Consider the following 72,089-nt stretch of genomic DNA (forward strand, 5'->3'; position numbering starts at 1 on the left):
TCAAGGAAGCAGAGGGTTTCGCACCCCGAGGTGGAATCGACTATTTGGTCTATTCGTGGCAAAGGAAACGGATCCTTTGGACATGCTTTGTTGAGGCCGGTATAATCGACACACATTCTCCATTTCCCGCTCTTTTTTCAGACAAGAACATGATTTGCTAACCACTCTAGGTGGTATACTTCCTTAATGAATCCTGCGGCCAGTAGTTTGGCTATCTCCTCGCCAATGGCCCTACGTTTCTCTTCATCGAAGCGGCGTAGGTGTTGTTTCACTGGCTTGGAGCCCAGGAGGATTTGGAGAGTATGCTCGGTGACCTCCCTCGGGATGCTCGGCATATCCGAGGGTTTCCACGCAAAGATGTCCTTGTTGGCGCGGAGGAAGTCAACGAGCGCGCTTTCCTATTCGGAGGAGAGCACGATCCCGATACAGACTTTTTTGCCCTCGGAGCTACTAGGATCCAAGAGGACGTCCCTAGAGCCTTCTACCGATTCGAACAATCCGGACGACTTCTTTGCGTCGGGTGTCCCTTCAGTGACCTCCTCCCTGAGGGTGGCGAGCTCTTCGGATGCGATGACTGCGGATGTGTGTCCGCAGCATTCGACCTCGCACTCGTAAGCACGCTGGAAGGAGGTGCCGATGGTGATGACCCCACGGGGGCTCGGCATCTTCAGCTTCAGGTACGTGTAATTGGGTACGGCCATGAACTTCGCGTAGCATGGTCGCCCCAGGATGGCATGGAAAGTCCCCGGGAACCCCACTACATCAAAGGTGAGGGTCTCAGTCCGGTAATTGGACCGATCCCCAAAAGTGATGGGCAGGTCGATCTGCCCTAGTGGTACGGTTTGCCTTCTAGGCACGACACCATGGAAAGGTGCTCGGATGGGACAGAGGTGCGTTCGGTCGACGCCCATCTCGTCAAGCGTCTTGGCGTACATGATGTTGAGGCCGCTGCCCCCATCCATCAGTACCTTGGTGAGCCGCTTTGGACCGACGATCGGATCGACGACAAGCGGATACCTTCCCGGGTGTGGGATGGCATCCGGATGGTCGGTCCGGTCGAAGGTTATGGCGGATTCTGACCACCGGAGAAAGGCTGGCGTGGCCAGTCCGGCGGTATAGACCTCACGACGTGCGACCTTCTGGCGGCACCTGGAGTCGTAGGCCGTTGATCCTCTGAAGATCATGAGGGCACCGGTCGGCGTTGGGAAGGTGTCGTCCTTCTCCTCCATGTCGTTAGTGGTGGGAACAGGCTCCTTCCCCTGCTCCCCCTTGTTAAGGCCCCCAGCCAAGTATTTGCGCATAAGGCCACATTCCTTGTATAGATGCTTGGCCGGGAAGGCGTGGTTCGGGCATGGCCCCTCGAGCATTTTCTCGAAGTGGTTCGGAGTGCCCTCCATGGGCTTCCGGCCACCTTTGCGGATGGCAGCGGCTGCGAGCGAGTTGTCGCGCCGTTGCTTCTTATTTTTCCCTTTGGCGGGACGGTTGGAGGCGCCTTCGCCGGCGTCCTCGTTCCGCCTTGTCTTTCCGTCGGAGCGATCAAAGATGGCTCCGACCGCCTCCTCTCCAGAGGCGTGACTGGTGGCGATGTCCAGGAGTTCCTTGGTAGTCCGCGGGCCCCTGCGTCCTAGCTTGTGGACCAGGGATTCGCAGGTCGTCCCGGACAGAAAGGCTCCTATCACGTCAGCGTTGGCGACGTTCGGGAGCTCATTGCACTGTCGAGAGAAGCACCGGATGTACCCGCGGAGGGTTTCATCAGCCTTTTGGCGGCAGTTCTTGAGGTCCCATGGGTTTCTAGGGTGTTTGTACGTGCCCTGGAAGTTGCCCACGAAGATCTCCATCAAATCCGCCCAACTCTGAATAGCATTGGACGGTAGGTGCTCCAGCCATGCTCGTGCCGAATCGGCCAAGAACAGCGGGAGATTGCGAATAATGAAGTTGTCATCACTTGGACCACCGGCCTGACATGCAAGCCGATAGTCTTTGAGCCAAAGCCCGGGATTTGTTTCGCCAGAATATTTAGGAATGTTGGTAGGCAGTCGATACCTTAGGGGGAACGCAGCATTGAGGATGTGTCGACCGAAGGCCTAAGGCCCTGGTAGGCCGGGGCTTGGGCTCTGGTCCTCGTTGCTGTCGTAGCATCCGCCATGTCGGGGATGGTAGCTGCGGCGTGTTGCTTCTTCATCGTCGCCGTGGGTGCGTCTCCGGGCGTCGATGATGCTGCGTACGTCGCGGTCATGGCCAAGGCGTTGATGCATCAGGACGGCGGAGGGCTGCCTGCCGCCTGATGGTGTTTGGTGGACGGATGCGTCCTTGGTGGGGTGCACTAAGGGCGCGCGCTGGCTGGTGTTGGGTTCACGTCGTCGGGACAATGAACTTTCCGCCTGCTGCGCCGCCGCCTGTTCGAGCAACGTGCAAATTTCTCGGCGGGCACGACGATCCTCGGACGTCGCGGCCTCTAGAAGGCCATGCAGCAAGGCGGTTGCTGCGGCGATGTTCTGACTAGCTCGGGCAAAGTGAGGAAGGGCCCCATCGTTGGTGAGGATCCTTTGGTGTATGGTGCGGGCCGTGGCGCGCGTGCGCCCCCCGTCTTTGCGGCGTTCAATCTCGCGATTGATGTCCACGTACTCCCGGATGAGCCCTTGCCCGGCCTCATCGATCTCTTGCTGACGGGCCCTTAGCTGCTCCATCCTTAGGCGAGATGGGGCTGTCATCTCTTCCCCGGATCTGCTGTCAGGGTTGTTTGTAGGGGTGACCTCTTCCCTGGAGGCGCTTTTGACGTGACCTTCGGGGGTCTGTGTCATGAAGCAGTCCCGAGAAGGGTGGTGGCTCCCCCTACTGGAATCCGAGCTAGAGAACGATCTCGGCTCCTCATTGAGGAGCCCATAGAGGGTCTCTGTATCCTGCTCAATCGCCCCCACGAACTCGATGTCCGTGGGTGATTGAACCATACGTAGCGCCAGAAGGCGGCCAGCGGTTGCCGCAGCGTTGCAGAGACCGAACGGAAACGCTGTCGGGGCACTCCGTATGGACCCTTCCGAACACAGGGTGGCGTTGTGAGAGGCCTCCCTTGATGACGGGACTCCCAGCGAGTTGCCCGGTGGGCCCTCAAGCCTAAGACGGCTGAGGTTGATGGAAGGGGGAGATGGGGCGGCTGAGTGAGTCAGCGCCAGCTCTCCTTCTAGTGTGACGATGAAATCTAGGTCGCCGAAATGCACGTGTGCGCCCGAGGCCCAGGTGATTGCATGGGTGGCCATCCGAGGCCTGATTTGGAATGCGCAAGCCCCCTACCTGGCGCGCCAACTGTCTGTGTTTCGTACAAGCACCGGCAAGTAAATTTATAGTAATGCGCGTTAGGCTCGGATGGTGCGCTAAAGGGCACAAGATTTATACTGGTTTGGGCCGAATGTCCCTATGTCCAGTTTGCTGCTGCTCGTGTTATTAGCACCGTGAACGGTCTGTAGTAAGGGGTACAAATGATCGAGAGAGGGACTGGTCCCAAGTCTCTAATGGAAGGGTTGAAAGGAGGTCAAGAGCTTCGTAGCCGCTTGACTGTGTGTATGAGTGCATCGTATTGTTTGGTCTTAAGAGTCCGTCCCTCTGATGGAGGAAGCGCATCCCCTTTTATAGAGGAAGGGGGTGGCTTTTACAAGGGCGAGGGTTTAGGATGTATATTCTACTTAGTCTTGTGGCTCACGTCTACCCAATCCTCCTCCTTCATTCTGGTGAGTGCGAAGGAAGATAGGCGCCTACAATACTGTTGATGTCTCTGTAGAATGTCAGGTTGATTACAGAATGCTGCCCTGCGCAGGGTGTGGGCTGTAGTACTATGGTTTTGACTTATTGGCCTCTCCCAGCCTTGCTCCGCACGCCTTCTGGTTCCTGTGAGTCTTCGTCGGAGGGACGAGGGGTCGGGGTCCGGAGCGACGACGTGGTCAAGGCCTTCTGACTTGGCGGACCTGAGGGGTCAGGAAGTGGGTGCCGCTCCCTTGGGTCCATAGTATGATGATGGAATGTCCGTCGTGCGTGGAGATATTAAGTCCTTTTCTAGAGCATAGCGGTTGTCGTATATCTTCATTGGGTTGTGTGTCCCAGGGCTGAAGGCGGCGCCTACAACTCTATAGGGCGAGGAGCATGCACCTGTACAACCTTTCAAGCTCTACGGTGCCCGGAAGGGTCTAAAGCACCTGTCCTGTCATCCCCTGGCAGTACTTTTCCTGCTAGGGCACAGGGTATGGTCCTTGGAGCCACGGTTGACCCGAATGTCTTGTCTTGCCCTGTACTTATCATCTTAAGGGAATGGGGAGAAGTTGTCAGGGAGGATGAATCCAATCTTTAGATATGGAGCAGGGTGAGACTCGTTCCTTGCCGTCGGGCGAAACGGAGACCAATTCCTATCTCTCGAGTGAGACCAACCTCGTCCCTCCAGGGTCGGGCGAGGCGGAACCTATCCCTCAGCCCTCGGGTGAGACCGAGCCCGCCTTCAAGGCGTCGGGCGAGATGGAGTTTATCCCTTGGCCCTCGGGCGAGACCGAGCCTGTCTTCAAGGCGTCGGGCGAGACGGAGTTTATCCCTTGGCCCTTGGGCGAGACCGAGCCTGTCCCAATGGCATCGGGCGAGACGGAGATTAACCTTGAGCCCTCGGGCGAGGCAGAGTTATCTCCCAAAGGCGTCGGGCGAGGCAGAACCAAACTCCTATTTACCCGAACAAGGGCTGAAACGGTGCCCTTATGCATCCAGAAGTTTTTCATGTTCGGTGGTTATTGGTTCCACCTTCTGGGGTACCCCGGTATTAGGTCCCCGACACCGGAGCCATCAGTTGCTGACCTTGTTGACACCCGGCCTGCCCAAGGCAAGCCCCGGTGCATAACCCTTATTTTGAATGATCACTGAATATATATGATGTGCATTTATGTTACAGGCATTTTATAGAAACTACATGCATAGATATACTTACCTATGAGTCCTACTAGTATAGGCTGAGTAGCTGCTGTGCTCAGGATTGCGGTAGCATGAGTAACCTGTCGTTACTCACAATAGGTGATAATTATGATCACTCATGATAAAATGGTGGAAAGGAAACTTGAGACCATGTAGGGATATGGTTTGGGTATTGGTGGGTGTAAGAGGTTAAGTCTTATGGCCAATAGGGCATAGCTTGGCACACTTTTTCCCTATCTCTGTCAGTTAAGGACCGGCCATTGCATTGGGTTCTAGGCAAGTCATAGACTTATTATCCTGAGCACATACCTATGTATGGGCGCAGAAAAGGCTTGTTGCTCTCTTATCGTGGGTTCAGGCTCTTTCCGGACCAACTGATTGGAGGCGGGGATGGTGGAGGTCTAAGTACCGCACTAAGTCCGGGACTTAGGAGCAGGGGCTTGGAGTCCAAGTTTGGACGGGGACCTAGACCCTGTGACAGGAGAGTGGTGGGTTGGTCTGACTTGTGCCTGGGGTACAAGTGGGGCATGTGTTTCAAGGTACCTAGCAGGGCACATTGATTCACGAATCGCCGACATTCTGGTACGGCTTGTCTACAGTCTAGCACCGTAGTAAGAACTAAAAGATGAAAGGTGATGAAATGGAACTATTTTTCAACTCTTGCTTGAAAGTAGAACATGTGCTTACATAGAATGGCTAGATAATGAAATAATTATGACTGCTAATAATAACATAAATAAGGATTCACTATTAGTATTGTTTTCTACAAAAAAGGAAACCAGCAAACCATAAAGCTTATCATATCCCTTGGAGTCGGGAAATTATTCCCACTAGTCGGATAAGTCTTGCGAGTACATTGTGTGCTTAGGGTTTATTTACCCCTGTTGTAGGTGCAGCTTGAGGAGTAGACGTTGTGTGAAGGATTCTTCTGGTGGGCACAGATAGATCCTTGTTTATTATCGATAGATGTTTATTTTCATTCCACTATTTAGTATTCTGCACTCTGAATTTGGTAATGTAATAATACATTTCTAAGAACTCTAGATGTATGAAATGGAGTAAGTATTGTAACTCATTCTCATTATTGGATCCTTGGAGAAAAATGTGGATTAATCGAGCTCTCCCTTGGGGTGTGCTCGACAGAACCCGCCCGATGTAGCTCTCTCTTGGGGTGCTTAGTGTTAGTTGAAGAGAAGCACCTTCATAAGTACGTTATTTTGGGTGGTTCTACCACAGTTGGTACTAGAGCCAATAATGAATCTACGAGTTTATCACTCTTTTCCAAAACCTAAAATTTGACCAACAAAAGTTTTGCGAAAAGTAGGATGCGATAAAATTATCTAAATAAGTATAAGCCCTAGCAATATGGTCTATCTAGGATAGCGGCACAGGTTTTATCTAATCAGTTTTGTATAGGTACATTGACTTACGTTGCGTAAGAATCATTAGCAAAGCAGAAAGTGAGTGTGCGATGTGTCGAAAAGTTTGCGAATGCCGCTATATTCTAGCTTGAGTGAACGTACAGGCCAATGCATGCATCATGATAAGGGAATCTTACTTAAAACTAAATCCCCATACACATATAATTTGGATTAGTAAGTTGATAGGATAACTAAAAGAATGCTATAATAAATGTATTATCATTTCTCTAAATATCTTATTCCTGATCTGGAGGGTTGTCCTAAATGGTTGGTTCCTATCTGTTTTTAGATGAACTTGAGGTCCGATCGTGGGAGCACCAGTGTCAAAGCGGGCCTCGGTCTTGGCGAAGGCCAGGGTGAAAGTGTCCGGGGCAATGGGAACAGAAATGGGGAGAGCCATGAGGCTCCACTTCTAGCTCCTCCTCTGCCACCGCCACCTCCGATGACTCATGCAGAGATGTTGGCTACTCGTCATGAGTTAGCTCGTGCCATGGAGCTGTTGGCATAGGCTATCGGTGGTTTTGCCTATGGAGGCCACAGAGGAAATGGTGGAAATAGGGGTGGTGCCCACGGTCCTGAGGGACCCTGCTCTTATCAGGATTTCTTAAAGACGCACCCACCTATGTTCACGCCGATGGTTGAGCCTCTAGATGCGGAGCATTGGCTTCGCATTCTGGAGCAAAAGTTTTTGCTGCTCACAGTAACTGAGGAGCAGAAGGTGTGCTTTGCAGCACAACAGATGTTAGGATCTACTAGTGCATGGTGGGACACATTCAATGCCATGCAGCTGATAGATCACCAGGTGACCTGGCAGGACTTCACTGCGGCCTTCAAAGAGTATTATATTCTTGCTGGTGTTCTAAACAGAAAGTTGATAGAATTTTTGGACTTGAGGCAAGGAAGCATGTCTGTGATGGACTATGTCAACAAGTTCAACCACTTGTCGCAGTATGCTGGGACTCATATTGATACAGATGAGAAGAAGAGTAACCGTTTCTATCGTGGCCTCTCTTGTATCTTGTAGAAGGAGTTATATATAGGAAATTACCAGACCTTTGGGGCGATGATGAATGCTGTGATTGCCATGGAGGAATTGCAGTGTGACTCGTAGGCAGAATGGAAGCACCAGTGGGTGGCTACTGGGTCTTCTAGTCATCCCCAGGCGTAGAAGGTACATGTTGTTAGGCAGGTGCCCTATCAGTCTTCGGGTGGAGATTCGTTTCGATAGCCTTAGTAGACCTTTCAGGCACCTTCCACTCAGTATCGTGCACCTACTCAGTAGGTGCAACATCAGCAGCCCTAGGGATAGTAGGTCCCACCTCGTCAAGGATAGGGGAACAAGTCTGGTGTTTGTTTCAAGAGTGGCAAGGAAGGCCACTATGCCCGAGAGTGTCCGCAAAACCAACCCACCTAGTCTGCTCAGCCCTCAGCTAACTCCCGGTTGATCAAGCAGACAATTATAAAGAAGAAAGTGCCAGTGAGCTGATCTAGATAGGTTAATTTCATGAAGGCTGAGGAAATATTACAAAATAAACTAGTAATGGCTGGTATGTTCACCATTGATTCCCATCCAGCTTATGTGTTGTTTGATTCTGGTGCATCACATTCATTCATGAGCATGGGATTTGCTCACCGGCACAATATACCTCTTATGGCTATACCTTTTGCCTATAGAATCAATACTCCGGGTGTGTAGTTGTGCATTAATACTTGGATGGACATAGTGGGCTTAGTGTTAGCCACTCACACTTATGGTCTCCAGTTCATGGTGCTACCTAGGCAAAGCATTGATGCAATTCTAGGAATGAACTTGTTGCGTGTGTATGGGGTAGTCTTGGATCTGAAGCAGAGAGTTGTTGAGTTATGTCTTTCTTCTTCTGAGGATATGATGTCTCTTCTTATGCCCTCAGATCCAGCCTTACCTATTGTTGCTCATGCTAAAGCCTCTCCTGATCTTACCTCTATTCCTGTGGTCTGTGAATTTCTAGATGTCTTTCCTAAAGATCTACCTGGGTTGCCACTAGATAGAGATGTAGAGTTCTCCATTGAGTTAGAGCCTGGCACTGCTCCTATCTCCCGACGCCCATACCATATGGCCCTAAAGGAATTGGCTAAAATGAAGAAATAGTTAGAAGAGTTGTTGGAAAAAGGATTCCTCCATCCTAGCTCATCACTATGGGGTTATCCAGCCATTTTTGTGAAGAAGAAGGATGACACTCTTCGGATGTGTGTGGATTACCGCCCTCTTAATGTGGAAACCATTACGAACAAGTATCCTTTACCTCGTATTGATACTTTGTCCGATCAACTAGCTGGTGCTAAGGTGTTCTCCAAGATTGATCTCCATTCAGGCTATCATCGAATCAAGATTAGACCACAAGATATACCAAAGACAACTTTTTCTACTAGGTATGGGCTGTATGAATACCAAGTCATGTCTTTTGGTCTCACCAACGCTCCTGCATTCTTCATGTACCTGATGAATTCAGTCTTTATGCCGAAGTTGGACAAGTTTGTTGTGGTATTCATTGATGATATCTTGATATATTCCAGGAACAATGAAGAGCATGCCCAACACCTTCAGATAGTACTGACTCGATTGAGGGAACACAAGCTGTATGCCAAACTCAGCAAGTGTGAGTTTTGGTTAGATCGAGTATAGTTTTTGGGACATGTTCTGACCCCTGATGGCATCTCTATAGATCCAAGCAAAGTGCAAGATGGGCTAAATTGGAAGTCTCCTAAGTTAGTGCACCAGATTCGTTAGTTCCTTGGTCTAGCTGGATATTTTCGGTATTTCATTCCAGACTTCTCCAAGATAGCTCAGTCGATGACCAAGCTGCTCTAGAAAGATGCCAAGTTTGTTTGGAGTTCAGCCTGTGAAGAAGCCTTCCAAGCTTTGAAGAACTTTCTTACCACTGCTCCTGTCTTGGCCCAACCAGATATTGGTAGAAATTTTGATGTATATTGTGATGCCTCAAAGATGGGGTTGGGATGTGTGCTTATGTAGGATGGGCGTGTGATAGCTTATGCTTCACGCCAGCTGAAAAAGCATGAAGTGAATTACCCCATCCATGATTTAGAGATGGCTGCTGTGGTCCATGCTCTAAAAATTTGGAGGCATTATTTGTTGGGCAACAAAGTGCACATTTTCACATATCACAAGAGCCTCAAATATATCTTCACTTAGTCTGAGTTAAATATGAGGTAGAGGAGGTGGTTGGAATTAATCAAGGATTATAACTTGGAGGTACATTACCACCCTAGAAAAGCCAATGTGGTAGCTGATGCTCTGAGTCGGAAGTCATATCAGGTTGAAGAGACACCTCTGTCTCTCAACCATGCTGAGGTGCTAGCTCACATTGCCTTAGTCTTAGATTTGCTTGAGCAAATTATTGTGGAGCAAAGACAAGATACTTCCAAAATTCCTCACATCAAGAAACTAATTGCCAAAGGGCATGGTCCTCAATTTAGTACTAATGAGCAAGGGGTAGTGAGGTACAAGAATAGATTGGTGGTTCCATCAAATGAGGAGGTTAGAAGGAAGATTTTGAATGAAGCCCATCATTCCAAGTTGTCTATTCATCCTAGTAGTAATAAGATGTACCATGATTTGCGCCACTTGTATTGGTGGTCCAAGATGAAGCAGGGCATCACCAAGTACATCGCGAGGTGCGACACTTGTGGGAGGGTTAAGGCAGATCACATGCATACCCTATGATATTTGTAGCCCTTGCCCATTCCTGTTTGGAAATGGGAAGATATTTCTATGGATTTTATTATGGGTTTGCCCCGCACATCCAAGGGCTATGACTCTATTTGGGTCATTGTGGACCATCTCACTAATTCTGCTCATTTTCTTCCAGTGGACACCAGATATTTAGCCATGAAGTATGCCCAGATATATTTGGACCAGTTTGTGACCCTACACGGAGTTCCCCTTACTATCATCTCTGATAGAGGGTCAATTTTTATCTCTCGTTTCTAGGAGCAACTACAGCAATGCCTTGGTACTTGTCTCCTTAGAAGTTCAGCATAACATCCACAAACTAATGGCCAAACAGAAAGGGTGAACCAGGTACTCGAGCACATGTTGAGAGCTTGTGTCATCTCTTTTCCTAAGAAGTGGGATGAATGCCTGAAGTTAGCTGAGTTTTCTTATAATAATAGCTATCAAGAAAGCATTCGTATGGCACCATTTGAAGCTCTGTATGGAAAGAAATGTAGGACACCACTTAACTGGGTTGAAGTGGGAGACCGGGGATATTTTAGGCCTAATTTCATCAAAGAAGCTCGAGAGCAAGTCAGCATTATTCAGAGTCATTTGAAGGTAGCTCAGAGCCGATAGAAAGCTTATGAGGATAAGCGAAGAAGACCTTTGCAGTTTATAGTTGGGGATCATGTGTACCTCAAGGTGTCTCCTATTAGAGGGGTGCATCGGTTTGGTGTCCATGGCAAGCTAGCCCCTCGATATGTGGGTCCTTACAAGGTTTTAGAGAAGTGTGGCCCGGTTGCTTATCGTCTCTAGCTCCCAGATATTTTATCGATGGTACACAATGTGTTTCATGTATCACAGTTGAAGAAATGTTTGTGGGTCCCTGATGAAGTGGTGGAAATTAAAGGACTTTCTCTCTAGCCTAACTTGATGTATATTGAGCATCCTGTCAAGATCTTGGACGAAAAGGAAAGAGTGACCAGGAGCAATGTGGTGAAATTCTACAAAGTTCAGTGGCAAAACCACTCGGAGGATGAGGCCACGTGGGAACAAGAGAGCTATATCTTGAAGCATTACCCCCATCTTCTTTCTGGTTCACCGAGGTAGTTGTCCACATTGAAATGTAATTCATATCTCCTTTCCTACACTAGGTACATGAATCTCTAGACGAGATTCTATTTTAAGGGGGTTGGATTTGTAACACCCTCGGTGTTACACTAAAAATCTTTTGCTAAAACATGTCATCAGCATCATGTTTATGTGATAGTGTAAGTAATATAGTGTGTAAATCAATTTACGTAACTTAAAATGACCTACGGAAATGCATAATGCAAAGTTGTTCGCGACGCATGAAATTATCAAGTAACGATGTTCGCAAATTTTTATTGAGCGAAAACACTATAGAACGTATATACGGAAGTTTAGTAAAGTTGGAAGTATGAACTTTGTAGATGGCGATGAAATACCTTCGGTCGATAAAGGAATTCACTAGCTAGCATACCTAATAGCTTGGAAATCAAAGTTGATGCGAATCTGAGCAAGACTTAACCAAATCTCTTAAGTTAGAAAATGGTTTGACAAGGCCAAGTTTGGCAATTTTTGTAGAAGAATCAGGTTAAGGAGTGATGGGGTATTAGGGTTTGTTTTAGTAGCCTAACCTGCCCTCTTGAGTACAGAATAGGTGGTTCGGTGTTTGAAGTAACGAATTTGATTTTTGGGGCACTTTAAAAATCATGCATTGCACATTTCTGGCCAGTGTCAGTGACTGGGCGTGGTCAACATGCCTCGGCTCGGCACCGCAGCGCTGGTTTGCCTAACATGCATGCACACCACCGCATAGGCCCTAGCCACCGCTGCCCTACCTCGTCTGTTCGGTCGGGCCTGCCTCTAGGCTCCACGAGCCGGCTGCACTGCTAGAGCCACGCTGCTGGCCATTACCACCCGCTGCCGTGCTGCTACTGCCCATTTTGACCGTCAATGTTATCCTAAACGCTAAATGGTAAACAGTCGGTCGCCTACCGTTTAGCCCATTATTCGGGCAAAACGGGTGTTTAAACGGGAAAAACGACCGTTTAAATGGTCAAAACAATCAATTAAATGGAAATGGTCTACCATCGTGTAGCGTTTAAATGGTGTGTAAACGGGCTAAACGGCCGTTTAGGCGAATAGTTGCGCGTGTGGCCGCACTTGGCCTTCTACGGCCGCCACATGGCCTCTGCCTGCACCGCTGCGCTACAACCGCCATCGTCTCGTCACCGTGCTACCTCATTCTATCATCGTCGCGCCATAGCACGCGCATGTTCCTCTATGCCACATCGTCACATTGGGCACACTATGCGCGCAGGCGCACGACACCCCCACGTGTCGTAGCTCTGCCTGGTGTCCGCATCCCGCCGAGGCGACATAGCGCTCGCTACGCGTCGTGCCACTGCCTCTAACATCCTTGATCTACCTGTGCATGCAGCCATTCCCCACGGCGTCTTTGTCCTCTTCCATTTAGTTGCAAGCGCCATGTTGCGCCCCTAGTCACCTCCGCCTTTAATGGCATCGCGCCGGCATCACCGAGCCACGCCTGAGCCAGCTCGCAGCGCCGGTCGCTTCTAGAGTAATTGCGCTCACCTGTGACTCGAGTGAGAACCTAACTACCCGCCAAGATCGCCCAATGCTGCTGCCATACCATGTCGAGCTCCAATTTGAAGATTCCCCATCATCGGTCATTCTTAAGACCGAATGGCGGCGCCCTCGCAATTCGCCTCGCACCGTCCACCTCCATCCAATTCCTTGGCAACATGTATTCACCTTGATGCCCTCCACCCCCACGCACCTCAGCCCAGCCGCTATCGGCCCGCCTTGGTCGCTGACACGACAATGTCACTACAGAGCGCCGCCGCATCCCACCATCGCACGTGGCTAGCTCGGTTCGGGGATTTCTTGGCCAAATCACCACCACAGCAACAACAATGGTACACTAGGGGTTCTTTAGAGCTAGCTATCTTGTCCCACGGTGGTTTTGGGTGGCCAGCGTGGTCATGTCGCCGCCGTGCTTGGCCACACGCCATGGCCACCACTCCCGCGAGCTCCGCCGCCCCTATAACTTTGGCTAGGGTAGGCGCTTGGGATGAGGGTGCTGTTCGGCTCGCTAGTGGGGGCGGGGAGAGGCCAGGAAGGCCGCCATGGTGGCCCAGTGCCATCATCGCCGCGCCGGTGCACGTGGGGTGTGCCCGAGGACTTGGTCGTTGTGAAGATAGAATGTTCCGATGGTTAGATTGCTTAAGTCTAGACTATAGGAATAGTGCTATGGACTATGTCTTGATTCGGTGTTAGCTCAAGGCTATTTTCACAAAATGATAGGCGCGCATGGGCTTCCCCATCGTGGGCCGTTGCCGCACGGTTGGGCCGCGCCCCGCGTGGGTCGCACCGACGGATAGCGTGCGCGCGCTGTGCGTCTATGGGCCACGCCGCCAGTTAATGGGCCGCGGGTTGAATTCGGTTTTTCTTTTTCCAGAGAATTAGTAAATGCTTTTCCAATTTAGTTTTGAGCTAATCTTTGTAAAATTATAGTAAATTCTATAGGTGTCCAAAAATAGTGAAACAAAATTTGTTAGGGTCACAAAAATGTTGTCTATCTGTTGGTGTAGTATGTTTACCATTATCTATGATAATGATAGGTTCATTAATTCATTTAGGAAAGCTTAGTATTATTTAGCTTAAAATTTGTAGGAAATTTTGTGGCAAATTGGTGATAGATTTAGCCATGAAATTTTTACAGTAGGTTCATTAGATTATTATGTGCTCACTGTAATTTTTATAGCCCTAGAGTAGGTTGATAAATAGCGTAGCTTGTACTCCTTGTTTTATCATATGTAGAGTAAATCGATATTAAGAATAGGGATGCCTTTAGTTGCTAAGATGATGCCTGCAATGTTTCATACATGTTAGTGGTAATAATAGGTAACTTAGCATCTTAATCGGTAGAGCTAGCTTTGTAGCTGATAGATGTATTTTATTTTAACAGTTGCTGTTGTTGTATTATTAAGTGTTGCACCATCATTTCATACATGTAGATAACGAGTTGGTCAAGTTCGTTCCTGTGGGTGAATAGGACTACGAGGAGATCATTGAAAAGTATGAGGAGGAGATTCTCGTTCAGGAAGGAGCCCTGGAGCCATCAATTACTAACCTTGTTGACAATCCGCCTGCCCAAGGCAAGCCCTGGTGCATAACCCTTATTTTGAACGATCACCGAATATACATGATGTGCATTTACATTATAGGCATTTTATGGAAACTACATGCATAGATATACTTACCTATGAGTCCTACTAGTATAGGTCGAGTAGCTACTTTGCTCAGGATTGCGGTAGCATGAGTAACCTACCGTTACTCACAAAAGGTGATAATTATGATCACTCATGATAAAATGGTGGAAAGGAAACTGGAGACCGGGTAGGGATATGGTTTGGGTATTGGTGGGTGTAAGAGGTTGTGTCCTGTGGCCAACAGAGCATAGCTTGGTCACACTTTTTCCCTATCTGTGTCGGTTAAGGACTGGCCATTGCATTGGGTTCTAGGCAAGTCACAGACTTATTATCCTGAGCACATACCTATGTATGGGCGTAGAGAAGGCTTGTTGCTCTCTTGTCATGGGTTTCGGCTCTTTCTGGACCAACTAATTGGAGGCGGGGATGGTGGAGGTCTAAGTACCGAACTAAGTCTGGGACTCTGGAGCGAGGGCTTGGAGTCCAAGTTTGGACGGGGACCTAGACCCCGTGATAGGAATGTGGTGGGTTGGTCCTACTTGTGCCTAGGGTACAAGTGGGGCGTGTGTTTCAGGGTACCTAGCTAGGCACATTGATTCGTGAATCATTGGCGTTCCGGTACGGCTTGTCTACAGTCTAGCACCGTAGTAAGAACTGAAAGATGAAAGGTGATGAAATGGAACTATTTATTCAACTCTTGCTTGAAAGTAGAATAGGTGCTTACATAGAATGGCTAGATAATGAAATAATTATGACTGCTAATAATAACATAAATAAGGATTCACTATTAGTATTGCTTTCTGCAAAAAGGAAACTAGCAAACCATAAAGCCTATCATATCCCTTGGAGTCAGGAAATTATTCCCACTAGTCGTATAAGTCTTGCGAGTACATTGTGTACTCAGGGTTTATTTACCCCTATTGTAGGTGCAGCTTGAGGAATAGCCGTTGTGTGAAGGATTCTTCTAGTGGGCATAGACGGATCCTTGTTTATTATCGATAGATGTTTATTTTTATTCCGCTGTTTAATATTCCGCACTCTGAATTTGGTAATATAATAATACATTTCTAAGAACTCTGGATGTATGAAATGGACTAGGTATTGTAACTCATTTTCATTATTGGATCCTTGGAAAAAATGTTGATTATTTGGGCTCTCCCTTGGGGTGTGCTCGATGGAACCCGCCTATTGTAGCTCGCTCTTAGGGTGCTTAGTGTTAGTGGAAGACAAGTGCCTCCGTAAGTATGTTATTTCGGGTGGTTCTACCATAGAAAGGCCTGATTTGTCCTTCATGAGGAGGAGGAGGTGAAGCTTTGGCACTTGCTTGGGGAGAGAGGACTATCAATGGAGTCCGATCTTGCCCTTACCAAGGCGAAGCTTAAGGAGGCCTTGGAGAGGGTTGAGCTTGTCCATCAAGCCATGATAGTCGACTTGCCATGCATCATAGAGGTAACTTCTTTGCATTTTTGGTGTTGTCCTTGACTCCTTGGCCTTTCAATGGTTGTTAGCATGTCTGCTTCTTGCCTCACAGGATTTAGAGATGATGTCGATCCATAAGTCCTAATTTCTTTGGTAGGAGCATGGTTAGATGGATCAGGAAGCAACGGCGTTGCGGTGGGTCGATGAGCTCAGGCACTAGCAGGAGTCCACCTGCCGTGAGTCCCAAGATCAGGTGGCCGAGGTGATGGGAGCATGGGTGGCTGAACTACGTGAGGTCGAGCGAGCGACTGCTGCTAAGTGGGAACTTAATGTGGTGAAGGTACACTAGCGGAGACCGAGGCAGCGCTTTAGAAGTCTTTGGAGGCCCTAGAGGCGGAGTGAAAGGCCCGATCGGACATTAAACAAGAAGTGGTTGTGCTCCGGGGGCGGATGCTCGGGGTAGAGGAGTCAAATGCTCGACTAGTCGAGAAGGTGACCCGGCAAGAGGAAGGGCTCTCCATTCTCAAAATTGCCCACCTTAGTAAGTATCTATTCCACCCTCTGTTGATGCCTTGGTTTCTCCTTTCCTTTGTGTCTGAATTTGTCATCTTTTTCTAGAACTGGGTGGAAAGATTGGTTCTCTGGAGCAAGAGCTGGAAATGGTCAAAGCAGTGGTCGGTTAGGGTGCAGAGGCACTAGCCTAGTCCCTTGCAGAGCAACACATTCTCAAGGGAGAGCTCGACCAGATTCACAATGTCGCACAAGTGGTCGTCTTCGAGGTGTTCGGGTCAGGACCGAGCACCCGTATGCCCGTTGTCCAGCTAGTGGAGGTCTCAAATGAAGTTCAGGTACTTATCTCTGACATCATGTTCTACGGGATGTCGAGGGTGTTGACCTTGGTTGTGACCCATCTCCTCGATCTAGACTTTGTGGCCATCTATAGAGGGTACGTCGACGGGTGGAGCGTAGACAAAATCCATGCGCTGGGGGAAAGTTTGGTGCCACATGCATAGATGGTCGCCGAATAGGTCACCGCACAGTGGGTGATGGTGGCTCACCATTCGAGCATGGCTAAAGACATGTGCTTGGAAGAGGGAGTGGAGACCAGGTCATAGGTGAGCGTCATCCCGCCCCCAACAGAGCCGAACATCATCTCGACCGGAAGCGAGCTGCCTTTGTCCTTGTCGACCGTACCGTCAGCCGATGCCACTAGAGGGCCATAGTAGAGTTTAGAGTAGAAATAGTCAGTTCATGTAAAAAAGACGAGTTCGTGGGGGAGCCCCCGTGTGCACAGTTTTATATTCATGAATATTTTGAGTTTGTTTTGTGATGAAATCACTCATGAGGGGAAGCTTGTCCCATCCACCTTTGTTTTTACCCTTGCGTAGCTTTGTTTTTTTGTCCTTTCTTTTTTGCACCTACCCATTGACCCATAGGCTGCAACCTTTAAGAACCTAGGCATGGCCTACGAGGCTCAGCTGCTTGTAACCATAGGTCGTGGCGGGGTGTGATCAGTCGGGAGGTTAAAACATAAGTTACGTAGGGTAATCAAAGGAACGGAATGCCCTTTCTTTTGGGCGTCTCCCTTTCGTTTGGGCAAAAAGTATTACTATATGATAGTAAAAAGGGAGGGTGGTACTGCACCCCCATGGGGCCCCAAGCGACCTAGGTCAAGAGTGCTTGGGCTAGGGTGTTGTAGGAGCAAACATTGAATGGAAAGAAAAGGTAAGACCAAGCTTTAGGGGAAGAAACGACATAACTGTTCGATGTTCCATGTGTTGGTGAGAACATTGCCATTGTCATCCTTCAGCCGGTAGGCACCCGGTTGGATCACTTCGGTCATCGTGTAGGGTCCTTCCCATGGTGGAGAGAGTTTATATTTCTCTTTGGTTGACTGGGTCCTTCAGAGTACAAGATCACCGACCCCGAGGATCCTCCCCTTGATTTTTCTTTCATGGTACCTACGGAGAGTTTGCTGGTAACGAGCGGAGTAGATGATGGTCATCTCATGAGCCTCCTTGAGCAAGTCGACCGCGTCCTGTTGAGCCTCCGTGGCTTGGTCTTGGTCGAAGGCCTTTACTCTCAGAGTGCCGTGATTGAGGTCGGAGGGCAACAATGCTTCAGCTCCATATGCGAGGAAGAAAGGGGTGAACCATGTGGACCAGTTTGGGCTCATTCTTAGGCTCTAGAGGATCATTAGGATCTCTACAACCCATTGCCTGACATACTTTTTGAGTTGGTCGAAGATGCGGGGCTTGAGTCCTTGGAGGACCATGACATTGGCCCGCTCGACCTGATCATTGGTACAAGGGTGTCCGACCGAGGCCAAATAATCCTAATGTCATATCCATCATAGAAGTCCAGGAACTTCTTCTCGGTGAAGTTTGTTCCATGGTCGGTGATGATACAGTTTCGAACACCAAACCGATAAATGATGTCGAGGAAGAACTTGACCACCTATTTCGAATGGATGTTGGTGATGGGCTTTGCCTCTATCCACTTGGTGAATTTGACCACCGCTATGAGTAGGTGAGTGAAGCCGTCGGGGCCTTTTTGAGGGGTTTGACCATGTCAAGGCCCTAGACCATGAATGGCCAGGTGATGGGGATGGTCTGAAGCTCTTGTGCCGGCAGATGAGTTTGCCAAGCATAGAACTGGCATCCTTCACACCTACGGACAACCTCCTCTACTTCTCGCAGTGTGGTGGGCCAGTAAAAGCCTTGGCGAAAGGCTTTCCCGACCAGTGACCCTGGGGCCATGTGATGTCCATAGATTCTGGCATGGACATCGAGGAGAAGCTATTTCCCTTGGTCGATCAGGATGCACTTCATGAGTACTCTCGATGGGCTCTACTTGTAAAGTTTGTCACTAATGGCGACAAACATCTTAGTGCGTTGAGCGATTCATCACTCTTTAGTCCTTTCTGGTGGGAGAACCTCCTCGAAGAGGTAGGCGAGCAGTGGTGCTCTCCAGTCAACCAGATCGAGCGCCATTATGGCGAAGTTGGTGAGCGATGTCACCATGAAGGCTCCCGGGTCAAAGCCGTCGAGCACTTGGTCAGGGTCAGGGCATGTTGGGAGGTCGGAGCCCCTACATGGCAGATTAGTGTTGGAGTGCATCTAGATCAGATCCTCCAAAACGTGGGTAGACGGCTCATGGAGATCGTTGATGAAGACCCCATTTGGAGACGGCACCCACCTAGCAACCAATTTTGCGAGGAAATCGGTGCCATCATTGTCATTTTGGGGATATGATACAGTTTGATCCCTCAGAATTTGTCCTCGAGCTTGCACACCTCCTGGCAATATGTTGCCATGAGAGGGCTCTTGCAGGAGGACTCCTTCATGACTTGGTCGATGAACAACTCCGGGTAGCTGTAGACATAAAGCCACGTGGTGCCGAGCTCAACGGTGATGCACAGTCCGTTGATGAGGCCCTCGTATTCCATGGCATTGTTTGAGGCTAAAAAATGGAGACAGATCATGTAGCGGAGCCTACTCCCATTCAGGAAGATCAGAACCACTCCAGCCCCCAAGCCAGGCGCCATGACCGACCTATCGAAGTACATCGTCCAGTACTCGTGGGTGACATTTGGGTTCGAGAGCTAGACTTCCATCCATTCGTCGATGAAGTTGGTGAGAGCCTGAGACTTAATAGCAGTGCGGAGGATATACCTAATGTCATGGCCCATGAGCTCGAGAGCCCACTTAGAGAACCGTTCCACGACGTCATGGTTGCAGATGATGTCTCCCAGTGGGTATGAAGTGACGATCATGACTTCATGGTCGGTCAAGTAGTGCAGGAGCTTCCGGGTCACCATCAGCACAGCATATAGAAGCTTATGAACCTAGGGGTATCAAACCTTGGCATCGGTGAGTACCTCACCGACGAAGTACATTGGTCATTAGACCTTCAGGGGGTGTCCTAGCTCCTCCCTTTCGACGACCAGGGCGGCACTCACAATGTGGTTGTTTGCCACGATGTCGAGGAGGAGGGGTTCTCCCTGTTCAGGAGCGACAAGGATTGGGGCCGACGTCAGTGATGCTTTGAGGCTTTCCAAAGCCTACTATGCCTCCTCAGTCTAGATGAATGCGTCTGTCTTCTTGAGAAATTTATAGAGAGACATTCCCCGCTCGCCTAGTCAGGAGATGAACTAGCTTAGGATGGCCAAATAGCCGGTGAGCCTCTATACACCCTTGATGTTGCGTATAGGGCCCATGTTGGAGGTGGCCATGATTTTTTTGGGGTTGGCTTCGATGCCGCGTTTGGACATGATGTATCCGAGCAGCTTCCCCTTCGGAACCCCAAAAACACATTTTTTGGGATTCAATTTGACGCTGAACCTTCGAAGGTTTACGAATGTTGCGGCCAAGTTTGTGATCAGGTCGCTAGCTTGAGCCGTTTTCACCACTATGTCATCTACATAGATGGCAATTGTTGGTTTTGGCCGCTCGACTTCATCAGGATGGTTGGGCAGGTCAATTTGGTCGATGAAGCATCACTGCATACACTGTTGATAGGTAGCACCAGCGTTCTTTAGACCGAAAGACATGGTTACATAGCAGTCCGAACCATATGGGGTGATGAATGAAGTCGCGAGCTGGTCGGACTGTTTCATCACGATCTAGTGATAGCTTGAGTAGGCATCCAGAAAGGAGAGGATGTCACATCCTATGGTGGAGTCGACTATCTGGTCTATGTGTGCAAAGGAAAATGGTCCTTCGGACATGACTTGTTGAGGCCAGTATAATCAACACACATTATCCATTTCCCAGTCTTCTTTTTCACAAGAACATGATTAGCTAGCCAGTAGGAGTGGTATACCTCTTTGATGAATCTGGCTACCAGGAGTTTGGTGATCTCCTCGCCTAGGGCCCTATGCCTCTCATCGTCAAAGCGACGTAGGCGTTGTTGGTGGGCTTTGAGCCTAGGATGAGGTGTAATGCGTTCTCAGCGATCTCCCTTGGTATGCCCGGCATGTCAGAAGGTTTCCACACGAAGACATCGTGATTGGCGCATAGGAAGTCAGTGAGCTCGCTCTCCTATTTGGACAGGAGCTTGGTCTCGATCCGCACCGTCTTGGTTGGGTCAGTGGGGTTGATCCCCACTGCCTTGGTTTCCTCGATCGGGTGGAAGGCACTCGATGAGGTCGGCTCATTGCAGTCTAAGACTGTTGGAGTCAAGGAATTCCCGAGCTCTAGGAGCTCGGCGGAGTTGATGATGGCAGTGACGAGCTCATAATGCTCGTGGTCGAACATGTAGGCGTGTGAAAAGGTGCTACCCACAGTGATGACATTGTCCGGTCCCAACATCTTCAACTTGAGGTAGGTGTAGTTGGGGATCGCCATGAACTTGGCGTAGCATGGCCGCCCCAAGATGGCATAGTAGGACCCTAGAAAGTCCACCACCTCAAAGGTGAGGACCTCCGAGCGGAAGTTGGCTCGGTTGCCAAACGTGATAGGTAGGTTGATCTGCCTAGGTGGGTATGCCTACATCCCCGGGATCACACAGTGGAAGGGCGAGCTCACTAGGCGGAGCTTTGATCGAGGGATGCGCATGGCGTCAAGGGTGTCGACGTAGAGAATGTTGAGGCCGCTGCCTCCGTCCAACAACACCTTGGTGAGGCGCTTCTTATGGACGATGGGGTCAATGACAAGCGGATAGCGACCTAGTCGGGCGACATGGGAAGGATGGTCTCTCCGATCAAAAGTGACCGGGGAGTTTGACTAGCTAAGGAAAGAGGGGATGGCCGACTCAGTGGCACATGCCTCTCTGTAGCGTACCTTATGCTGGCACTTGGAGTGGATGGTGTCGGATCCCCCAAAGATCATGAGACATTCCTCAAGGTCAGGGAAGCCATCATCATCCTTGCGTGCCATGCCTCCTTTCTTGGCCACCTCCTGCTTGCCTTTCCCTTCCTTCGGCTTGCCGGCGTATCGCAGAAAGCGCTTGAGGAGCTCATAGTCCTTGTAGAGGTGCTTGATGGGGTAGGCATGGTTGGTGCATGTACTCTCCATGAGCTTGTCGAAGTGGTTGGGCTGGCCCTGTTGGGGCTGCTTGCCCACACGATCAGTCACATGCAACCAAGGCTGGGTTGGCCGGTCGTCGCTGATCCTTCTTGTTCATCTTGCCCCTTTGTGTGGAGGGGCCTTCGCCTTGGTCCTCGAGCATGGCCTTGCCCCTATCCCGGCTACCGCTAAAGACTACTCTGACTGCCTCCTCACCGGAGGCATGGTTTGTGGCGATGTCGAGCAGGTCGTGGGTGGTACGGGGCTTCACACAGCCGAGCTTATAGATCAAGGACTCACAGGTTGTCCCAGAGAGGAACACGCTGATGACGTCTACGTCAATGACATCAGGAAGAGAGTTGCACCGCTTCGAGAACCTGCAGATGTAATCCCATAGGGACTCGTTGGGCTCCTGCTGGCAGCTCTTGAGGTCCTAGGAATAATCTGGATGGACATATGTCCCCTAGAAATTCTTGACGAAGACCCTCTTGAGATCTGCCTAGTCGTGGATGCTGTTAGGCTAAAGAAACTCAAGCCATGGTCGAACATGCTCCCCCACGCAGATGGGAAGATATTGGATGATGAAATGGTCATCATCCACTCTTCTGGCTTGATAGGCGAGCCAGAAGTCTTCGAGCCATATACCGGGGTTCATTTCCCTGGTGTATCTGGTGATGTTGGTGGGTGGTCGGAAGTGCGGTGGGAATGGCGCTTTCTGGATGCGACGACCAAAGGCCCATGGTCCCAGGCCATCTAGGCTGGGACTCTAGCCGTTTAGTTGGTGACCATGCCTAGGGTGCATGTCTCCGCACTCCTCGATGGTCAGGCCAGGGCCTGTATCGCCTGCTCTCGCCGCCACTCGATAGGTGTCATCATCGTGCCAGGCATGGTGTCGATTGTTGATGACGCTGCGAGCATCATGGTTTAGCCCAAGGCATTTGCACATAGGTGGTCGGTGTGGAGCGGGCACCGGGTCGGGCTGTGGTGCAGCCGTGGCCTCTTGTCCCACCCCTGGCAAAATCAGTGGTGAGTGGACAGAGCGATTCAACTGGTGTGGCCCTAGTACTTCGGTTGGGCAAGAGGTCGTGAGCCAGAGTCATGATGCGGAGCTCTCCGCCTATTGAACGACGATGGTCTCTGCTAGCGCCCGTAGGTTTTGGTGGATTACTTGTTCCTGGGGGTCGGCCGGCTCAAGGAGGGCACATAGAAGCATCGCAATAGCAGCGATGTTCTGGCCAGCTGGAGCGAACTAAGGGGGGTTGTTCCCTCCGTCCGAGATGTTGCGCTGGACCTGACAGGTGCGACCTCAGGCGCCGCTCACCGGGTTACACGCATGTGGCACAGCGTGCTGCGCTGAGTGCGCCAGCATAGGTGGCGGCTGGCTCTGCCACCTTTGCTGTAAATCCTCGCTGTGCTTCTGCGCACACACGAGGGCCTTCGCACGAGGCTCTAGAGGGGTGTGAGTCTATAGAGACTCCGCTACCACCGATGGCTATCCTAGAGCATCCACCACAACGCACTCCCGAGACAGAGGGTGGCTAGGTGCCATGACGTCGCTGATGCTGGAGCCGTTGCTTTCGATCTCATCATCCACGAGGTTGTGAAATGAGGCGGGAGCATAGCCTGCCATCCCCATGAATTCGAATGTGAGAGGAGGCGGCGTCAGCATCCTTTGGAGCCCTCATGCGTCCACGTCCGCGGGGGGCACAAGCCATAGGGGAACCGGTCGCACGGCGGTCGTGGTGGGGACAACAGGGTCCCTCCGGTGAGTCAGCGGAAGGTATTAAACAATGAGTAAAGAACAACATGTACGTTATTCACTGTGGAGTTTGAGCCTAGTATGGGCTCAAGGCAAGGCGCGAGTGTCTCGACGTTGGGGTCATCGAGTGGCTCAGGGAAGGTGGAGAGTGCTCCTCCTCTAGTGGATGCCAGGATGAGCGCCTCTTCGCGGAGGCGCAGTACACCGAGCCAGTCGGCAACGAAGTTTAGACTCCCGAAGAGGAAAGTCTAGAGCGGCTAGAAGACAGGAGGAACCCACATCCCAACAAGTAGGAGCGCAGGAAACTCCAGTGAGCCGAAGCGAATCATATCGCTCGAGCCCACCATGCCAAAGATGGTGGAAAGGTGGGCCATCCGATGACCAAAAGCGTGAACGCACAGCGTCTTCCGCACGGACGGCGCCAACTGTCGGTGTGAAAAGTGACCAACAAGTAAATATTTGTAGTTTTGCCGTGCGTTGTGATCGGATGTGGCCTAGCACTCAATGACACAGGATTTATACTGGTTCAAGCAACGTGCCCTACATTGAGTTTCAGTCGGTAGGTGATTTTATTCCTGAGCCTAGGTACTCGAAGTTTGCTGTGGGGTTACAAACGAGTAGGAATAAGAAAGGGGTGTAAAAGGCCCGGTCGGACTCTGAACCGAAGGGCCTAGAGTGACGGAGGCTCTAACATGCGCAAAGTATTGGAGCGTATACGTTGTGTAGCTTTAGAGTTCTAGAGCTATTGAGTTGTTTGAGTTCTCGGGACGTCGAGTCCACGAATCGTCTAGCTTCTCTTTTTGGGGGAGAGCCAGAGCAAGCAAGACAGAACGTCCCCTAGAGAGGAGAGAGCGCATCCCCTTTTATAGTTGAAGGGGATGGCCTTACAAGTCAGAGAAAGAGAGAATGGATACGTGTGCTACCTAGTCTTGTTACCCATGCTGTCGGGTACGAGACGTTTGTGGCGCCCCACAATACTGTTTATGTCAGACGCATGTGGCAGGCTCTACCGTGTTCGCCTGGTATGGCAAACGCCGGCGCCTACAATACTATTTGTACTCTAACACGCCTGGAAGGTTGCATAGTGCCCGTCTGGCATGGCCTGGTGGCATGCGCAGGGCATGGTAGGGTACAGTCCTTGGTATTGCGGTTGACTTGAGCGTCTTTCCTTATCTGCTCTGCCTGATCCCTGGGCCCTCACCGAGCGAGCGTCCCTGGTCGGTCATCCCCAGTTGGCCCCGACCGCGTTGGTCAGGGAAGAATTGTGAGCAGAGGTCCGGCGTATCTCTGGTCGGAAAAGGAGATCGTAGTCGGACCTCGCCCCCACCTTGGCCAGGGCTTCCGGTCGGGGACTGGATCGTTGTCCCAGCCTGTCATTATATATATGGGCCGGCCCGGGAGGCGAGCGTTGTTGCTACGCTGTCTGCTGGGCCGAGTTTTTGGCAAGGTAGCAGGTCCATTGAGAACCTCGGGTTTATGAACCCGACATACGTGTTTCTTTTGTATTATTACTATTCTTAAACTTTAGATAAATGTAAATATTATATTTTATGTACTTTTTATATCTAGTTCGTGAGCTTAACAAGTTAACTCAAGCTCATAAACGAGCGAGCCAAGCTAGCCTCAGCTCGTTATCTTAACGAGCCAAAACGAGCTGAGCTAGCTCGTTATCCAACTTTATATGCAGACAATGATCTGGGTTGCCGCGTCTGGTTAAATTAAATATAAATAAATTATTTTCTTAAAATAAAAAAGAAAAGGATCGGCAGAAAAGCTCCATGTTGAGAGAGAAGAAAGATGATGCTTCCTGAAACCCCCGTGTATTGCCAAATTAAACGGACTCTGAGATCTTTTGTTTCTTTTGAAAAAGCAACTGCTCTCCAATGTATTTGATTTAAGTGGTTGCCTACGAACCCAAAGAAAGACAAGTAAGGCCGTCTTCAGGAGACATGTCGGGAGACCTAAACCTAAAATTGGTATATGAAAGAATATCTGTAGCCTCTAACAGAGTATCTATATGGAAGATTTATTTTGAGTGTCAGAAGAGGTATAACCTAAATCTAAGTATCCTCTCTCCTAGAGACTTATTTGTAGAAAGGGTTCTCTTTTAAGTCTTTTATTGAAGAAGACCAAAGATAGATATTGAACTCTTTGCTTGTAGCGCTATCCAAATATGAAATTGATCTTATATTTTGAGTAACGGTCGTTGCAGACAGTTTAATTGGGCGCTAGGAAACGTGTAGAGCGACAGAATCGTGGTGACTGAAGAGTTTCTCATCTGGCTTTAGGGGTCACGACACTGGGCCCTTGTTGGTTGCTTGCATCTATCACGTTCACGTTCTCCGGACCCAGGATCCACACGGAAGGCCTCTCGTGCATCAATGGACCTGTCTTCTTCTACTACTAGCTTTTATTCCATTAAATAAATTCAATTCAATCGTAGCCATCAGGGCAGAAAGGTAGGCCAGAGAAAGGAGTGATGGATGAATCTTGAACATTCTGATTAATTGTCAGTCCTGCACGGCCGGTAGCTTTTCAAGATCACTATTGCGTGCATGTATTGAACTCTGTTTTTCAATATGAATCCAAAGGAATAATGCGGTAATTTAAAGTGAACATGACGCGTTAAATTTCAGATCTTTCATTTGTGATATCGACAGCAGAAAAAACAATATTGCGTGTACCCGGATATGGTCAAATGATTGATTATCCATATTCCTCGCCAAAAGAAGGAAAGGCCAGTGGTTATATCCACATGCTTGAGATCCAATCATGAATCATATGGGCCATCTTTGTATTTTCCTTTTGCAACAATCCTTCTGTATAATTCTTTAAAAAAAATCCTCTTGTATAGTTTTATTGGAAGCAAATAAAGTAGGTGCCCAGAACGTTTGTGCTGGAATACAGTATTGAGGAATAATTGAGATTGACTCTACTAGAATATATTATTATGTATATATGTATTTCGCTGGCATAACGGAAGAGCTGGGTTTGTTTTGCAGGATCGGCTCTGCAGGCTGTTGACTCACATAATTAGATTGGAATTAATCTCACATATACAATCTAATTATGACACATGACTCAAACATGTGTGCTAGGGACTAATACATTTTAGACTCAGAATATTGGCTTGTCTGATCGTGGTTGGTGACATGGTTCAGGAGTCACACGATTTCTCGGAACACTGATGTTACAACACCTAGAAGTGAAGTCTATAAATAGGTCCCACCATCTAGTCTCATAATACATTGTGAGCGGCACCCCAGAAAAAAACAGAGGAATAGAGAATAGAACAGATAGCTCATAAACCCTACATACGTGGGGGCTATTCTGGCCAACCCAACTCAGCCGCCGCCGCCGTCCACACACACACAAAAAAAAAAAAACACCGAATCTGAGCCTTGGCCTGTACGTCCTCGCCGGCGCCCTTGGGCCCTTGCTCCCTTGGCCAGCACCATGTCTCCACGCAAATCACAGCCAGCGGCTTCAGATCGCCTCCGTTACGCACGTGGATCTCTGGAACTAGCAAGAAGTGAGTACGTGCCCAAGAACAAGAAGCTTGCGTGCTGCATCACTCGTAATGGCATCCAACGCTGTGTTTGCTGAATTGCTTAGAAACGGCAAGTTAGATGGCTCCAATTTCACGGTTTGGAAGCGAAAAATCATATATTTACTTGTTATCGAGAACATTGATTATATTATTGATGCACCAGAACCGGAAGAGCCAAAGAAAGATGCCACTGCTAAGGAAAAGTCGGAATATATGCTTGAATATGAAAACTTGGCTAAGGATAATAAGAAGGCTCGTGTATTTATGTTGGGATATATCTCTTGTTAAAGTGCTTAGCCTTATATTCACTTAGCATGAGAAGGAATTTAATATCAGTCTCCCAGTTGGAATCTATTGGTTATGATATACTATTTGGAAATGGAAGAGTTAAAATATTGCTCAATGGGAAATTAGTTCATACTGGTATTCGCCATGACTGCCTCTATTTTCTTGATAATTTAATAGAAGGTGCCAACTCTAATTGCTTAGTTGGTGAAGATAACTCCATAGTGAGGAACAATGACAAGAACACATGCTCAGAATCTTATTTATGGCATTTACGACTTGGTCATATATCTAAAAACAGAATTAAAAGGCTAATTAATTCTGGAATTCTAAACTTTAAGTGGGAGGATTTTGGTACTTGTGTGGCATGTATAATGGGTAAAATGACCCATGCGCTTTTTCTAAAGGCGGAAAGATCTAAGGTGCCTCTTGCTATTATTCATTCTGGTATTTATGGAGAAATGTCTACTCCCACTAAAGGTCAAAAGCTTTATTTCATCACATTCGTTGATGATTATTCTAGATATGGTTGTGTATCTTCTAAAACACAAGTCAAAGGGTTTGATGCTTTTAAGGCATTTAAAACTGAAGTGGAAAATCAGTTGAATAAAACAATTAAAGTTTTAACAACTGATCGTGGGGGAGAATACACTTTAGGAATATTAAATGATTTTTGTAAAGAGAATGTAATTATTCATCATTATATTATGCCATACACTCCGCAAGAAAATGGTATAGCCGAGCGGAGGAACAGAACACTTATGGATATGGTTAGGTCCATGATGGCCTATTCTGATCTCCCTTTGTCATTTTGGGGTGAAGCTTTGCATACTACTGTTTATTTATTAAACCATTCATCATGTAAAGCTGTCATAGTCACTCCTTACGAGTTGTGGACAGGAAGAAAACCCTCGGTTCGTCATTTAACTGTTTGGGGCTGTAATGCTCCAATTAGAGTGCCAAATCAACATCGTACTAAGTTGCATCCTAAAAGCACACCAGGAATTTTTAGTGGTTATTCTACGGAATCAAAAGGGTATCATTTTTATGATCCTGAAAATAATAAACTGGTGGAAAGAAGGGATGCTATTTTTCTAGACCATCAAACACCTCGCTGCACTAAACGGGCAAGGGTGGAATTATTAGCAACTCTATATGAACCACATTTTGATACATTTAGAATTAACTAGCTTGACAAGGAAAATATAACCCCAGAAGGAGATACAAATCAAACTCCCAACACTTCTCGCCTTAGGAGAAGTGTGAGGAATACACGGGCGCCATCATATCTAGATGAATATTATGTGCTTTTGGGGGAAGTACACTCTGTAAGGGACTGTGACGCCTAAGAGGGGGGTGAATTAGGCAACTTAAAATTCTACTTCTAACTAAGGCCTCTAATTTCACCTAGTTAAAACCTATGCAGGAAAGTAATCTATCTAAATGTGCAACTACGGTTTCGCTAGGTGTGTTGCTATCTCTATCTCAAAAGAGTGATGAAACCTAGGTTCCAATCCTATCAACTCGCCTATCAACTAAGCTAGGGAAGTAAAGCACACAACCAAGGTAGCAATGTAAATGCGGAAGGTAAAGATGAGGTAGAGGTGCAAACTCCTGTCGATGACTCCGTTATTTTTACCGAGGTATCGATAAGCGCTCAAGCTTCCCCTAGTCCTCGTTGGAGCCCCTCGCAATGAATCCCTCATAAGGGCCAAGCTCCCTGTCGGGTAACTCCATGGATAGCCCCGGGCCTTCCCCACACGCAAGTGGGTCTCCGGTGTGCCTTCTGGCAAGCCTCTCCCAGACCGCTCCCCACCGTCTTCACTATCAAGCTTCCGGCTAAACCGCCGCAGGCCTTGTTCCCTTCGGTACACGGTGGCGGCCACATCCGATGTGTAACAATGGTGCGCGCAAGCATCATGTGATAAGAGGTGTGCTAACCTCACTAAACACTAGTCCTAAACCTAGAGCAAGTGTATAAGTGGTGGTCTAATCAACCTAAGCACTTCGCAAAACACCTACGCTAATCACCTAATGAATCACTAAGCACTATGCAAGTAGAGATCACTAAAATGGTGTATCAACACCCTTGGTATGTTTCCTCAGCTCTCCCCTTCTCAAATGGCCGATTGGGGTCTTTTTATAAGCCACATAGAGAAAGTATCCATTGGGGGTGAAACCCAGCTTTCTGCTAGTGATCGGACGCTGCTGTCGTCCTGACCGGACGCGTCTGATCTTGCTGACCGTTGGAGCACGCACGTTGATCAGACTCTAGGCCGAGTCCAGTCTCATTCGATCGGATGCGTCCGGTCACGCTGGTGCTGCTTTAGAACCTTTTTGGACATGATCAGACGCTACTTCTTGGTGCGTCCGGTCATCCTGCCGTCGTGTCCGGTCACGCTGAAAACATTGCCGTGACGAAGAACATTGTCATCTGTGCATCCGGTCACTGCTTCGCTCAGCGTCTAGTCATAGCTGCTATTGCCAAGTAACTGATTGGACGCGTCCGATCCTCCTAGGGCCGTGTCCGGTCACCTCTGTCAAGCTCGTTTCTTCATGATCTTACGTCTGGCATGGTTCCCATCTTCGTGCTTGGACTTGGCTTGATATCTTGGGTCTTCTCTTGTACTTCTAGGGTCTTGCTTATGGTGTTGATCATGAGATCATCATGTCACCTTCGTCCAAGTCACATCTTGCACCCTATTGAACTACAGAACAATTACTTGCAAATTCATTAGTCCAATTTGGTTCTGTTGGTCATCAAACACAAAAATCCAAAGTAAATGAGCTTATGGTCCATTTTCCTTACACACTCTAAAATTTCAGATTTAGAGGAAGATCCGAAAACTTATAAAGAAGCCATAAGCTGCCCTCAATCAAAACTATGGGTGGAAGCAATACGGGAAGAATTAAACTCAATGAGGAAAAATAAAGTTTGGGAACTTGTTTCTTTGCCAAATAACCGCAAGCCCGTAGGATGCGAATGGATTTTTAAAAGGAAACTTAATGTAGCAGGCCAAGTGAAAAAATATAAGGATAGGCTCGTTGCTAAAGACTTCACACAAAAGGAAGGTGTTGACTTTGTGGAAACTTTTTCTCCTGTTGCAAAGTTTACTTCCATTCGTATTATTAGTGCTTTAACAACTTATTATGATCTTGAACTCCACCAAATGGATATCAAAATGGCTTTTCTTAATGGGGTTTTTGAGGATGAAATATATATGTTGCAACCGGAAGGTTTCAGGGAAAAAGAAAATGAAAGTATGGTCTGCAAATTAAAGAGATCAAGTTATGGTCTTAAACAAGCCTCACGCCAATAGTATATTCTTTTTTATAATGCTATCACGTCATATGGTTTTTCAATGATGGAAGGTGATCATTGCATATATACTAAAATTATTGGTAGCAATTTTGTGTTGCTGTCTTTATATGTTGATGATATTCTTATTGCTTCTAATGATAAATCAACATCGGTGGAAGTTAAAGCTTGGTTATCTTCTAAATTTGATGTGAAAGATATGAGGGAAGCTTCCTATGTTTTGGGAGTGGAAATTCATAGAGATCGGAACAAACGACTTCTTGGTTTGTCCCAAAAGACTTACCTTCGAAGTGTACTGAAACGTTTCTCAATGGAAAATTGCAAACTAGCTAATGTACCTATAATAAAAGGAACTAAATCCAGTGAGGAATTATGTCCTACCACTCTTGAAGAAAAACGAAGAATGAATGGAATTTCTTATACTTCAGCATTAGGATGCCTTATGTATGCTATGTTATTCACACGACCTGACCTTAGCCATGCCATTGGACTTGTTAGTAGATATCAAAAGAATCATGGGGAAGAGCAATAGAAACAAATAAAATATGTACTGCGTTATTGTTGATGGTAGTTGACAACCATTATAAACCATCAATATAACATGTATAAGGACATAAATATATTCACTAATGAAGGTTTAGGGGTTTAAAGTAACAAATTCCATGAGTTTTCGTGAATCTGTATTTTCTGCAGGGTTTATCCAAAAAACCATCAAGGTGGACCTACATGTTAGATTTAATTGCGCTTATCCACAGCGAAACAGACACCAGAAGACTCTAGAAGACTCGGGAGGACTCCACACTGAAGCAGAGGGTGAGATGCCACCAGGCCCCACCTGTAAGCCACCCGGCCCCTGGAGCCCACCTATCAACCCCCATTGTTATGTCGGTTCTCCACAGCCTCCTAGGTTGCATCTACGCCGTCCTTTAAGTTGGTTTGTTCCAAGGGCTCATGTTGGACGCTCTGGCCTATATATATCATCCCCTGCCCCCTAAAAAGGCAGATAAGTCATTTGAGAAGATAGAAACCCTAATCATCCTTAGAGCTCCACCATATTCTAGGGCATAGCTAGTTAGGCTAGGTCTACAGGGAGGCAAGCAGGCTTCGCTTGGATTCCTGATCTTATCAAGAGCGTGGTTTGGTATAATCTTTGTACCCCTCTCTGTTTTGTATCTCTATTACTTTTATGTGCTAGTTACAATTGTTATGACAATATCAGTATTCATCTTATTCATGTTCTTCGTTATAATGTTCATGGTCTACTTTAATTGTATGCTTAGTATAGTTGGATTATCTTTATGTTCATGCATAAGTTTGTATAGCGCTCACTCTAAGGATCCATGGGTGGGTGATCGACATTGTGTAAGCATGGTGCTTATACGTTGTTTACCTATGGATACACCCTATATTTTGGGTCATATGGTAGATCATGGATGTGACACTCCCGTTGAGTCTTTTGTATTCCACTCCCTGAATATAGGCACACGTAGGGTTCAGTTGCGAAGGAAGAGCAAGCTTTGTTCTTAATCTTCCTTAGTAATATCCCTTATGTGTAGATATGACGATGATCTTAGCAATGATTACTAGGTATAATTACACTAATCAATGTATGTTTTGACTTGTAATTAAGAATGACTTAGGAATTATTCCTCTAATATTCTACCTGACCATGCTAATGCCATAGAAAGGAGTACTCTGAGTGATTTATCATTATCATTGATCAATACTCATCATATATATATATATATATATATATATATATATATATATATATATATATATATATATATATATATATATATATCTTATGATATGACTTACCCCTGTTATGAGTAGAATATTGGATATGGTTTACTTCTCCTTCAATAGTATAAGTTATCAATACATGTCCATGCTAGACCTTCCCTGTGGTAAAAATATAAATAACAATACCTGAAATACTCTTAGGTAAAATGCTACAATGGTATATTATCTATGCGCTTGCATATCCTTTTTATTCATATATTTATTTATTTATTCTTTCTAGTCACATAATTAATAAAGAACTGCTTAGTATTATTCTAGTAGTAATGCTATATAGTACCAACAAGTATCTCTAATATCATCACTATGGATGACAACCTAGTAAAATTAGGAGATATAGGTTTATAATAGGTGGCTATTTAAAAACAAGTGACACGTTAACAAATATCAACAAGCATTTCTAGCGTTGTTGCTAGGGACTAGATTTAAAACTCTATTCTTAGTGACGATGCTAAGAAATGTCAAAAAGCATTTTTGGCACTATTGCCGAGGAAGGTAGCTAGGCAAAGGAAGTATTGATAAACTTATACTTATTGATGTTATCGAAGATAACCATTGACCTTTGCTCAAATAGGCCTACCCTTGTTTTGTCTACTTATGTATCTTATGCAGGGTAATGTATGACCGGTTTTGACCTTCCGACAAACTACATTCAAGATCCAGAAGCATTAATCAGGAGGACTAGAGCTAAACTCAAGAAAGTCCTAGCTTTAGAGTCGGAAGACAACCATATAAGGCTAAGCTTAACACCAGAATTTGAAGCCATGGCTAACAGAACTCTCTTTGATTTCTTTGCTCCAACTACAGCCAACATCCATACTAGACCAATAGTCGATGTTGGAGACAATGGATTCAAGCTCAAGCCAGCTCTCATCAACATGGTCCAATCAAATCAGTTTTGTGGAAAGGCACATGAAGATGCGAGTGCACATCTCCAACACTTCCTAGAGATTTGTAGCACTTTCACCATTAAAGGAGTAACCCAGGATACCATATTACTTCGCCTCTTCCCATTCTCACTCTTGGGGAAGGCAAAGCAACAATTTTACACCAACAAATATAGAAATACTACATGGGATAACTACTCCACTGCCTTTCTAGCAAAGTTCTTTCCCATAGGCAAGACCAATGCTCTACGTGGGAGAATTTCAAGCTTTCAAAAACAACATCATGAATCTATCCATGAGACATGGGAACACTTTCAAGATTACATTGCGGAATGTCATCATGGGATGGAGAATTGGCTACTCATGTAGACTTTCTACCATGAGTTGACCAATAGTACTCGTGAGACTATGGATGCTGCTACTGGAGGTGCATTCCTGTCACTCACCATACCAGCTGCAACAACTCTTGTGGAGAAGATGGCCCCCAATCAAGGTTGGAATGAAGAACATGTTCAAATCTACAAGATAGGTGGAGGTATGTATCAACTTAAGGAGGTAGACATGCTATCTACCAAGATGGACCTACTGATGAAGAAGTTTGAAGATCGAGCCAATGAGAAGCAAGAAGTCATGCATATTCATGATTCTCGCATGACATGTGAAGTGTGTGGAAGCATTGGGCATTTAGAAAACAGCTGTCCTAAAACCCAAGAGGATGTGAACTTTGTTAGCAACAACAACTACTTTCGTCCTTAGCAGAATCAAGGATGGAATCAGCAACAAAGGCCAAACTACCATGGTACTTACCAAGGTAACTATCAAGTTAATAATTTTAATATTTCAATCAACCTCCCTTGAGAGAATTAATTACTGGCCAATCCAAACTTATGGAGGGATTATTTAGAAAGGTAGCTACCAATGACAAAATTCTAGAGAACATAAATAATAGAATGGATAGCTTTGCTTCTATCATTAAAAACCAGCATAGCTTTTAATAAAATGATAGAATCACAAATAGCTTAGCTGGCTGCTATTGTTCCTCTATCCGACAAAGGTATGATTTTAGGGCAACTGGAAGAACTAAAAACTGCAAATCTTGTCGATATTCACAATGCAACATATTACTGTATACAACTATCGACGGGAAGGTGGATAAACTATACCTTGCCGGAAAAGAAGAGCGATCTAGGGAGACCTGTCATCCCCATCGCCATTAGACCTCACATTTTTTAAGAAGCTATCTATGACTTCAGAGCAAGTGTCAACATCATACCTAAGGTAATTTATGATCCAATTAATGGAGATATGTTGTTGTACACAAATATGCGTTTGCAGCTTACAGATCAATCACTCTGTTACCCCAAGGGAGTTCTTGAAGACGCTATTATTCGAGTGGGACAGTCATATGTTCTCATAGACTTTGTGGTTTTCGAAATAGGTGGAGATATAAGGGCACCCATTATTTTGGGCCGACCTTTCCTAAGCACTGCAAAAACCATCATCTACACGGATAGTGCCAGGATCTGTTTCACAATCAAGGATAGAAAGGAAAAGTTTTCTTTCAAGATTCATATCTTGCAATCTCCTAAACATCCGCAGATGTCATACCTGCCTAAAGAGACAATAGTGACCAAGAAGAAGAATCATAGGAGAAGGAGAAAGAACAAAGCCAGGCAACTACAAGAAGAATCAATCAACATGATCAACAAACTCCAATTAGAGTATGACCACTTCCTCGCTTCACCATTCCTTGCTAAGAAGGATGATCTAGGCGTACCCACGATCGAGTGTACCATTGGACAAAGAATCTTCCACAAGACCTTCTACGACATTGCGTTGGGTGTCAATATAATGTCCGAGGTAATGTATGAATACTTATTTGATGATGAACCTTTGTTCTCTACATATATGCAATTGTAGATGGCGAGCCAATCAATCTGATTTCTGGAGGGAATAGCAAAAAGATGTCTTGGTAAGGATACATGATCACTATGCCCTTGCTGACTTCATGGTTCTAGACATGGGAGAAGAAGAAGACAATACACCCATCATCCTTGGAAGACCGTTCCTCAACACTACCAACATGATCATCTACGTCGGATCTAGACAAGTCCACTTCCAATTCCCTAGAGAAAAGATACAATGTTATTTCAATTGTTATACCACTTATGTGCAGCCAAAGAAGTCACGCTATAGGAGGAGACATCGATCATCCCAAAACCAAAAGAATCAATCCCCAAAGAAAAGTTGGGAGGAAGATGAGGAACCTGAAGAAGTTGTAAAAGATGAGCTCGCTCCGCCAAAGTCAAGTCCACAGACCAAGCTGGTATAGAAAGAAAAGGTAACATCGCCATAGAGTCACAAGAGGTGTAACCATCAGGGTCTCCATCCCTAGGACTGACTGATGCACCTAAGGAATAAACAAGATAGGAAAAGAGTCTTGTCCAAAGGACTTAAAAATCTGAACCCTCGCCGAGATGTAATATCAGTAGTTATCCATATTTTCTTTTTAGTACTACATGAATTACTTTTCATTTTAGCATATTTACTTTTCTACATTAGCATTGCATTTAGAACAGGAAGATAAAAAGTTTCATGATTGTATTATAGTATTGCAACATAAATCCTAAGCCCCACGTGAGTAATTTTATGGTGTGTAAACACCCACGGGAAGATTCACTATGGTGGCATAAAAAATAATATATATAACATGCATGCATATTTTCTTTCTGCATTATATAAATAAGAAAATCCAAAAATATTAAATAGTCATCCTGCTATAACTTTGTCAATTAGGAAATATGTCTAAACCTCCAAGGACAATAAATCTCTGAATGGCTAACCGCTAACCCCTTATCCTAATCTGTGTCATGAGTTTTAGTGTTCTTGTTGGAGTATTTTGCAGGATGATCAAGAGTAAAGCCATCCATCCAAAGTACATTTCCTCAAACTATCATTACATTAGCTGCATGAGGAACACAACTTCTGGATGGATGAGAAAGACTTCTGCTGGTAGACTCACTCTAAGAAAGACCACGACAACATCCAGCTTGGGGGAGGAGCATCCCCCCTGTATCTAGCTAAGTATTTCTTTCCCCTTTTGGTTTTACTATTTTTTAAAGTTTGTTTCATATTTGCTAAAAGAAATAAAAAGATGCATAATAAACAAAAACAAAATGAAAAATATCTTAGCTATATAATAGTAAGGTGTGATATTAAAAGTAAAAACAAAATAAAAAGTGTGGGTCTAGTTTTCTATTTTTAAGAAGCTAAATAAATGAACTCTGAGGATAATCTCTTGCAATGGAAATGATGAATAGTTGCTTTGTTGTAATTTCTTTCAAGTACCTAGTTTTTAGCCTTGAATTCTCTTGAGTATTGGATACGACTGTTTTGATATAAGAATTTACTTTGATCTTGAAACTCGTGGGTAGCATATGCTTGATCTAAATCTAGGTAATTGACGGATATGATATGAGAAGGTCTGAGTTGCTATTTATCTTGTTTCAAGTGATACTAAAGTTCTGGAGATTTATCTTTTGAAAAACATAAAAATCCTACATGATGAGCTCCTATATAACAAAGCTTGAATTCCTACCAGAGCCATATATGATATTTAGATTACAAAAACATTCACATATATGCTGCTTGCATTGCATTGAGTTTAGTCAAGCTTTGTTGACCCTTATGAGAGGTTTGTCATGGTCTTAAAATTAAGATCAAGTAGACACCGCCCACATATGCACTACTCCTACACTAGGGGTAGGCGCAAAACATGCCATTCCATCTAGATCCACCCAAAAATGTTTTACTTCTACACTGGGAGTAAACACCAAAAACATGTTCATAGGATATCCACCAAATGGATAAGCGTCCGATATATTTAAAACAATGGGTACTTAGATGGCCACCCAAAAAAAAGAAGAAGAATAAGATAGCCCATGTTCTCTTGCAAAGTTGTTTTCAAGTTTCAAAAGAGAGATATGTTTTCAAGGAGCAAAGTAGAATTAGGTTAGCCACCAAATATATCCACCACATACATCCATACACATGCACATCTTGATTTGATTGTATACCTTAACTCTCTCTAGATCTGAGGTTTGACTTTACAATATATGTATTGCAAGTATGCTCTTTCATGCTATCTCCATTCCTATGAGCTTCACATAAGCCTTAGTTATAGGAAGAGAAAGGCATAACACCACTATTGCCTTGGTGAGGATCCATAAATACCATATATATTGAGAGACTTGAGAGTGTCATACAATAGAAGCTCTGAGTTTATTTCAAAAACCTATAAAAACTCTAGTATAATGGTTGAGCAAAGAACTTGAGACATAGTGCTTGACTTGATCGTTCTGTCTTTCAATTGCTTAAGACCCAAGTAAAGGCTAAGAAGCCCCATGGTTGAAGGTAATATGGGTAAGTTTGAAAGTTAGATTGGTTTATTCTAATCCAGAGGAGAATTCTTGTTTGAACGCATGTGTACTTTTAAGGAGTAAAAATATCAAAGCAACTCCTGATCTATTTACTGAGTTTAGCTTTGCTAAGGGACTAGCAAAGGTTAAGCGTGGGGGAGTTTGTTGATGGTAGTTAAAAACCATTATAAACCGTCAATATAGCATGTATAAGGGCATAAATATAATCACCAATGAAGGTTTAGGGGTTTAAACTAACAAATTCCATGAGTTCTGGTGAATCTATATTTTTTGCAGGGGTTTATCCAGAAAACCGTCAAGGTGGACCTACATGTCAGATTTAATTGCGCTTATCTACAGTGAAACGAACACCAGAAGACTTGGGAGGACTCCACACCGTAGCGGAGGGCGAGATGCCACCTGTAAGCTGCCTAGCCCATAGGGCCCATCTGTCAGCCCCCTGCTATTATGTCGGTTCTCCACCGCCTCCTAGGTTGCATCTACGCCATCCTTTAAGTCGGTTTGAACCAAGGGCTCATGTTGGACACTCTGACCTATATATATCAGCCCCTGCCCCCCCCTAAAAAGGCAGATAAGTCATTTGAGAAGATAGAAACCCTAATCATCCTTAGAGCTCCATCAAATTCTAGGGCATAGCTAGTTAGGCTAGGTCTAGAGGGAGGCAAGCAGGCTTCGCTTGGATTCCCAATCTTGTGAAGAGCGTGGTTTGGTATACCCCTCTCTGTTTTGTATCTCCATTACTTTTATATGCTAGTTACAATTGTTATGACAATATCAATATTCATCTTATTCATGTTCTTTATTATAATGTTCATGGTCAACATTGATTATATGCTTAGTATAGTTGGATTATCATTATGTTCATGCATAAATTCGTCTAGCGCTCACTCTAAGGATCCATGGGTGGGTGGTCGACATTGTGTAAGCGTGGTGCTTATACGTTGTTTACTTATGGATACACCCTATATTCTGGGTCATGTGGTAGATGGCGGATGTGATACTCCCATTGAGTCCTTTGTAGTCCACTCCCCGAATATAGGTGCATGTAGGGTTCGGTTGCGAAGGAAGATCAAGCTCTATTCTTAATCTTCCTTAGTAATATCCCTTATGTGTAGATATGATGTTGATCTTAGCGATGATTACTAGGTATAATTGCACTAATCAATGTATGCTTTGACTTGTAATTAAGAATGACTTAGGAATTATTCCTCTAATGTTCTACCTAACCATGCTAATGCCATAGAAAGGAGTACTCTGAGTGATTTATCATTATCATTGATCAATACTCATCATATATATATATATCTTATCCTATGACTTACCCCTCTTATGAGTAGAATATTGGTTATGGTTTACTTCTCGTTCAATAGTATAAGTTATCAATACATGACGATGCTAGGCCTTCAATGTGGTAAAAATATAAATAATGATACCTGAAATACTCTTGGGTAAAATGCTACAATGGTATATTATCTGTGCGCTTGCAAATCCTTTTCATTCATATATTTATTTATTCTTCCTAGTCACATAATCAATAAAGAACTGCTTAGTATTATTCTAGTAGTAATGCTATGTAGTACCAACACGTATATCTAATATCATCACTAGGGATGATAACCTAGTAAAATTAGGAGATATAGGTTTATAATAATTGGCTATTTAAAAACAAGTGACACGTTAATAAATACCAACAAGCATTTCAAGCGCTGTTGGTAGGCACTAGATTTAAAACTCTATTCTTAGTAGCGACACTAAGAAATGTCAATAGTTATGTCAGAGGAACTTTGGATTATTCTTTATGTTTTAATGGTCACAACCTTCAGTTGTAGGGTTATACTAATGCTGATTGCGAAGGGGATCTTGATGAACAGAGATCTACGTCTGGTTATATATTCACATTGGCAAAAGGTGCTATTTCTTGGTGCAGCAAGCTACATGTCAGGGTTATAATCCCTGGGTATCTGACGGCGCAAATTAATTAGCAGGCCGAGCGGCCCATGGCACATCAGCTTGCGGAGACCCAAGCGACCAATGCCTAGCTAAACCAAGTAGAACAGGCCAGATGCCAAGGCTAGAGTCAGCCATGACCCCTCCTTCTATCTTAGCCGCACGACGCGCAACAGACTCTTGACCTCTCTGCCATCTCGAACCCTGGGAAGAATGGGGAGAGGTCACACCCAGCCAAACTTGCATGCCCTGACAAGAGTAGGCACGCTGCACTAACCCTACAAGCACCGAGGGGACAGCGGTCACCTCAGTCCTGTCAGACGCCACCTCTACGCCACGTAGCACAGACAAGACCACACCGTCCAAGGCGGTGATGACCGATACGGAGCCCACCGTATAGATATGGCCCAACAAGATGCCTGTATGATTCTACCCACTATGGGATGGGATACACGACAAAAGCCTTGACTTAGACACCATCTAGACTAGTGGGAGCCATGACCCCAATGGTCGAGATCATGGCCCTCAGCTCCTCAAGCCCACAGGGTGACTGATGACCTAGGGGCGGCTACCAACTCCTGTACGACGCCCCTAGAAATCAGGAGGTGATGATGAAGACAATGACAAAGACCACGATAGAGACCATATCGCACAAGATGGCTAGCGAACCAGCACCATGCCTATAGTGCTGCCATGGCCGGCACAGTAGCGCCATGCCACACCATGCCGCAATGTTGCCACAGGACCGTGATGACAACCACAGCCGGACGTGCACCACAAGACGGCGTTGCTTGCAAGCCAAGTTAGCTAGACCCTCCCTTAGGCTCACAACCCTTTGGTCAGGAGAACCTTCCTCTTTGTACACGCCCTGACCCTGAACTCTATATAAGGGTAGCCAGGGCACCCATCCTAGGGATCCATCTTTCATTCATCCATTCTTACACCGTAGAAGGGCTACTAGAGCTTCTCTTTGAGCAGCCCATCACCTAGCTCTAGAACTCCTATCTCTTCCAACATTCTTGCACCCCCCATTGTAAGATCTTCAGAGCATTCAAGCGAGGAACACACACTCGATCATCTCTGAGTTTGGATGTAGGGTTCCATCTTGAATCAATATAAATCCTCGTGTCTTTTGGATGCTACCATCATCTTCCTAGAGCAGCATCGCAATCGTATAAGTTTACTAGTCAAGTTTACAAAACACTGATAGTTGGCGCGCTAGGTAGAGGATAGTCGCACACTCTTGTTTGTTGAGAAGAAAGTGATGGCTCCTCGCATTGTTGGTGGACTCGCTTGTAGAATGGCCCATGGCTTCCACATCCACCATGAAAACTATGAGTTCATCGGTGCCCGAGGGCCAGCATCCATGTCTGCCTTTAGCCATGCTCCAGACCTCCTCTTTAGAGATCTAGACCCTACGGTCTATGTGGACACGCTCTCAGAACTGCCATAAGTGGCAGTATCCTAGAGTTCACCTACATAGGGGGACCAGTACCCTCTTTGGCCATAGGCCACAGCCAAGTCCTCCACCTAGGGAGCTAGAGGCCCACGGCTCATGGCGTACTCACCCAGGGAATAGCACCAACTGGCCACATCCTTTTGGGGAACCGAAAGGTCATCCACGCCAATGGTTCAACACCCATCACTAGCTTCTACCCTACCTAGGTCAATCGCGTTGGAAGCCTGGGTCTGGCGGTATAGCCACGCCTTGAGCAGTGCCCCCTCAACTAGCGCAGCGCAACACATTAAGGCACGCATGAACGACAAAATCACCCAATGCCACGTGTGTCATCATTAGTGATCAGGTGCCTACTCAGTGCCTCGCCTTGCTAGGCCTAGCCAGAAATTGGGACTAGGTCCTGCATGGTGGATGAGTCATCTATCAAATCTCAGTGAACTATCAGCCTTCATCTAGAGGCACGTGCATCTGATGAAGTGGGCTCCCCATGTGCACCACGCGTCGCGTCGAGCAGACCAAACTGTGTCACCCTTAGAGCCTACATGCTCAACAATAGGTCATGCCAACTATTCATCAAGAGTAGCAACCGTACCTAGAGGCAGAGATGCAACAACTGTGACGCTGTCGTGCCATGAGCGCTCGAGCACCAGAATGCATGAGCCCTCCGGACCAGAATCTATAGCGAGCCGAGCACAAAGAAGTTACCCCCAGGGGGATCATGAGCACACCAAGGACGTCAAGCTAGCAAGAGCCAGCCCATGGTAGCCCGAAAGGACAATCCACACCAACTACAACCACTCTGAGCTTTAAAGGGGCGTCATCACCAGCTCAAAGCATTGGGACCATGACAACACCACTACAAGCAAGCGCTTAGGAGTTCGCCTCAGCACAAGTGGCAGTGCCAGGGCAAGCGTTCGCTCCCTGAACAAGCATCGGTGATATCAATCATGCCTCTCTCTTTGTTATTTAATCACACTCAGATACGTGCGTAGATAAGACGACAAACCTAACTGACTAAAACATAGCGTAGAATGAACTTATGGACATAGAACCCACGCATTTTGCCTCAGAGGCATTTCACCTTGCAGATGTCCTGACCCGCCTCTCATGAGCGGCTAATACCCCAGTCCATGGGGGAATGCATGCGAGGCCCCGAGCCAGCATGCACCCTCGTCGTCCAAGCCATGCAGCACTGTAGAGGCATGGCTCGATACGCTACCTCTAATTGGCATCCGCACGTTGTGGGAAATCCATCCAAAGCAAAGATCCTAAGCCTACAAACATTAGGCAAAGACAAAAATGACATAAGAGTAGCAAGAGTGACACATCAGCATGAGTAAACATAAGTGAAAACCAATGATAAATCACACGTGTGGATAGTTTAGGCATTACAACTCCGCTCACTGGTGGAGCACACGGGCCGACAAACCGGGAACACCAAGCACCACTTAGGAAACCTAGCTATATCCATGAAGACTACCCCACATCTTTACGGTCGCTGTAGTGGCTTCCGTAGTAGCATCCGAGTCACCCATCAAAGCCAACCCCCTGCCTGGTTTCGAGGGCCATGCCTTGATGGCGGTTCTCGCCCGAGAGACCTTCCTAGGGATGCACCCCCTCAATCTCATGGTGGGATGCTGCGAGCTCCTCCTCTAGCACTTTTTATTACTAAAGTTTTCAAAAATTTGCCACAGATTAGGAGATAGAAGAGAGCAAAGATGGCAGTTTTAGTCAACTAAATCGACTTCACCGATTCAAATCAGCTGGCCATCGTGGCCGATCGTGCCCAGGCCGCGTGCACCCTATGGCGGCAGCTCACCGGCATTAGCCTAGCTGGTCGGGCCAATAGGGGGAGAAAAGGGAGGCGAAGCCACTGTGCTCACTCACTCTCGCTCTCTCGTCCTCTCTCTACATCTCCTTCACTCGCCAAAGCAAGCCGAGCACCGCTCCATCGACGCCGCACCACTGCCGAGCTCGCTCACTACCACCACCGCACCGCCGTCCGTCATATCTCGCCCACCGCTTGGCCATCACCTCCTCCACCTCGCTGACCACCAATTGCCTTAACCCGAGTCAAGGTAAAGGCCTACAAGCCATCACCGTCATCGTGCCATCACTGAGAGCACCACCACCATGCACGCACTGTGGCTGTGCATGCCCAGTTCTCTTCCTTGTGCACTTCTAGACGTTAGGGTTAGGTTAGAGCTAGGTCTAGGTTGAGGCAAGAGCCTAAGGCCAATGCTGGCCTAGTTAGACCAGAACGCCACTGTGCTGCTGTAACAGAACCGGCCAATTATACGAAATTAAGTAAGAAAATCATCCGCCAGAGCAGACAATTTAATAAACTTAAGCCCGTATAACCCGGTAGTCCATGAAATCTCAAAGGATTTCAAACCAACTCACATACCAGCCAAGATCGTAATAAGTTTAGCGGTCACCATCACATATTACATAAAAGTTTGCATCTCAGATACATCAGAGTTTAAACATAGTTATTACAAAATGAGTTCAAATAGAAGTAGCGGAAGCCATTTGTTCAAAACCACACACACTCACACGGAGTTCAAATACAGTGCTAGCTAATGATCATCTCCAACAAAAGCATCAGATGAGACGTAAGGAATGACCATACCCATGGTCCTAAGCATCACCCATCGCAGGATAAAGGCAGTTGATACAGTAGCCATAATACATCTGCCCATCTGCAACAAGTGGGAATAAAACCCTGAGTACGAGAAGGTACTCTGCTAGACTTACCCGACATAACCGAAAATAAGTGACACCAAGGATTATGAAGGGCTTTATAGTAGGGTAGCCGACTCATTTGCAAAAAGAAGCATTTTTAGCATTTCAATAACCTTTCCAAAAGCATTATTGTCAAGTTAATTGTTATTAACCTGTCGACTAGATTTGCACCTATCCTAGAGCAAGCATGTGATTAAGCCAATAATGATAACCCATGATCATCAACAACTTCCATAATGTCATATTCATTATAACTGTCCAAGTGTTCCATTAACATTACTACGATGAAGTAACTCAAGTCAAGTGCTCACTATCTAGGAGCGATGGCGATTTGAATCGATTCCTAACCAGCTAGTGATTTATTCCTTACACAAACCTCACTCACCCGCTAAAGTGAGGTATTGGTCACCGAGTCAACTATCCAGGAATCTCGAGTTTGCCAGGAACCACATGTACCTGAGGGCCAACCGACTGCACTTTGGTCTTATCATCTCGCCCCCGTGTCCTACCACACCTGCTCCGGCACAGTGTGTTGCGGGCAATCTACTCGGCCCGAATAGTCTCTCAGCTTCATGGTCGAAAGGTACTTTATTTGGCCAGCTAAATGTAAGGCATGCATTCAACATGACTCGAGGCCCAACAACAGTCGGTCCTTAATCGACATAGATGGAAAGCACTATAGTTCAAAACTCTATAAGTCTCTGTCTGGTCTCAACTTCATTTAACACTTAGTTATACCATGACTACATAGTTATCCAAGCAGATCCAAGTAACCACCTATAGCTCGCAGGTGACAGGAAATCACCCGACTTCTACCGGTCTAAGCCAGCTAAGCATTGACTCGACTGTGGATACCAGGGTAACAAGGATATAGTATGACAAAGGTAGACAAGGTATAATGCAGCAACGGTTGCAAACAACTCCTGAACGTAATGCATCAATTAAAGTAAAGCATTTAATTAACAATTGCAAACTAGGGAGAAAATGCTCCAGGGCTTGCCTCTCTCGAAGGAGCTCGGGCGGTGATCGGGGCACTCTAGAAGTTCCTCAACGTCCTCCTCGTCTGCTTCGGTCACTTCCTGCGGCTGCACCTCGAGCTGCTCCTCGGGCTCCTCGGGTATGATGACTGGGTTCTCGGTTTGCGATCCTATATGATGCATGTGCGTAAGTGCTTATGCAAAAAGGTGCATCGGATGAGATGAACACAATGGATATGCTTGAATGCAAGGTAGTCAACATCATCCAAGAACATGTACTACAAGAACATATCATCTACTACATTCTCTTCTACTACTAATATGCTAAGTCAACTTATCTCATTAAATGCTTCAAAGATACACCAAAGCTTCACAAATTTCTTAATCATACATAAAGCAACACTTGATTAAACCCTAATTAATAATAGGTTTGAATAGCAACATCTATTTTTATTGCTTATAAAAATCTTAGAAAATTACCATAGCACAGTACTACCCTAAGTAGTTTACCATCAGATTTTTATAACATTTGGATGAGTGGATTAGCCTACACAAAAATAACAAGCTATGGCATGATTATGAACATGAAAATACTTTGTACTGTGAAAAGTGTCAAACAACAGATGAAATATTTTTCCTATGTTCTACACAACAAATAATCACTGTTCAAAAATTATCACATGCATGTTTTATACAAATTTTGCTCTCTAGCAAAAATAACAAAAATCAGCCATTAAAGGCACTTGAACTACATCTCACAATTTTTCTACAGGACATGCATGGCACATATTTTTCCTAGGAAGTACATTACACAAGAAGAGTAACAAACTTGGAATCATATTTTTCTGATACATATAGGATTTATTAACCATTTTTCAAGATATTAGCAATATCAAGAATTAATTAAAGCTCTATAGAAAAGTACCTCAAAAATGTCATGCAATATTTTTATCATGTAGATCTAGTGACAAGAAACCTAGCAAAATTTGTTTCAACAAATTTGGAGCCAAAATGAGTACAAAAACATTTTCCAAAGTATTTAATAGAAATCTGAAAATTCCTTTTCTTAATTCCTTTTAAAACCAGCCGACGAAAAAGGCTGGGTGCACCCGGTGCTGTGCACCCGGAACCTTCACCAGCCACTACGGCTGGGCCCTGTGGCCCCACGGGTCAGTGACCCGAGAGCAGGGGAGGAGCTCCGCCGACCGGTGCTCATCGGCGGCGAGCCCTTCCAGTGGCGTGGGCGGTGCCAGCGTGTACACCACGCCGAGCCACACCAACTGGGAGAGTGGCGTTGGCCCGGCGGCGTGACGGACCACGTGACCGTGGCAGCGCGCTCACCAGAGAGGAAGGAGGCGGCCAAGCTCGGCCCTTACCTCGACGGCGGCGGCCGCGAGCGAACGCAGGCGAGGTAGGGACCCAAGGCAGAGCTGCTGGCGGCGGGAATCGAAGAATGAAGGCATGGAAGGAGGGTACGTCGCCGGCGGGGCAGCGGCGGTGTTCGGTGGTGAGAGCGGGCGCGCGCTGCTGCTATCGCGGCTTCTGAGCAAGCGGGAGTGCGAAATGGGGAGCGCAGCGGGGGCAGTAGATGAAGGCGAGTGCGTGGAGGGCGAGGCAGGCCGGGGCTGCCGCACGGCGTGCGTCGCCAGCGTATGGCGGCCACGCGGCGAGCGCGCCCTGACGCGGTTGGGCGCGGCGCTGGGACGGCATGGAGCGCGGGTGAGCAGGCCGGGTGAGCAGGCCAGGCGCGCGAGTTGGGCTGGGCCGCGGCGAAGGCACAGCGCGGGACGGCATGGAGCGCGGGCCGGCTTTGGCTGGCGGGCCAGAAAGGAGGCGGCGGCCCGTGAAAGGAGAAAACCCTTTTTCAAATTCTATTTTCAAGAAATTTTCAAATACCAGTTTTCAAATATCATTTTGAGCAAGAAAATTACATCTTTTGAAAATGTCCCAAAAATAAAAGTTGCTTAGAATTTAATCCTCTACAACTTTTCTTTAGGGACCAACTAAAAATTTTGCATAGATTTTGAATTGGGAAGCAAAAGCTAAATAGGGAGAATGTTTGACCATTTTCAATAAAGATTTCAAATGCATATTTTGTCAAAAGCTTGAATACAAACTTTGCTCCAAAAACTGTGCTAAATAATTCTAGATGGTTTACAATTATAGCCAAACATGTTTTACTAACCTAGCAAGCATAATTAGGGCAAAAACAACTCTAAACAAGTGTATGAAACATTCATGTTTCACGAGCATGTTTCATATGTTTCGAAGCATGGTTTTAGTTATCATTTACATAGTTAGGCATGGATACTTAGGATGCTTGATGATGCATAATATGCATGATTTGTAGTGCCTAAATGCTGGCATAACACCAGGGTGTTACAACCCTCCCCCCTTATAAAAATCTCATCTCGAGATTTGGGTTACGAACCATTTGTTATAAAAATCTTCATAAGCTTTTTGTAGATATTCTCCCGTTTCCCATGTTGCATCTCCCTCATCATGATGATTCCACTGTATCTTGTATGTTTTCACCACACTATTCTGAGTAGCACGTTCTTTAGTGTCTAACACACAGACCGGTTGCTCACGATACACCAAATTTGATTTGAGTTGGATGCCTTGAGGTTCTATTCTTTCCTCCGAAACACGCAAACACTTCTTGAGATGTGATACATGGAAAACTGGGAAGACGGTACTCATTGTCTCAGGTAACTCTAACTTATAAGCTATTGGACCTCTTCTTTCCAAGATCTTGTATGGTCCTACGAATCTAGCTGCAAGCTTTCTTCGAACTCCAAACCGTTTCTTTTTCATTGGCGTGACCTTTAGATAAACATAGTCACCAACTTCAAACACAAGGGGTCTCCTTCTATCTGCATAACTTTTCTGACGCGATTGGGCCGCCTTCATATTTTGTTGAATAATATGAACTTTCTTCTTGGCTTCTTCTACAAAGTCAATGCCATAATACCTTCTATCTCCTGGCTCGACCCAATTCAATGGTGTTCTACATTTTCTGCCATACAAAGCTTCGAATGGAGCCATCTTGATGCTTTCTTGATAACTATTATTGTAAGCAAACTCAGCTAATGGTAACCATGACTCCCATGATCCCCTAGAAGACAACACACAGGCCCTTAACATATCCTCCAAAACAGCATTCACTCGTTTAGTCTGACCATCTGTCTGAGGATGATAAGCGGTACTACAAATCAAACTAGTTCCTAAGCCTTTGTGTAAATGTTCCCAAAAGTGAGCCGTGAACTATGGCCCTCTATCAGATACTATCGTCTTTGGTATACCATGCAACCTCATAATTTCTGCGATATACTTCTCGGCATATTGAGGTGGTCGATATTCTGTCTTGACAGGCAAGAAATGAGCGGTCTTGGTAAGACGGTCCACAATCACCCAAATCGAATCATGTCCCTTTTGAGTAGTGGGCAAACCCGAGATAAAATCCATACTTATATCATCCCATTTCCAACTGGGTATGGACAAAGGTTGCAACAAACCGGTAGGTTTCATATGAATAGCTTTCACTCTACAACACGTGTCACATCTGGCAACATATGCTGTAACTTCTTTCTTCATTTTGGTCCACCAATATTGAGGTCTTAGTTCTTGATACATCTTACTACTTCCTGGATGGATAGATAGCTTAGAAAGGTGAGCTTTATCAATGAGTTTATTCCTAAGCTCTCGATCTTTAGGAACCACAAGACGGTCGTCAAACCACAACACGCCCTGTTCATCCACTTTAAAGTGCTTAGACGACTTTTCTTTTATTTTCTCTTTGATGTGGAATATTCCCTTGTCTGTTTTCTGGCCTTCTATTATCTTACTCTCCAAAGAGCAACTAATCTAAATACTATGTAACACAGCAGGATGCATCAGATCGAACCCATCGTCAAGTAATGGCTGCACATTCAAGTAATGTGACTTTCTGCTTAAAGCATCTGCCACTACATTGGCTTTTCCAGGATGATATTGCACATTCAAGTTGTAATCTTTGATCAATTCCAACCATCTGCGCTGTCTCATGTTTAGCTCGGGTTGTGTAAAGATGTACTTGAGACTCTTGTGATCTATGAAAATATTGCACACATTACCAAGTAGATAATGTGTCCAAATTTTTAGGGCATGCACAACTGCAGCAAGTTCAAGATCATGTGTTGGATAGTTGACCTCGTGCTTTCTCAATTGACATGAGGCATAAGCAATGACTCTCCTTTCTTGCATAAGAACACAGCCCAATCCAGTTTTCGATGTGTCTCAAAACACATCAAATGGTTTCTCAATGTCCGGTTGTGCGAGAATGGGAGCAGTGGTCAATAGTTCCCGTAAGGTGTGGAAAGCTGCTTCACTCTCCTCTGTCCACACAAACTTGTGATCCTTCTGTAGCAGACTTGTCATAGGCTTGGCAATCTTCGAGAAGTCTGGTATGAAACGACGATAGTAACCGGCTAATCCTAAGAAACTTCTAATCTTAGGAACTGTGGTCGGTGCCTTCCAATCCATAACCTCTTGCACCTTACTTGGATTGACTGAAACTCCATTTTCTGATAGAATGTGACCAAGGAAAGGGACTTTCTTTAACCAGAATTTGCATTTGCTAAACTTAGCATACAGCTTGTGATCTCTAAGTCTGCTCAAGACAATTCTCAGATGCTCTTCATGATCCTTCTCGTTCTCGGAGTACACCAGAATGTCATCAATGAACACAACCACGAACTTATCCAATTCTGGTATGAAAACTATATTCATCAAAAACATAAAGTATGCAGGAGCATTTGTTAAGCCAAAGGACATGACAAGATACTCATACAACCCATATCTGGTGGAAAATGCAGTTTTTGGTATATCTTGTGGCCTAATCTTGATCTGATGATAACTAGATCTCAAATCTATCTTTGAGAACACCTTAGCCTTGGCTAACTAGTCAAACAGAACATCAATATGAGGCAAGGGATACTTATTCTTGACGGTTACAGCGTTAAGTGGCCTGTAATCCACGCACATTCTCAACGTGCCCTCTTTCTTTTTCTTCACAAACAAGGCGAGACATCCCCATTCAGACTTGCTTGGCCGGATAAACCCCTTTTTCGATATCTCTTCTAGTTGCTTCTTCAGCTCAACTAATTCATCTAGAGGCATCCGATAGGGTCTCCTTGAAATCGGAGCTATTCCAGGGATTAACTCAATTCCAAACTCAATATCCCTATCTGGCGGAAGACCAGGTAGCTCGTCCGGGAATACATCTAGAAACTCACACACTATCAGAATCTGATGAATAGGAATAACTTTAGTAGCGCATGTCACACTTATAAGGTCTGTTCTGTGGGGCAATGGTACTTGGAAAGTACCCTCACCCAGGGGATCCTTAAGGGTAAGTACCCGACTTCTGGTATCTATAACTGCTCCCCAATCCTTCATCCAATTCATCCCTATAATGACATCCAAAACTAGTCCAGGCATAACTATCAAGTTCACTCAAAACTTCCTGCTACCTAATTCAAGGGTTGCCCCTCAAACCATCCAATTGGTCAAAACATCAGCCCCTGCTGAACTTATACGGTAACCATAACCCAATTCTGTGCATAGTTGTTCATGTTTCTGTGCAAATGCTTGACTCATAAAAGAATGCGATGATCCAGAATCAAATAGAACAACTATAGGGTTTTCGTTGATAGGAAACTTACCAGCGGTTACAGGCTCTCCCTCAGGAATTTCATCCACAGTCATACTATGCACCCTAGCATTATAAGTCTGCTGCTTCTTCTTGGGCGGATAAAGATAGAATCTTGAGAAGTGGCCAGGTTGGTCACAATTATAGTAGGGTCCCCTTACTGTACCAGCAGATCCCACAGCTCCCTTGGAACTGCCTTGTACCGCAGTTGCGGCTACCTTGTTGGGCTATACTGCCATCTTATAAGGCTTCTGGGGTCCACGGAAATTCTGACTTCTCTGTTGAGGTGGTCTGAACCTAGCACTAGGTGCCGATGGACGATAGGGAGGATGACCTCCCGTAGGTGCTCTTGCTTGGGATAGACCACCTTCTAGGGCTCTCTTGCGAGTCTTGGCTGCGGTGCTGGCGTTGTTGTTCTTTTCCTGCTTCAGACAATCGCTGATGAAGTCATTGAATCTGGCGCGGTTGTTGGTACCCACATGCTTCATCATCATTGGATTGAGTCCCCTCTTAAAACTGGCGATTCTCTTAGCATCGGTGTCAACCATGTCGGGAGCATAACGGCACAAGTTATTGAAGGCATGCAAATATTGCGTCACTGTCTTGGTGCCCTGATTCAACGCCAAGAACTCTCCCAACTTCATCTCGGTCAGCCCGGGTGGAATATAAACTCCACGAAAGGCCTCAGCAAACTCTCTCCACAAAATCTGAGCATTTGGAGGGAAGGTTGTGCGATGGTGCTTCCACCACATTCCCGCTGGTCCTTGCAACTGATGTGCAGCATACTCAGTTTTCAATACCTCAGTCATCCTCAACACACGGAATTTATCTTCCATAGTGTTGATCCATTCTTCAGCATCAAGTGGTTCTATTGCTTCCTTGAATATTAGCGGCCTGGTGTCCATAAAATCTTTGAAGCTGTTGTATTGATTCACCCCAATACCACCTCCTACCGCGCTGAACACTGTTGGCGATGGTACGCAGAAAATCCTCCATGTTCTTCTAGGACTGTTCCGCGTTGCGCTGACTCCCGAGCAACTATGCGAGGAACACCTCTAGGGTGAGCGGGGGAGGAGGTGGCAAATGCGGTTCATGGGGAGGCTCATTGTTGTTGCCGTGGTTTCCACCACCACCACCGGTCCCCGCACCGTTAGCACCAGTCTCAGCGGCCTCATACGAGGTACGGCGAGTATTTGTCATCTGCATATTTCAGCAACAAGTAATGATTGAGTGAAGCTGTAATAATTGTGAGTGAAGGAAAAACTATGCCATACTGAATTTACTGGAGAGAATAAATTCATACAATAAAATAGAGGCACAATAATCGCATCCCAATTAAAACAACATCACTAATTAAATTACTTCAAAAGTAAACATCGCGTCCATACAACCAAATTGCCAGCATACATACACTGGACTTTTATGCATTCAGATATCGCATTACTAGCCAAGTTCCAATCACATGCCAAGTCTCATAAGTTCGAAGCAAGATACATTAGGTTACATGCCAACAAAAGAAAGGTCATCGCGACAGGACCTAAACACTAGTGCAAGGCAACTAGCCTACTCCTTGGGGCCGTCGTCAGGATCAGAGACGTCACCATCGCCCGTAGGTGAAACTATAGGCTCGTCCTCGTGGTCGTCGTCGATGTCCATGCCAGCGACGTCTAGAGGAGCATATGGGCCAACCCCATTGTAGAGCACGTGAAACTCCTCGTGCAGGTTGACGTTGTACTCCTCTAGCTCATCGACCCTCTGCAGCAGAAGGTCCCTCTTGTCCCAGGCTTCATTCCTCTCTTGAACCAACTGTCCAATCATGTGGTCTACATTGTTGTTGGCTTGAGTCAACGTATGCACCCGCTGCATAGCTCTATCACCTCTCTCTACCGCCTGGTCTCTCTGTAAGTTCATATCAGCCAACTGCTCCTACAAACTAGCTATAGCACGTGCCTCTTCTTCTTCTGCTTTCCTACCTTAAGCTTATCATGACTACATAAGCCAGTCAAAGTCCAGTAGGTACTCTCAAGACCCTCATACGCTCTGATGGCAGCGAACATAGCACTCATAGCATGGTTGTCGCTAGCCTGTCCCTCAGTTGGACCTCTGACCAAGGCACTTCCCTGAGGCTAAACCCAAATAGCATCACGAGGATCATCCCTAGGAAAGATGCCAGCTAGAGCTGCTGCAAGCTCACTAGGAAATCTGCTCATGATATCCCTGATGACACGGAAAGCTGCTCCCTCTGCACCCTCAACAGGAGTGTGACCCTCAAACTCCAAGTGCCAACCATCCCAATCTGGAGCATCACCAAGAGCAGGAACCGTGATCTCTACCACTACAAGTCCATCCTCTGCTATCTGGCTCTCATTCCAAGAGTACACCGGCTCTTGACCCTCTGGGTATCCCACATCATGGAGCACTCTCCAAAGCAAGGTCGGCATGTCAAACTTGCTCAAGAAGGTGTCCGTGGTGCGGTGCTCCCTCTGGGCCAACAGACATCGAGGTGCTCTTCCTTCGGTGGACTTACAGGCGGTCTGCTTCGTGCGGGCCATCTATAGCAAAAGTTCTTTTATTACCCCGTGGAAACATATTTTAGGTGATACAACTTTTATCAAAATGAGATAATCAATTTATAAGGGGAGGAATGCATGACATGAATGAAATGCACAAGTAATATGATGTATGTATGTGCCATACGTTCTCATAAACTTATGAAATAAATAATTTCTAGCGACGAATTCGGTGGCATACAAATGATCTCTCAAATACGTAGCTAACACGTTCTACATGATAACGTTATTATGTACCTGTAGAAGATTCATTTCAGCCCAATTCCCAATGAATGCACAAAAGCAGTAATTTTATCTACATGCTCTACACGAATCCCCAGATACGTGTACAACGGTAGTAACTACCCGAACCATCGTCCTATCGATGGCATCACCTCAACAGACGGAATACCCACACATGAGATACTTTTGTCAAACATGCATAGAACATGTAATTACTCTAGCATCATATAAGCATTCACCCTAGATCGGCGGTGTATCCGATCATGCTCTCACAACTCACACTTACCGAGGCGTAGGGGCAAATGATCCATACATTACCACTCAAACAAGTGGCACTCATACAATAGCATGCCGTATGAGCAACGAAAGAGAAATATGATGCAAGAACCCCAAGTCAGTACTTAATTAAGCCACCTAGAGTCCTTAACTGGGTGTAAAGGATATGACCACTAGCACACTTTTTTGTTTAAAAATCACGTTTTTCAAATGCCTTTTTGTTTTTAAATACACTTGTGAATAGTAACATGCTAAACCTAGCTCTGATACCAGCTATAACAGAACCGACCAATTATATGAAATTAAGTAAGAAAATCATCCGCCAGAGCAGACGATTTAACAAACTTAAGCCCGTATAACTCGGTAGTCCGTGAAATCATCGAAGGATTTCAAACCAACTCACATACCAGCCAAGATCGTAATAAGTTTAGCGGTCACCATCACATATTACATAAAAGTTTGCATCTCAGATACATCAGAGTTTAAACATAGTTATTACAAAATGAGTTCAAATAGAAGTAGCGGAAGCCATTTGTTCAAAACCACACACACTCACACAGAGTTCAAATACAGTGCCAGCTAACTGATCATCTCCAACAAAAGCATCAGACGAGACGTAAGGAATGACCATGCCCATGGTCCTAAGCATCACCCATCGTAGGATAAAGGCAGTTGATACAGTAGCCGTAATACATCTGCCCATCTGCAACAAGTGGGAATAAAACCCTGAGTACGAGAAGGTACTCAGCTAGACTTACCCGACATAACCGAAAATAAGTGACACCAAGGATTATGAAGGGCTTTATAGTAGGGTAGCCGACTCATTTGCAAAAAGAAGCATTTTTAGCATTTCAATAACCTTTCCAAAAGCATTATTGTCAAGTTAATTATTATTAACCTAGTCGACTAGATTTGCACCTATCCTAGAGCAAGCATGTGATTAAGCCAATAATGATTACCCATGATCATCAACAACTTCCATAATGTCATATTCATTATAACTGTCCAAGTGTTCCATTAACATTACTACGATGAAGTAACTCAAGTCAAGTGCTCACTATCCAGGAGCGATGGCTGATTCGAATCGATTCCTAACCAGCTGGTGATTTATTCCTTACACAAACCTCACTCACCCGCTAAAATGAGGTATTGGTCACCGAGTCAACTATCCAAGAATCTCGAGTTTGCCAGGAACCACATGTACCCTGGGGGCCGACCGACTACACTTTGGTCTTATCATCTCGCCCCCTGTCCTACCACACCTGCTCCGGCACAGTGTGTTGCGGGCAATCTACTCGGCCCAAATAGTCTCCCAGATTCGCGGTCGAAAGGTACTTTATTCGGCCAGCTAAATGTAAGGCATGCATTCAACATGACTTGAGGCCCAACAATGGTCGGTCCTTAATCGACACAGACGGAAAGCACTATAGTTCAAAACTCTGTAGTCTCCGTTCCGGTGTCAACTTCATTTAACACTTAGTTATACCATGACTACATAGTTATCCAAGCAGATCCTAGGTAACCACCTATAGCTCACAGGTGACAGGAAATCACCTGACTTCTATCGGTCTAAGCTAGCTAAGCATTGACTCGACTGCGGATACCAGGGTAACAAGGATATAGTATAACAAAGGTAGACAAGGTATAATGCAGCAATGGTTGCAAACAACTCCTGAACGTAATGCATCAATTAAAGTAAAGCATTTAATTAACAATTGCAAACCGGGGAGAAAATGCTCCTGGGCTTGCCTCTCTTCGAAGGAGCTCGAGCGGTGATCGGGGCACTCCGGAAGTTCCTCAACTGTCCTCCTCGTCTGCTTCGGTCACTTCCTGCGGCTGCACCTCGAGCTGCTCCTCGGGCTCCTCGGGTATGATGACTGGGTTCTAGGTTTGCGATCCTGTATGATGCATGTGCGTAAGTGCTTATGCAAAAAGGTGCATCGGATGAGATGAACACAATGGATATGCTTGAATGCAATGGTAGTCAACATCATGCAAGAACATGTACTACAAGCACATGTCATCTACTGCATTCTCTTCTACTACTAATATGCTAAGTCAACACTATCTCATTAAATGCTTTCAAAGATACACCAAAGCTTCACTAAATTTCTTAATCATACATAAAGCAACACTTGATTAAACCCTAATTAATAATAGGTTTGAATAGCAACATCTATTTTTATTTCTTAGAAAAATCTTAGAAAATTATCATAGCACGGTACTACCCTAAGTAGTCTACCATCAGATTTTTATAGCATTTGGATGAGTGGATTAGCCTACACAAAAATAACAAGCTATGGCATGATTATGAACATGAAAATACTTTGTACTGTGAAAAGTGTCAAACAACAGATGAAATATTTTTCCTATGTTCTACACAACAAATAATCACTGTTCAAAAATTATCACATGCATGTTTTATACAAATTTTGCTCTCTAGCAAAAATAACAAAAATCAGCCATTAAAGGCACTTGAACTACATCTCACATTTTTCTATAGTACATGCATGGCACATATTTTTCCTAGGAAGCACATTACACAAGAAGAGTAACAAACTTGGAATCATATTTTTCTGATACATATAGGATTTATTAACCATTTTTCAAGATATCAGTAATATCAAGAATTAATTAAAGCTCTACAGAAAAGTACCTCAAAAATGTCATGCAATATTTTTATCATGTAGATCTAGTGACAAGAAACCTAGCAAAATTTGTTTCAACAAATTTGGAGCCAAAATGAGTACACAAACATTTTCCAAAGTATTTAATAGAAATATGAAAATTCCTTTTCTTAATTCCTTTTAAAACCAGCCGACGAAAAAGGCTGGGTGCACCCGGTGCTGTGCACCCAGAACCTTCACCAGCCACTGTGGCTGGGCCCTGCGGCCCCACGGGTCAGTGACCCAAGAGCAGGGGAGGAGCTCCGCCGACCGGTGCTCACCTACAGCGAGCCCTTCCAGTGGCGCGGGCGGTGCCAGCGTGTACACCACGCCAAGCCACATCGACTGGGAGGGTGGCGTTGGCTCGGCGGCATGACGGACCACGTGACTGTGGCAGCGCGCTCGTCGGAGAGGAAGGAGGCGGCCAAGCTCGGCCCTTACCTCGACGATGGTGGCCGCGAGCGAGTGCAGGCGAGGCAGGGAGCCAAGGCGGAGCTGCTGGCGGCGGGAATCGAAGAATGAAGGCGTGGAAGGAGGGTACGTCGCCGGCGGGGCAGCGGCGGAGTTTCGGTGGCGAGAGCGGGCACGCGCTGCTGCTGTCGCGGCTTCTGAGTGAGCGGGAGTGCGAAATGGGGAGCGCAGCGGGGGCAGCAGATGAAGGCGAGCGCATGGGAGGGCGAGGCAGGCCGGGCTGCCGCGCGGCATGCGTCGCCGGCGCATGGCGGCCACGCGGCGAGCGCGACCTGACGTGGTCGGGCGCGGCGCGCGGGGAACGGTGCGGGCAGCGCTGGGACAGGCCGGGCAGTGGGCCAGCGCGGAGGCAGGCCACGCGCGTGATGTTGGGCTGGGCCACGGCGAAGTGCAGCGCGGGACGGCGTGGAGCGCGGGCCGGCTTTGGCTGGTGGGCCAGAAAGGAGGCGTGCGGCCCGTGAAAGGAGAAAAACCCTTTTTCAAATTCTATTTTCAAGAAATTTTCAAATACCAGTTTTCAAATATCATTTTGAGCAAGAAAATGACATCTTTTGAAAATGTCCCAAAAATAAAAGTTGCTTAGAATTTAATCCTCTACAACTTTGCTTTAGGGACCAACTAAAAATTTTGCATAGATTTTGAATTGGGAAGCAAAAGCTAAATAGGGAGAATGTTTGACCATTTTCAATAAAGATTTCAAATGCATATTTTGTCAAAAGCTTGAATACAAACTTTGCTCCAAAAACTGTGCTAAATAATTCTAGATGATTTATAATTATAGCCAAACAAGTTTTACTAACCTAGCAAGCATAATTAGGGCAAAAACAACTCTAAACATGTGTATGCAACATTCATGTTTCACGAGCTTGTTTCATACGTTTCAAAGCATGGTTTTAGTTATCATTTACATAGTTAGGCATGGATACTTAGGATGCTTGATGATGCATAATATGCATGATTTGCAGTGCCTAAATGCTGGCATAACACCGGGGTGTTACAGCTACCATTGCGCTCGCACCGCCGTGCTGCCATGCACGTGGCCAAGCCTCACCGCCACCCTACCTTGACCTAATCCATGCTGTAGAGCTTCGCTAGGGTTCCTAGGTGCCGTAGTAGTGCTCGGCTAGGCTCACCGTCGTCGGAGACGACGGGCTCGCCATAGTGCACCGCCACCAAGCCGCCATGCTCGCCAACGAGCTAGCTCTAGTGATCCACCGAGCCAACAAAGGGTACCAACCGGTGCGCAACGGTGTGGGGAACATGTGGGTGGTGACCTCATCGTTGGTGACCTCATCGTCAGTGAGTTCTCACCGCTCAAAGTGCCACCTCTATTCTGTTTCACTGTCATGTGGGGTGGGGTTGACTACGGGACCTACACGTTAGTCACAACAGGATGTATGGACCGGGTGCACCTAGCTGTAGCGCCCGAGTGGAAATTTGATGTTCTTTATTTATTTTTTTCATGGATTTTGTTACTAACTTGCAAAAATTATATCTAGAGCTAGGAGTATACAAATGAGGTGAACCAAATTTTTTTGGATTCATCTTGAAGTGTACTATTTGATAAAAATATGAAATCTACTATTTAGGGCATTTTTATGGGAGACTTAAATTGAGCAAGATAAGTTCTTTTAAAATAGTTTCTATCTTGTAAGTTGCATAACTTGAGCTAGGAAGGTGATAAAATTGTGATTCCAATTTTTCTGATCTTGTGTTGACATTCTCTAGCTAGGAAAAATGTTAAATCTATAGTAAGCATACTTGAAATATGGTCTTCCTATTTAATCTTAATTAATTGCTAGTTTCTAGTGAAAATAAATGGGGTAAAAATACATAACATATGATCATACAAATTTTTACACAGTATTCTCAAGCTAGGAGAAAAGTAAGAAAAATATTAAATCTATTGTTTGACACTTTTCACTATGCTAAACTATTTTTGTTAAAATAAGCATATGTAACTTGTCATTTTTGTAGAGGTGGCTATACTTATCCAAATGGCATTAAATTGGTATAGTAGACTGCTAGGGTCATATGTAACCTACTGTAATTTTCTTAGAATTTATTGAGCACTGAAAATATTTGCTCTATAAATCACCTTATTATCTAAGAAAATTAATAAATGAATATAAATAAATTAGTTAGGCTTAACCATGATGTTTTCTATGGTGTGTGTGATGCATATAATCTATTGATACTATTAGTGGGGTTTAGAAGTATTTTTTTATAGGCAACTAGTTAATTATTGCTTTATAATTCAACTAGATGACTACATGTGTAGTTTCTGTTGTGGTGATGATTTCATGATGATAATGGTCTTTTCTGTAAAACTTGTTAATAACAAAGTTGTAGATAACTTACTTATCTACATTGTGTTAAATTTTCATAGTCATAGGTCTTCAGGTTTAAGAATTTTGGCTGTTAGAATTCTACTATCTGAAATGCTTGCTCTCTGGACAGATATGAAAGATTAAATTGTTTGACTTAGATAACTGCTGAATCACATTAAGATGATTAAAATAAATCTGTAGGGAATTTCAAAATATTTCCAAAATGTCCACAATCATATTATTTTGATGTGTATAACTCCAATTATGGTCAAAACAAGTGGCTGTTGTCTTGTAGTCCAAAAAATAATTTACATGAGTGCTTGTTTAAGTTACTAGAGAAGAGATATGCACCTACTCAGTAAAAGAAAATATAACTTGTTATCACCTTAATGCAATGCTGCTGAGAACACTTATGAGGATGCATTCATCATATCATATCATATTATACATGTCATTATATATGCATCCATGATATCTTATTTCCTGCTCATGCATATAGGATTGTCCGAGGGGATAACTCTATTGGAATTTAAAGAAGAACTGGAGAACAATAGGAGGCACCTTAGGCCATAGCTCCAAAAGGATAGGAGCAAACTCTTAAAGACTTACCTGAGTGCCTAGACCATAGGCCAACTTCTTTATCAAAGGCAAGCCCTGCAACATTTTAAGCCTCCCATATTTTACAAAATATCACTTGGGTCCTTTACGTTTGATGCATTAGGTTATAAGAGTTGATTAGAAACACTTGATGCATAGAACTACCTTGTCCATATATATATACCTTTAACCCTGTGTAGGTCTAGGATCGAATATATGTTTAGCCATGCTTAGACCGGTAGAAGTCAGGTGATTTCCTATCACCTGCGAGATATAGGTGGATACCAAAGCACGATTATCTATATTTGCTATCATGGAACAGAACCATGGGGTAATGTAACTAGACCTTACCATTGTTGGCACTTCTATCGAGATTAAATGCATGCCTCTCACTTAGCTAGCTAGATAACTCATTCCGACCACAAAGCCGAGTAGCTCAACTCAGGCCACTCCCTGTTCTATAAGAGTGTGCACTCTGGATGGTAGTAAGGATGTGAGGAGAGCCAGATGTGAGCCTAAGGGTAGGCTAGGCCTGAACATCCTGGCAGCTGGTCATCCCTAATTGTGTGGCACTGATTGAACCCATGAAATGTGGACCTAAGTTGTACCAAAGGTGACCTGAGGTGACCATTGATCTGGTCTACCTAGGTTTGTGTTAGGAATAAATTCCCAGCTGGTTGAAATCGATTCGAATTGTTGTCTGTTGGGTTCATAAACCCAGGGTCCCTCATGGACCGGCTTCCCAAACAAGGGCTCAGCCTAAGCAGATAGCACGCAACTCATGGGCTAGCCCAAGTAACTAAACAGCATGCTAGAAGGGCGATCCAATCATCGATTGAAAGGTCTGGCCGAGGAGGCACCTGTTTTTTGACTTCAGCCCACCTCTCCGACTTGAGGGCTCACTTCGGTCTCTAGCCTACCTCTAGATGGCCTCTCTAACCAAAAAGTCTAGCCATAACACTACTTCCAACTCCAACCCCACGTCTTCGACCGAGGTAAGCAAAAACCCTGCTCACTGCTCGTCTCTGACTGGCACGATCAGAACCGACCGGGGACGCCCGCTCAGAAAGGATCGGGGAATGAACGGAGAAAGCAAGGCAGAGCGCACAAGTGAAACCACAATATCGGGGACTATACCCTATACACCTGCAGAAATAGTACTCTACAACCGCCCTAACACAAATAGTGTTGTAGGCGCCAACATTTTCACCATAGTATTGTGGGCGCCATTAACTCCCATATGGTAAGGCTCCCCCCACGTGCCTCTAGGCATCGACAGTGTTGTGGGCGCTAGTATTTACCATTCCGAGTGAACATGGTGAAACTCCTCACATGCCTCTAGGCATCGACAGTATAGTAGGTACCAACATCTACTATACCCGAACAAAACGACAGAACCTCCCAATTGCATCCGACATCCAACCGTGTTGCCGACATGGGCAACAAGGCTTAGAAGCATACGTACTCTCTCCCTCACACATGTAAGGCCATCCCCTTCATCTATAAAAGGGGATGCGCACTCTTCCAACATTCTAGTGATTCCAGATTTATTAGATCGATCAAGTTCCCTAGTTCACAACCACAGAATCGCCAGGTCCGAACCTCAAGCACACGCTTCAACACTTAGCTCATAGCAGAGCTCCTGTCGCTCTTGGCCCTTTCGACCGAAGTCCGACCAGACCTCTTGTACCCCCATCTTTCTCCTTCTCATTTGTAACCCCACTACAAACTTCGAGCACCTAGGCTCAGGAATAAAGTCACCGACCGACTCAAATTGAACGTAGGGCATGTTGGCTGAACCAGTATAAACCCTGTGTCATTAAGTGCTAGGCCACCTCCGATCACAACATACGGCAAAACTATAAATATTTACTTGTTGGTCACTTTCTGCACTGATAGTTGGCGCCGTCCGTGGGGAAGACGTTGTACGTTCAACACTTTTTGGTCATCGGATGGCCCACTTTTCCACCACCTTCACCATGGCGAGCTCAAACGATATGATTCGCTTTGGCTCACTGGAGTTTCCCGCACTCCCGCCTGTTGGGATGTGGGTTCCACCCATCTTCGAGCCATCCCAGGCTTTCCTCCTTGGAAGCCTAGAATTCGTCGCCGACCGGCTCGGCGTACTACACCTCCATGAGGGGGCACTCGTTCTGGCACCCGTTGGAGGGGTGCCCTCCATCGACTCTGGGACACACGACTTCGATGACATGGCATCTACGCTTCATTCCGAGCAAACTCTCGGCTCAAACCCCGCTGTGAGTAATATGCATACTGTAATTTACTCTCTATTTACTATCTCCCACCGATTATTCGGAGGGACCGTATTGACCATAGCGTGGACACCATATGATTGGTTCCCCTATGGCCTCATGTCCCTCATGGACGCATGCGCTCAGGGGATCCGAGGGATGCTGCCTCCTTCCCCCCTCACATCCAAATTCATGGGAATGGCGAGCTATGCTCCTACCACTTTCCATGAACTCCTAGATGACGAGGGTGAGAGCGATGGCTCTAGCATTAGTGACGTGGCACCTAGCCACCGTCCATCTCGGGAGTGCACTATGGTGGATGTTTCGGGACAGCCGCTGGTCATTGCGGAGTCTACGCAAACTCACACCCCTTTGGACCTGCATGTGGGGGCCCTCGCGTTTGTGCAAGGGCACACTGAGGAACTACGACAACGGTGGCAGAACCAACCACCGCCTACGTCAGCAATCTTGGTGCAGCACGTTGCGCCCTATGAGCATAACCCAACGGGCGGTGCTCGGGGTTGATCCTGTCAGGTCCAACACGACATCATGAATGAGGGGAATGATCTCCCACAGTTTGCTTGGGCTAGCCAGAACATCACTGCCGCAGCAATGCTTCTGTGCGGTGTTCCCGAGCCCATCGACCCCTAGGAGCAAGCGGTCTACCAAAATCTCTGGGATCTAGTAGAAGCCGCTGCCGTTTAACAGGCATAAAGCTTTGCATCGTGACTCCGACACGCGCCCTCTCTCCCCATCGGGCGAGCGGGGATGCGCCAGACGGATCCCTCCATCCGCTCGCCACTATAGTCACCAGGCATGGCTTGGGAGGCAGCAACTATGCCTCGGTCTGACCTGGCGCCTGCCCCGCACCGACCACCGGTACACGAGGGGCCCGGTCCACACCAGGATGCTTGTAGTGTCATCAGCAACTGGCATCAGTCCCAGCATGATGATGACATCCACCGAGCACGTGGTGAGTGCAGGCAACACAAATTCTGATCGAACCATTAAGGGGTGCGGTGAAACGCGCCCCAGGAACGGTCACCGCCCGAACAACCAAAGTCCCAGCCCTGAGGGCCTAGGACCATAGGCCTTTGACCAGCGTATCTAGAGAGCGCCGTTCCCACAGCATTCCCGACCGCCCACCAACATCACCAAGTACACCAAGGAGACAAACCCTGGTATTTGGCTCGAAGATTTCTGGCTCGCCTACCAAGCCAGAGGGGTGGATGATGACTATTTCATCATTCAGTATCTCCCCATCTATGTGGGGAACATGTTCGGGCATGGCTTGAATTCCTCCTGCACGATAGTATCCATGACTGGGCGAACCTCAAGAGGGTCTTCGTTGGGAACTTTTAGGGGACGTATATCTGCCCTAGAAGCTCCTAGGACCTCAAGAGTTGCTAGCAGGAGCCTAGCAAGTCCTTGCGGGATTACTTCCGTAGGTTCTCCCAATGATGCAACTCCCTCCTTGATGTCATCGACGTGGATGTCTTCAGCGCATTCCTCTCTGAGATGACCTGCGAGTCCATGTTCAACAAGTTTGGATGCCTAAAGCCCCGTACCACCCGTGACCTGCTCGACGTCGCCACTAACCACGCCTCCCATGAGGAAGCAATTGGAGCGGTCTTCAATGGGGGCCGGAATAAAGGCAAGGCCAAGCACATGGACCAAGATGAGGGCCCCTCCACACAGAGGGGCAAGAAGAACAAAAAGGATCGGCGCTGATCGGACAACACCACGTTGGTCGGTGTGACTGATCGCACGGGCAAGCAGCCCCAATAGGGACTGCCTGACCACTTCAACAAGCTCATAGATAGTCCATGCACCAACCATGCCTACCCCATCAAACTCCTCTACAAGGACTGTGAGATCCTCAAACGTTTCCTACGATAGGTCGGTAGGCCAAAAGAAGGGGACGGCAAAGAAGCGATAGCCAATAAAGGAGGTGCGGTGGGCAAGGACAGAGACGGTTTCCCCAATGCTGATGAATGTATCATGATCTTCGGTGGCTCTGACGCCATCTAGTCCAAGCACCAGCACAAGGTACACTATAGGGAGGTATGCGCTGCCGAGACAGCCGTCCCCTCCTTCCTTAGTTGGTCAGAATCTTCGATCACCATCGATTAGAGGGACCATCCCTCCCATGTCGCGAGACTAGGATGCTACTCGCTTGTCGTTGACCCCATCATCCACAAGAAGCACCTCACCAAGGTGCTGATGGACAGAGCCAGCGGCCTCAACATCCTCTACATTGACACCCTCGACGCCATGCGCATCCCCCGGTCAGAGCTTCGCCTGGTGGGCTCTCCCTTCCATGGGGTGATCTTGGGAGCGCAGTCATACCCGCTCAGGCAGATCGACCTGCTCGTCATGTTCAGCAACTAGGCCAACTTCTACTCAGAGGTCCTCGCCTTTGAAGTGGTGGACTTTCCATGGTCCTACCATGCCATCTTGGGGTGGCCACGCTACGCAAAATTCATGGCAATCCCCAACTACACCAACCACAACCTAAAGATGCTAGGATTGAATGGCATCATCACTGTGAGCAGTGCCTTTTCACATGCCTTCACATGTGACCACGAGCACTATGAGCTCGCCACTGTGGTCGTCAACTCGTCCGAGCTCCCACAGCTCGGGGAATCGTCGATCCCGGCAGTCCTAGACTGCAACAAACCAACATCCTCAATGGCCTTCCATCTGCTTGAGGAAACCAAGGCAGTCGAAATCGACCCCATCAACCCAACCAAGATAGTTCAGATCAGGACCTAGCTCCTAGCCAAATAGGAATGCGAGCTCATCGACTTCCTGCGTGATAGTCATGATGTCTTCGCATGGCAGCCTTCTAACATGCCAAGCATACCATGGGAGGTCACCGAGCACACACTACGCCTCATCCTAGGCTCGAAGCCCACCAAGCAGCGCCTACATCGCTTCGACAATGAGAGGCGCAGGGCCATAGGTGAAGAAATCGCTAAACTCCTAGCGGTCGGATTCATCAGAGAGGTATTCCACTCTGACTGGCTTACCAATCCTGTTCTTGTTAAAAAGAAGACTAGGAAGTGGAGAATGTATGTTGATTATACTTGCCTCAACAAAGCATGTCCAAAGGATCACTTTCCTCTACCACACATAGACCAGATAGTCGACTCCACCTCAGATTGCGAGATCCTCTCCTTTCTGGATGCCTACTCGGGCTATCACTAGATCACGATGAAAGAGTCTGATCAGCTCGCAACCTCATTCATCACCTCATATGGTTCGTACTGCTATGTAACCATGCCATTTGTCTTGAAGAACGCTGGTGCCACCTACCAAAGGTGCATGCAGCAATGCTTCGCTGACCAAATCGACCCGCTCGATCAGCCTGATCAAGCCGAGTGGCCAAGACCAACGATCGCCGTCTATGTTGATGACATAGTGGTCAAAACAACTCAAGCTTGTGACCTGATAACAAACTTGGCCGCAATGTTCGTGAACCTCTGAAGGTTCAACATTAGGCTGAATCCCAAAAAATATGTTTTTGGGTTCCAAAGGGGAAGCTGCTAGGATACATTGTGTTCGAGCGCAGCATCGAGGCCAACCCCAAAAAAATCATGGCCATCTCCAACATGGGTCCCATACGCAATGTCAAGGGCGTGCAAAGGCTCACCGGCTGTCTAGCTGCCCTAAGTCGGTTCATCTCTTGGCTCGGCGAACAGGGGATGCCACTCTACAAGCTCCTAAAGAAGACGGACACTTTCGTCTGGACTGAGGAAGCTCAGTAGGCCCTGGAGAGCCTCAAAGCATCCCTGACATCAGCCCCGATCCTCATCGCTCCTGAACGGGGAGAACCCCTTCTCCTCTACATCGTGACCAGCAACCATGTGGTAAGTGTCATGCTGGTCATCGAAAGGGAGGAGCCATGACATCAACTTAAGGTCCAGTGGCCCATATACTTTGTCAGTGAGGTACTCACCGACCCCAAGGTCTGGTACCCCCAGGTGGAGAAACTCCTATATGTCGTGCTGTTGGTGACCCGGAAGCTCCTGCACTACTTCACCGACCATGATGTCACGGTCGTCACTTCATACCTGCTCGGGGACATCATCCACAACCACGATGCTGCGGGACGGATCTCTAAGTGGGCACTTGAACTCATGGGCCACAACATGAGGTACATCCCCATACCACCATTAAATCTCAGGCCCTCATGGATTTTGTCACCGAATGGATAGAGGTGCAGCTACCGACTCTGGACGTCACCCACAAGTACTAGACAATGTATTTCGATGGGTCCATAATGGTGCCTGACTCGAGGGCCAGAGTGGTTCTGATCTTCCCAGATGAGAGTAGGCTCCACTACGCCATTCGCCTCCACTTTTCAGCCTCAAACAACGCCGTGGAGCACGAGGCCCTCATCAACGGACTACGCATCGCCATCGAGGTTGGTGCTACGTGACTCTATGTTTGTGGTGACTCAGAGTTAGTCATTGATCAAGTCATGAAGGAGTCCTCCTGCAAAAGCCCCCTAATGGCAGCATACTACCAAGAGGTGCACAAGCTCGAGGACAAATTCTAGGGGATCGAGCCACATCACATCCCCTGAAAGGACAACGATGCCACCAATTTTCTTACAAAATTGGCCGCTAGGCAGGATCCATCCCCAAGTGGGGTCTTCATCAACGACATCCATGAGCCGTCCACTCACATCCAGGAAGGTCCGATCTAGACACACCCTGATGCCTAGCCGATGCCTGAGGGCTCCGACCCTGACACTGAGCCAGCGCTCGGGGGCTTCGATCCCAGTACCTCCATGATGACGTCACCCGCCAACATCGCCATATTGGCACTCGATCAAACCGACTGGCGAGCACTGCTACTCACGTACCTCCTCGAGGAATTTCTCCCACCCAAAAGGACTGAAGCTCGATGGATCACTCGATGTGCCAAGACCTTCATCGTGGTCGATGATGAGCTCTACAAATGAAGTCCATTGGGGGTGCTCATGAAGTGCATCCCCACCAACCAGGGGAAGTAGCTCCTCCTCGAGGTCCATGTCGGGATTTGCGGACATCATGCGGCCCCAAGGTCATTGGTCGAAAAAGCCTTTCACCAAGGTTTTTACTAGCCCACTATGCTATGAGATGAAGAGGAGGTCGTCCATAGGTGTGAAGGATGCCAGTTCTACGCTCGGCAAACCCATTTGCTGGCATAGGAGCTCCAAACCATCCCCATCATCTGGCCATTCGCGGTCTGGGGCCTCGACATGGTGGGACACCTCAAAATGGGCCCAGGTGAAAGGTCCTTGTTTGGTTTTGGTAATTGAGTGACAACTTAGGTGGACTAATTGTGTTTATGTGAGATACACAGGTGATTAGTCCACAGGTACATGTGTGTGAGCAACATATGCCATGGAGGTGAAAATGGCTTGGAGATGTTGCAAAGCTCACACATGTGATGATGAAGGAGCTTAAATGCACATGAGACATGACATTGAGTCATGTGATCAAGGTGGAGAAGATCAAGACAAGACTTGGCTTGATGGACCGGTTGCAAGCGTGAAGGGCAAGTCGAAGGCTTTGGAGTGATGGACCGCGTGGCGGTGAAGCTTGAGCAAGACTTGGCGCCGATGGACGATGGCAACGGTGAAGAGCAAGTGAAGTCAAGATCGATGAACCAATATGATCATGTGATGATATGAAGTGGATCATATCATTGTTGATCGTGTTGGTGCATGTGTTGCATCGACATTGAATTAGATGGAATGGAATGCGCAAGGCAAAGGTATAACCTAGGGCATTTCATTTCACCGGTCATAGGTGTGTAGAGAAGTTTATGACCGGGTTTAGGATAGATGGCCGTACTATCAAGAGGGGCAAATTTGTTTGCATATCGGTCATCTAGTGCCACTCGAGTGATCTAACTTTGCATTGTCGCTAGGATCGAGTGGCGTGGCAAGTTGAGTGGCTAACATCCTTTGGGAAATGATTGTGAAAATGCTAACACACATACACATGGTGGTGTACACTTGGTGGTGTTGGCACATTTACAAAGGAGGTGGTGTTTGTAGGGGTGAGATGGGTTTGGGTCCCTCTCTCCCTCCCGCCGAGCTTGCGAGGCAGGATTCGGCGCTTTCGGGAAAATGGGATGCCTATTTTCTATTGCGCCGGATGCAAATTCTTGTGGTTAGCACACTTGAGCAAGGGTGAAAAGAATGGAGAAGATGCTGGCATTGGTCAACTGACCGGACGCTGGATCTGAATGCACCGGACGCTGGCAGGCTGTGTCCGGTCGCGCTGACATAGAGTGTAACAGTAACTGGAGAGTGACCGGACGCTGGCTGCGTCCGATCGCGTTCGACCGGACGCGTCCGGTCATGCTCGGGAGCTTACTGGAAACGACCGGACGCTGAGGGTCCAGCGTCCGGTCAGTTGAGTGCTGCTGCGTCCGGTCAGGTCAAGTGACCGTTGGAATCGGGACATGTGGTCATCTGCGAGCGACCGGACGCTGAGGTCCAGCGTCCGGTCAGCACGACCGGAGCGTCCGGTCGGCCCGACCATTGCCCAGTGAAGGGGTAACGGCTAGTTTAGCCCTTGGGGCTATAAATAGAAGTGGCCCTCGGCCATGGCTGGTGCTGAGCACCTTGGGGGACTTTGTGTCCATGCTTGAGAGTGCTTAGGAGCCCTCCATCACACATATACTTGATAGTGATTATTCGATTGTGTGAGTGAGCGATTCTAGTGCGATTGCATCATGAGGTTGCATCGAGTGGCACTAGGTGATCAAGTTGCAAGCCGGTGGTGCTTGTTACTCTTGGAGGTTGCCACCTCCTAGACGGCTTGGTGGTGGTCTCCGTCGAAGCGCGCAAGAAGCTTGTGCGGCGCTCCGGAGAAGTGCTTGTGAGGGGCATTGTGCTCGCCCCGCGGGAGCCGCGAAGAGCAACTCTAGTAAAGCGTGTCATTGAGCTACCCTCACTCAAGGGGTAGGTTCTTGCGGCGCCCGACGTGCGGGCTTAGCGGGTGATGCTAATTAGCCGCCGAACCACCAAGTGAGCGGTCGACACAACGGGGACTAGCGTGTTGGCAAACACGTGAACCTCGGGAGAAAAATCATCGTGTCAACCTTGTTCTTCCCGTTGGTTTGCATCCCCATTACACAAGCTTGCAATTACTTTTATACATATTAAGCTTGTGTAGTTGCTCTTGTAATTAGATAGCTTGTGTAGCTTGCTAATTACCTTCTTGCTTGTGTAGCATAGAAGTAGCTCCCTTGCGTGGCTAATTTGGTTTTAGTAACCTTGTTAGTCACATTGCTTAGTTTGTGTAACTAAGTATTTGTGCTCTCTAATTAGGCATTGGTTGCCTTGTTATTGAGCATTGCTAGTGAGCTTAGTTAGCTTTGTGCTTTTGCTTACTAGCATGTGTAGGAGCTCCCTTGTTGCTTAAAGTACTAGTGGCATAGGTTTGTGTAACCTTGCTCCTAGAATTGTTTAGGAGAGCTCTAACTAGCCCGGCACCTTTGTTGCATAATTGTTATCTTTGCAAGGTGCTAGTGAACATATATAGTGGGGTATAGTCTTGGCTAGACCGATAGTTTTAATTCCACATTTGTATCGGTTAGCCGACGCGATTAAGTTTTAGAAAAGACTATTCACCCCCCCTCTAGTCGCCATCTCGACCCTTCACCAGGCAGTTTCACTCACCTACTCATAGCAGTCGACAAGTTCACCAAGTGGATAGAGGCCAAGCCCATCACCAACATCTGCTCAGAAGAGGCAGTCAAATTCTTCCTCGACATCATCTACTAGTTTGGCGTTCCTAACTGTATCATCACTGACCATAGGACTAACTTCACCAGAAAGAAGTTCCTAGACTTTAGTGATGGATATGGCATCAGGATCGACTGGGCCTTGATCGGACATCCATGAAATAATGGTCAGGTCGAGCATGCTAATGGCATGGTCCTCCAAGGACTTAAGTCTTGCATCTTCGACCGACTCAACAAGTATGCTGGGTGATGGGTTGCGGAGGTCCTAGCAATCCTCTAGAGCCTGAGAATGACCCCAAACTAATCCACAAGGTTCACACTCTTCTTCCTAGCCTACAGAGCTGAGGCAGTGCTGCCCTCTGACCTCGACCATGACGCACCAAGAGTGAAGGCTTTCGACCGTGATCGAGCCACGAAGGCTCAGCAAGATGCAGTCGACCTGCTCAAAGAGGCCCACGAGACAACTGTCATCCATTCCACTCGCTACCAACAAACCCTGTGCAGGTACCATGAAAGGAAGATCAGGGGGAGGATACTCAAAGTCAATGATCTCATACTCTGGAGGACCCAATCAATGAAGGAAAAACGCAAACTCTCCACCATGGGAAGGGCCCTATACAGTGACCGAAGTAATCAGACCAAGCACCTACCGACTGGAGGACAATAATGGCAATGTTCTCACCAACACTTGGAACATTGAACAACTAAGTTGTTTTTCCCTTAAATTTGGTCTTACTGCTTTTTAGTCAACACTTGCCCCTGTAAAGCACCCTAGCCCGAACACTTTCAGCCTGGGTTGCTCAGGGTCTCCATGAGGGTATAATATTGAATACTACCTCTCTTTTTTACTCTCTTTTTTACTGTCATGTGGTAAACAACTTTGTCCCTGAACAAAAGCACATTCCATTCCTTTGATTGCCCCACGTGACTCTGTTTTTACTCCCGACCGAACGCACCCCGCCATGACCTACGGTTACAAGCAGCCGAGCCTCGTAGGCCATGCTCGAGCTCTTAATAGCTACAGCCTATGGAACTAATGGGCAAGTGCAAAAAAGAAAAGGATAAAAACAAAAGTTATGCCAGGATAAAAATAAGGAACGAATAGTGTGGTTCCATCACAAGAACAGAATTGATGGATTCATTGATACAAAAACTATTCACACGGGGGCTCACCCACAACTATTATATTTTTCTAACTACTTCTAATCCAAATACTACTATGGCCCCTCAATGACATCGCCTAATGCCAAAGGAGAGACTACGGCACACGCCACCAGACGTAACCACCGCCCGGTTCCGTTCCCTTGACTTCAGCAAGCACAACGGGTACCTCAAGGGACCTACCCGGTTGTGTTCCCTCGACTTCGGCGAGCGTAATAGGTACCTCAAGGGACCTGCCTGGTCCCATTCCCTCGATGTCGATGAGTGCAACGGGTACCTCAAGGGCATCACACCCATAGATGCTCAGCAGAGGAACATGGAGCTCCTAACCTTCGCATGCAGTCGAGGCAGCTCCTGGGTTGGGATGCCGCTACCAAGGTATGGCCACCATGGCTGGATGAGATCTCATCAAACTTTATGAACTGGCCAACCTGAGCAGTTGCAGGCATGGAACCCTCCACCAGCACAATCCTGAGCAACTTCCCCTCTAACAAGGCTCGCCTGGTGAAGATCCACCGGAGAAAGTCCACACACGGCTCCATCCCAAAGAAGGCCTCGTAGATGAATCTAGCACGTCACCCCCTTCAGTGAAAACTGCCCCTTCTTAGGCAAAGATAGCCAGCACTGCCCCAGGCAGCCTCCAACTCGACATCGCGCTCTAGATTCATGAAAGGATCTATAAGTCCCCCCCCCCCCTCACTCACCCCCTCTCTCACTTAGGAACCACCATGACATACAGGCACTCTTGGTGAGGAGGAAGGAGGAGGAGAGACAATAGTTGGAGACACAGGAAAAGGACTATGATGGAGAGCCCTCCCCCTCCCCCTATTTAAGGAAGAAACGCGACAGCCGAAGAGGGGCAAAAGATCAGAGCGAAAAAACTCTCTCCCTTCCCCCATTCAATACGGATGGGAAATGATGGGACACACCCTAACTGATGGGACACACGTTGACCGACAGAATGATGCCTGGTCAGACAGAACGCTGCCTAGTGAGACAAGATGTGGCCCGGGTATGCCCACCACTATCGCACGACCGGGCACAAAAACTGAAGCATCACCACAAGCAGGCAGCTCTCCACATCCCCAGGCGGGACATGGGAAAACCCAAAACTGGATCTCCGCCGGGAGAGACCATCGGGCTTCCTAAGTCGATCGAATGTCTCAGAAA

At 46.6% G+C, this 72,089-nt stretch overlaps 1 protein-coding gene across 1 annotated transcript; it reads right to left on the reverse strand.

Moving 5' to 3' along the window:
- Positions 1-20,794: 20,794 nt before the first annotated feature.
- Positions 20,795-21,100, reverse strand: LOC136536704 (uncharacterized). Its single transcript, XM_066528909.1, has one exon. The coding sequence runs from the start codon at positions 21,098-21,100 to the stop codon at positions 20,795-20,797; it is 306 nt and encodes a 101-aa protein (XP_066385006.1).
- Between the last annotated feature and the right edge of the window lie 50,989 nt (positions 21,101-72,089).

The sequence above is a fragment of the Miscanthus floridulus genome, chromosome 2, assembly GCF_019320115.1.
Source record: "Miscanthus floridulus cultivar M001 chromosome 2, ASM1932011v1, whole genome shotgun sequence".
Taxonomy (NCBI): domain Eukaryota; kingdom Viridiplantae; phylum Streptophyta; class Magnoliopsida; order Poales; family Poaceae; genus Miscanthus; species Miscanthus floridulus.

Coding starts and splice junctions, on each gene's coding strand:
- LOC136536704 (XM_066528909.1), bottom strand. CDS start 21,100: ATGGCGATCCCCAACTACACCTACCTCAAGTTGAAGATGTTGGGACCG.